Raw genomic sequence first — 71,780 nt, forward strand, 5'->3', positions numbered from 1 at the left:
ACTTTACTAACCCCTGTATCTACAGATTTCCCCCCCCCATCATTTTCACTCAGTCACAATTTGAGCTCATTCGGTCACTAAAAAAAACAGCTACAGTGTATTCAGTGACACAGACATGCTTGCTAATCGAAAATAGCCAGTGGTTCCTTCTTTTCACTTTGCAGATGTAGCCCAGATGGCGCTGGGTCCGAGGACAGCAAACAGGATCTCTGCCAGGGCCAAACAGCAGGCAGCACGTCCGCCAGAAGGGTGAGAAAGACGGACAATCAGCTGGACTGTAGCCCCTCTCCATGAACAAACAGTCAGCAGTGCCATAAACAGGACTTTGCCCAGGTGACGGTAACAAGAACCATTGCCCTAGCTGTACGGTGCTAGCCAACAGCTCACAAACATTCTGAAGAAATACAAAGTTTAAGAAAATATAATTTATTTGATATTCAATCAATTGCATACTTAAATACTTGATTGATATTTAACAAGAAAGGAGGCACCTTTCTAAATCCACTCTTAAAACAGAAATACAATTAAACGGCAGAATCCTCCAACAGTGGGTTTTATATACACGTCGTACATGCATGGGAGTAAGCCCTACGGTTACAGACATTAGTATTCGGTAAATACGATTTGAGTATTTGGCCTTTTACATTTGGCAGACGCATATTCAGGGACATACACAGCTCACATTCTTTACATACAATCCGTTCTACACAAGCAGATATTTCTTACTTATATATAAGTAATTCAGGTGAAGCACCTTGCTCAAGGGCACAACGGCAGTGTCCTACCGGGGAAATGCATCTATGACCTTAAAGTCACTAGCCCAGTTGCCTAAACTATGCTATACACAGCCCCACCAAATTAAAATTACAATAGATGCATTCAACCTGAATTTACAGATTGATTCATTGATTGATTCATCACAAACAGGATTCATCATATTCTCTGTGATGTGCAAGCACACAATTTTGGAAACAATTAGATAAGAAACCTATATTAAAATCTTATCACCTTTAAAGTCCATGCTATTCCAAAATTGATCAGAGATAACTTTCCATTCTCAGGTTACTCATACAGATCCATCTCCAAATAGTTCACCTTGTGTCCCTGTGCGTGGTCAGATATTGAAGGAGACACTCGATTAGGTGTTCAACTTTCAAAACTACAGATTCATTCCTGCAGTAATATGAAGAATACTCCTTATCTTTCACTGCAAAGTTCAGAATTCACTTAAAAAGCAAGAACTTCATTGAGGACCATCATGAGGCAGGTTAAGCAAGAGGATGGAATCAACTAGTGTCAGGATGTATGGGTGTCTAAGACACACAAACACTAGAAAATTGCTCTCACTTCCATACAGTCACAATATCTGTCCAAACTTAACAGATAACTTTATAGCATTCAACCCATTTATAACAAATAGTTCTACAAAGAACCTGAGGTAATATCTCCATTTTCCTCATTGTTTTCTCCGAAACTAACAGAAAGGGGTCAATCAGTTAGTGTTCTCATAGACATGAGGGGACAAAAAGCAGTGGGTTGAGTGTCTTCCCGTAGGTAGATCTGAACAGGGTAGGTAAGATGCTAATCTTCTCGAAAGTAGGCCTCTGGGATATCCTCCGTCATTCTCTCCATGGCGTCGGCCAACGCCGCCATCCTCTGGATCTCCTTGACCTTGGTCTCAGACAGCTTCCTCTCTGCGTCCAGGGAGAGCTTGCGCACCTGCTCCACCTGAGACTGCGCCCCCTGCAGGTTCAACCTTGTGGTGTTGGAGGCGTGCTCCACACCTGGACAAACGAGACTGGGTCAGCTTTCTTTTTCCATTAGATTACAGTTATTTAGCTAACACTTTTATCCAAAGTGACTTACAGTTGATTAGACTAAGCAGGGGCTGGACTAATTTGAGGTTAAGGGCCTTGCTCAAGGGCCCAACAGCTGGGCAGATCTTATCCTGCCTAAACCGGGGCTTGAACCACCAACCTTCCGGGCTCCAGCCATGCACCTTAGCCACTAGACGACATGCTGCACCCTTTCCTTCAGCAAACACGACGCTGTACAACACTCCTCCACATCACTCGCTAGTGAATCTGGGATTGCTTTTATGCTTTAAAGCAAATAACGTACTAACGGACAAAAATTTACTCCCTTATGAGTAAATGGCAACCTGCTTGGTGTATACTTTTACACGTCAACAACAGTAACCCTGGCTGTGACAAGCACAGGATGAAGCCAATTACAGCACCAACACAGCAGTTTTCCTGCAATTGTCAACGGCGCTGATTCAAACTACCCATGTCTAGGTCAAGCCCAAACACACCACAGGAGAGGTTTTTAACAGGGCTGGGCACTACCATGCACCAGGACGTTCAGATTTCTGTCACCCTCAGAAGTGTCACCCTCCACCACCCACAGTCAACACCTATCTGTGGGAACAAATGCGGTACTGACAGCCAGTCAAGGAAGGGTAAGCCTTCCCTGCAACAATGGGGGACACAGCAAACTGCACGGTAAGAACATGATACCCTAAACAAGGGGCAGGAACCCCATTTCCCCATTTTCACAATGGGCTCCTTTGACCTAAATGAAGCGGCAGCCTTCCCCTTAACGAGGTGGCGAGGGGTGCGTCTGTAGTTACTCTGACAGATCCATGCGTGAGAGACGACACTAAAAGCGGATGAGCTGTCTGCAAGGGAAACTAAGAGTCGAGTTCAATCAGCGGTATTTATTTTCTGAATTAACTTGTAGTTCCCAGATTTTTAACATTTATTTCTTCTTTACTGAGCACAGAACAGATGGAAATGTGCCCAAGTCTCTCACAGGACCTAGCACATTACAAAACACACCACACCAACCAGGCTGCTAAGGGGACTGCCCCACCTTACATCCAGTCCTTAATCACTCCCTGCTCCCCAGTTAGACCACTCCGGTCTGCCAGCTCTGGTCGCCTTATGGTTGCCTCACTACGAGCAACTGGCGGTCGAGATGCACGTTCACGCCGGTTTTCCGTTCTGGTTCCTCAGTGGTGGAGTGACTTGCCTATCACTGTCAGGACAGCAGAACCCCTCCCCCTATTTCTGACTGTATGTTTACAGCACTTCATGTGTATTTTACTAGTTATGGATGTGTTGCTTTAACTTGTGGAAGAACCTATGCACTTGTAAGTCGCTTTGGATTAAATGCCAAATGACTAAAATGTCAAATGTAAATGTAAATGTAACTTGAAAAAGCAAGAGTATGCACACCGGAATTATACGCTGCCTCGGCTGCCAGCTCACAGAGGTTGATGGCGTTCATCCAGTTTGCCTCAAATCGCTTACATTCGTCTAGCCTGTCACCCACCTAGCAAGAGAGGGGTAGAGGGAGAGAAAGAAGTTTATACTTCAGACATGACCTCCAAAGACACACAACTGGCGCTGCATTTTTTGGTGATTCTTGAAAATTCATCTTAGAAACTCCTAAGGATGTGTAAAGAGTTGGACTGGAAAGTAGAGACGCACGCCATCCGGCTTGCTAATTATAACTTAGGTCCTGAAGGAGAGATGTATCTTTTGGTGTGCCCCTGCTTCAGTTCTATCATGCATTAGCCAAGTCAGCAACGCCTGTTCCCAGAGCAGCACACCTTTTGCATTTGGTACACACCTTTTGTCATTAAACACATTCCACAACTTTCAACATATTCCCTAATAACATATTCCCCCAAGATATATACCCTTCAAAGCAGGATTTATAGTTTGTGGAAAGAATAAGTTATTGACAAAGGAAAATAAAAAGCACTATTCAGGGACTGCAACCATTTCGATGTGTCCCCTAATTGGTGCCTTTTCACTATTTAGAGGCACCATGAAGCAAGCAGGAGTAATGATAATGAATGAAAATGGCATAAAAAAGAAGTTATATTGGGAATGTTCACTGACAAAAGATACATATATTTGGTAATAAAATAACTGAAAGAGTGATTTAAGCCAACTGTTTAACTGCCAATGTGTTTGGCCAACACAACCTTAATCTGAGAAGATTATGCACAGGACCAGCTCATTGGCCAAGAAGTATTGCAGATTACTTAAAACTGAACCCTGTATTGGAAAATTAATCTCCCTGAAAAAAAACACATTTGTTACAACAGGACAGAAATCCATACATCCCGTACACATATACACCCAACAGACACACAGGTTCCTGCATGAGAGTACAAAAACATCTCAGGAGGATAAGGATGTCCTACTTTCAGCAAAGAAAACTAACACACTTCTCCCTCAGCACGGCAAACGGAGACGCCTACCTCCACACGCTGGCCAATGATCACTTGCCAAATAGAGTCCTCCTCCGCGGGAGTGAGCGCGCCCATTGAGTTCATGTATCGCTTCTGCAGAGCGATAAGCGTGTGCAGAGCCTACGGTCACAAAAAAAGTTCACCCCCCACCCAACCACCCAAAATAAACAGTCAGAAAACCTGCTATGTGGTTACCCTCTGTGCCTTATTGTGAAACTTCAGACTTATCACAAATTGGTTGAACATATCAAGAGCCTGATAAAACCAGAACCCCCCCCCCCCACCCCACCCAAAACAAATACTGACTAATGCGTTCAAATCCACCTTTCAGGCAGCAAAAAAAAGGAAAGAATCTGCAAATATTGGAACTGGGTCCTATTGCACGAAGCAGGATTATTGAGTTAGCTGCACTGTGTAAAAGCCCTTGTGAGGACATATCAGTGTCAAATCACATGCAGCATAGCTGAAAGCGAAATATTAAGACATACCGCCTAAAAAGAAGGCTTTGAAGGATGCATTGTCACTGCCTCACCTTTGAGTACTGTGTAAGGGACTCCACAAGAGCAAGTGTGGTCTGGGAGAGGTAGGTGTTGGTGCTGTCGGTCACCAGGGAAGATGCCCTACGGATCAGGGCTTCGTGGGAAAGGTTTTCCACTTGCTAAAGGGACAGAGGATTGCAGTTTTCTATTAGTCCAAAACTCATGACCTCATTTAAAATTGTACTGGTCTCATAGAAAATGGGTTGGCAGCACAACTGTGTTGAAAACATATCCCCCCCCCCCCCCCCCCACCACCACCACCCCCCCCCCCCACCACCACCACCACCACCACCACCACCACCACCACCAAAAAAAAAGAAATCTTGTGCAATATCTGCTTGTTTTTGCAGAGCTGGTCCAGATGAATAAAGTACACGACTGAAAACACGACTGAAAGCTAAAACGAGGTAAGCTTTCCCAGAACTATCAAGACACATACAGTGATAACGGCAAAGCTAAAAGCTAAAATAACTTTCTTTTGGAGGTTCTAACAATCGCAAATATAAAATCAAGTTCTCTCTCTGTTGAAATAATGCTTGCCGGTGTACAGTTTAGCTGTATGTTTATAACCTGCAGGCCTACTGGGAAAAGGAAAAGGGGGTTCGTACCTGTGAAAAGGGGACGGAGCATAGGCCGCCACCTACACTCAGCGATATCCAGTTTTTCCGAACGATCATGGGGAGCCGAGGCACGCGCTGGCGCGTGGACCTGCTACCACCCAACACTCTGGCAGCGTTCCTGGTTTCAAGATACAAAAAAAATACGCTCGTCGTAACATTGCAGACATCACGCAAGTGTTCTGCGAGTCCCCCAAGTGAGGCATCTGCACACAGTTTTTAGAAACACGCAGATAACACCTTCTAGGTGAATGTTAGACGGCGTCTAAACAGAATCAAACAACACACACAAAACAAGCTGAACTGTCTTTTCGTCTCGAGTACGAAGGTAACTTAAGGGTGTCATAAAATGCATCATAGAGAATCTTACCGTTTACATTCTGTACCTGCAAGCGAAATCTATCGCCGTTACCGTCGCAACACTTTTGCAGAAAGTATAGGTCGTAAATATGGTATTTGTCTATATAGCTAACTATGCATACATATCTGTCCAGAATGTAAACAAGCTAAGGGACTTTTCATGGTCAAAATAACTTTTAGGGCAACGTTTGGTAGCTAACGTTATAGCTGCTATATTTGCATGATCCAAATTATAAAATATATAAAATATATTAAAGCTGGCTAGCTGAGCTATTATTCATTGTTGGGAATATCATGCGAGCGAAATGAAATTGAACATTCACTCATAATAAGCAGAGTGTGTAATGTTATCTTATTGTTGCTACGCCAGGGCACACCCAGCCTAGTACGTCGCTATTCAATTTACAGAGAACAGTGGGTATTTTTTTTAAATCAATTAAACCTAGCATATGTACAATATAACTAACCAGACCATCTAGCTACGAGATTTAAATCCAAATATATTTACCTGAGAAAACCAACACATGCTACACTCCTGTGTGCCGCCATGTTGGTGGCGGGCTGCAGGAAGCTTGTCCGACTTTGTAAACGTCCCCCAGCCAAACACACCCCGCAGTGGCGAATAGCTTGCATGTCTTTAACTAATTTGCGACAAGCGTTTATGTTATGCGTATTTTTCGGTCGCACAAAAAAATCTGTCAGTCTGACCGAGACCTCTTGGTGTAGCTAGATATTTTTTAAAAACAAGAGGATAGATATATTTACATAAAAATAGAATTCACGCACCAGACGTTACTCTAAGTGACCTCCTCGGCTCTTTTCTCAAGTGAACATGGGGGTGAGGACAGGGTATTTATTTGACTCAACTGACCTCAGTATCGATTAACAGCGTTTGGCATTGACATTATCGCCAGGGTGGCTCACCTCTTACATTCAAGAATACACAAAGTGCACACACAGAGTTGGAGAGGGACGTCACTGTCACTACCGGATTCACGTAGGTACAGGATCTTGGCGAAATAATAGCCCACGCAAGCACAAGGTGAATGTACCCACTGTGAAGTTAAGTTTTATCGATTCATTGTTGAGATAGTAGATTTTGGCCATGCAGGAGTGCCTTGGGTAGTGCAGCCCCTGATGGTGTTTGCTGTGATAAAAAAAAGAAAAGAAAAAAAAGAAGTAACCCCTAAAACTATAACCACCAGGGTTTCAGCAAGGCTGCTAAAAAATCAGGTCTAAGCTGGCCATGAAGGTTTATGCTGTGTTTTATTTAACTGGTTGACCAGCTGATGTAATCAGCTAGACCACCAGTTTGACCGCCAACTTGCTCTACCAGCTGAACCAACATTGAACAGCCATAGACCAGCCTACAGTTTATAAAAAATACAGCTTAAACCAGTTTCAATTGCAAAAAAAGGTCTTAGCTGAAATTTGCAGCAGGGCATGTGATCAAATAAATTGATGGCATTGAATATGTAACAAATAATGATCTTTGAAATGGTGTTTGGTATCTTTGAAATGTGCAGATATATTCTTGGTCGCTTTATTAGGTAGAACCATTGAGTATCTGCAGGTATGACTCCCTTTGGTCTCCAAAACAGCCTGGATTCCTTGCAGCATGGATTTCGCCTGCCGCTCACTGAATGTTTTTTGTTCATTGCACTGTTTATCTAGAAACTGTAGTGTGTGAAAATCCCACCATAAAATGCTGCAACGACCACATCTGGCACCAACAATTATATCATGGTCAAAGTCACGATGACAATATCTTCTGAAGCCATTCAGGTTAAGGGTATGATAGCACCCCAGCCATGAACCCACCACCTTAGACTCCTCAACCTTATGATACACTGCACATTATACCAAACTGACATATACAGTAGGCTCCAGAATTATTGGCACCCTTGATAAGTATTCACAAAAAGTGCTGTAAACTAAAAAAATAAAATTAATACAGTTCTTTCCCATAATTTGTGATATGGTTAGGGAACACATTTGGAGGGATTTTTGACCGTTCCTCGGTGCAGAACTTTTCAGAATCATTGATATCCTTGCCCCCCTCTTCAGTTAAGGCATTTACAGTGGGAGCAATAATTATTTGATCCCTTGCTGATTTTGTAGGTTTGCCCACTTACAAAGAATGGAACTGTGTAGAATTTTAATCATAGGTACATTTTAACATTGAGAGACAGAATATCACAAAATAATCCACAATAACAACATCATATACATTTTATAAAATTTTATATATTTTCACATGAAATAAGTACATATGGGCGATATGGCTCAGGCAGAAAGAGCAGTCGTCTGGCAGTCGGAGGGTTGCCGGTTCGATCTCCCACCCGGGCTGTGTCATTTATATTTGATCCAAAGAACAATAGGACTTAATACTTGGTGGAGAAACCTTTGTTGGCAAGCACAGAGGTCAGACGTTTGTTGTAGTTTTTCCACCAGGTTTGCACAGATCTTGGGAGGGATTTTGGTCCACTCCTCTTTGCAGATCCTCTCCAAATCCTTAAGGTTCCGAGGCTGTCGCTTGGCAATTCGAAGCTTCAGCTCCCTCCACAGATTTCTGATGGGATTTAGGTCTGGAGACTGGCTAGGCCACTCCAGGACCTTAATATGCTTCTTTTTGAGCCACTCCTTTGTTGCCTTGGCCGTATGTTTTGGGTCATTGTCATGTTGGAAGACCCATCCACAACCCATTTTCAGTACTCTCACTGAGGGAAGGAGGTTGTCGCCCAAAATTTCCTGGTACATGGCCCCATTCATCCTCCCCTCGATACGGTGAAGTCGTCCTGTCCCCTTAGCTGAAAAACACCCCCAAAGCATAAGGTTTCCACCTCCATGCTTCACAGTGGGGATGGTGTTCTTGGGGTTGTACATGATTTCTCTTCCTCCAAACACGGCGCGTCGAGTTGATGCCAAATGGCTCTATTTTGGTCTCATCTGACCACATCACCTTCTCCCAAGCCTCCTCTGGATCATCCAGGTGTTCTTTGGCAAACTTCAAACGGGCCTGTACATGTGCCTTCTTCAGCAGAGGAACCTTGTGTGCGCAGCAGGATTTTAATCCTTCACGGTGTAGTGTGTTACTGATGGTTCTCTTTGTGACTGTGGTCCCAACTGCCTTCCGGTCATTAACAAGCTCCTCTTGTGTAGTACTGGGCTGATCACTGACCTTTCTCATGATCATTGATATCCCATGAGGCGAGATCTTGCGTGGAGCCCCAGACCGAGGGAGATTGGCGGTGACTTTGTGTTTCTTCCATTTTCTAATAATTGCTCCAACAGTTGTTAACTTCTCACCAAGCTGCTTGCTTATTTTCTTGTAGCCCATCCCAGCCTTGTGCAGGTCTATAATTTTGTCCCTGATGTCCTTAGACAGCTCCTTTGTCTTGGCCATGGTGGAAACGTTGGAATCTGATTGATTGTGTGGACAGGTGTCTTTTATACAGCTACATAACGATGTAACGAGTTGACACAGGTGTTTTGGGTAATGAGTTGAGATTAGGAGTGCTTCTTAATGGAAAACTAACTGGTCTGTGGGAGCCAGAATTATTGCTGATTGGTAGGGGATCAAATACTTATTTCATGCAAAAATACGATAATAAATTTATAAAATTTAAATGATGTTGTTATTGTGGATTATTTTGTGATATTCTGTCTCTCAATGTTAAAATGTACCGATGATTAAAATTCTACACAGTTTCATTCTTTGGAAGTGGGCAAACCTACTAAATCAGCAAGGGATCAAATAATTATTGCTCCCACTGTAAGTCTGGAGACTGAGATGGCAGAACATGGTTGTTGTTTTTACTCAATAATTTCTGTGTGGATTTTGATGGATGCTTGGAGTCATTGTCCTGCTTAACAATCTACCTACAACCAAGACTCTGCCAAAATGTCCTAGTACTTTGTTGAATTAATTGTGGCATTGATCTTAAATAGTGCCCCTGGACCGCTGGCAGCAAAACATCTCCAAAACACCAATCACCCACCGCCATATTTGACATTAGGTATGAGGTTCTTCTTGTTGTATGCATTACATTTTGTGGCCAAACATATTGATTTTGGCTCATCTGACCATAACACCCTTTTCCAGTCATAATTCCAATGAACTGAAGGTGCTTGGTTTTGTTTATTGTGCTCAGTAAGGGCTGTAGCCTTTCACTCAAATTTTACTGAACTGATTTAATAGGTATTAAAGTACACTATTAATATTGAATGTGTAGGATAGGTGATGGATCATGTTCCTGTCCAACATCAATTTGTCATTATATACAGTTTCAACCAGATGTTTAAATACATGGATGTACACTCAGTAAGCACTTCATTAGGAACATGTTTACTTTATTACATTTACATATTCATGCGGTGATGCGATTATCTAAACAGCCAGTGTGTGGCAGCAGTGTGATGCATACAGTCATGTAGATACGGGTCAGGAGCTTCAGTTAATGTTCACATCAACCATCAGACAATGTATTAATATTGTATTTATTGATACATTCTTTTTATCTGAGCATTTCTATTTATTTTCTGAAATTGTATTGGAGAGCAGAAAATATTTGTTTCAGAATGTATTACATTGTAGGCCTTCACATGGTTGTTGGAGGCCCAACTCTTTAAGCTGCTTACAAACAGCATATACGTAAACCGCCACACAATGAAACACAACAGAGGAGATTACAATATACTGTACACTTCCACTGTACACATGTTTGCGCCATGCAGGGATGGAGTTATTGGCAGGAAGCTCCAGAGAGCCCCAACCTTCCCCCCACACCCCCCACTGCAGTGAAAACACAGTGACATAAAATATTAACGGACAACTCCTGAGAAATGTACTTAATTACAGTGTCATGTTTGTTCTTATGCTGTTGTCTGTTTAAGGTTTCTCTGAGAAGTTGTGTAACAGTACATTATACTGGGTCAAGTTTCATTGCTGAGGGAGAAATTGAACTTTTATGGCTTGCTGACATAATCCCAACAGTATTTCCATCTGTTTGAATTCATGTAATCACTTTTGTTACTGAGGGTGGATTTCAAACAATAATATCCAGGTGTTTACTATTGTTCCAGATTTTTTCCACTATTACCTGTTTCTTGCTTCACTGTTCTGTCAAACTAGATGGAACAGTGATAAGGGCATAAAACTATACTTAAATTGCTATATGCAAATCGCTTTTGAGCTCAGACCTCCAATAGAAGCAGAAAACAAATATATGCAATATTTTCATTTGCACTACAGATCGGTTGAAGCAAACTACTCCATAAATTACATATTTAGCACAACAGAAACAATGTTAGCATCATCTTTATTAATGGAAACATGCTGGCAAAATGGTAAAATCATTGCAATCTTGTATGGTCACAACATGCCTGTGTGCACTCTATTATTGCACTGAAATGACTTGTTATTTATAAAAAATACTAAATGCTGTGATCATTTCATCAATTAATTGGACAAAAGGGTACACACAAAACAAAAATAGACAAGATATTCAAATCCAGGCAATCTCCTCAGATGAGTATGTTAAGACACCCAGCTCTCACGTATTACAGTTTTTTGTTAAAATGAGATATAAGCATGAAAATATTTTACTTTGCTGTTATCAGCAGGTGGCACTATTTCTTCATCTTCATTTGCAATTGATCATCTTGTTTTAAAAGCCATTTGTTATTGGAATGCAAATATGCTGTACACCTAGCCATGAGACATGAGACAAATATGCTGGTTTGTGATATCGTGCTGGTGAGGAAGCAGAAAATGTACATGCTAAATTTTATTATTGAAAGCTACAATTCCTGAAATTACTACGATGATATATATTTTAATGAAAAGAAAAATGTTGAGTAATGTGTATTTCATTACTCTTTCTCTGAAAAACATTTTTTTTATTTTAAGGCATTAACATGACTAGATATCAAGCTTGGGACACGAGCATGCAGCTTGCATTGTCTAAACATTGAAAACGGTGCTCTATTTTACTTGAAAGATGGACGTTAGAAGTTACAGATTTGCTGAACTGTAATTTTAAAATATTAGGGGGCACAGTACAGTATACAGGCTAATTTTTGTTTAAGTTAAATAGAAAAATTATTAAATGATAGGAAGTAGAATATACAAAAGCTATACCACACAGCAATTCAGGGTCACATTTTTCTTAATTTCACCTCTTCAATAAAACCTTAAAGCTTATCAAATCTTTTTGAGTTTGGGTCAAGATAAAAATGTACACAGTATACAAAGTATTTTTTTACTTTTGCTTTACAGTCATCCTCAGCTCCTATATTTCTCTAGAGAGGGGCTTGCTCTTGCAGCTCATGTAATATTTCAGGGCAAGATTAAACTTTTTATCTCTGAGGCCATAGATAAGTGGACTCAGGGCCCTTGAGAAAATGGTAAAAAAAAATGAAATTGAAGTATCTAATTGGTAAGTACAAGTGTTTGCTTTGCTTTGTAGCAACATCCAATATAAAGGGGGACCACAAGTCAGCCGTGCACAGAAAGAGCTGTACAGCATGGAGCAGGAGTGTGTGTCGCCCCTTTGATGCAGACTGTTTATTTTCTCCGGAGGCAGCTTGAGCTGCTAGCATGAGCTTGGTGTAGCAGAACACTATTATCAACAGAATAATGCAGAAGTCCATCTGATTAGAAATGAAATGCATGAGTTGGTGCCACTCAGTCACCAGTATGATCTGGTAGTCACATGAGTTGGGCATCGCAAAGTAGCCTGGTGGGGCCGTGACATTGACAATTACAAGATCTATGATGACCTTGACAGAGCTGAATGCCCAGATGATAATTATGGCAGCTATGGCCCTGCCGGTTGTGTAAATGCTGGCATGTCTAAGCGGCATGCAGATGGCCACATATCGCTCCAGGCACATAGCGGTGATGGTGTAGGGTGTGTTTTTATTGCTGAACCCCATAAGAAAACAGAGCGCGATACAGTGGCCCACAGGAAGTAGTATATAAAAGCAGTTAAATAGAACCACCAGCCCTGTGAGGAACAGGAGTATAGAGTCAATCAACAGGGTGTTAGCAAACAGGATGTAACGTGTGTCGCTGCGAAAAGCCTGCCTACAGAATAAGGTAGAGAGCATGAAGATGTCAGTATAGATGAAGAACCACACAAGCACCTGCAATATGGCTGTCTTCAACCGCAGACTCTTGGCGTCACGTTCAGTCATAACCAGCTCCTCACTGCTGCTGTTATAATCCATGGCAGGTACACCTGCAGGCTACAGGAGAAAATTGGAAAATAAGCAGATATTCATTGTGACTAATGGAGTATTTCTCACACTTAAAATAGCTCTTTAATACTGCTGTTCATGCTCTGTTTTCACTGAATAAAATAGTGAGTGAATAAAAGATACTTAAAGGGAAGACATGTATGTATGAATTACAGACAGAATATATGTATTACATTTTATTTCCACTTCAGAGATAATGTAGTGAAAATCCTTGCTGCACCGGTTTAAATAATCAGATTTCCCAGTCATACCTGTATTCACTACCCAATGGTCTCAATCAGCTCATATAACAGACTTTATCTGTAAATAACATAATTTACACCAACTCTCTTATTAAAAGTGTCATATCACAAAAATACCAACAAAATAGTTAATGAAAAACATATCAATGGCTATTAAATGCATTACTTCCGAATTAATTGGAACTGTCTTAGCAGTGCATGATTTTTAAAGAGCACATTTATTGTTAATGTGCAAAATGCATTCTAAAATAAATATACAGTGAGGCAGTTATGAACAGCTATTATGTTGATCTAGTTTCGTATTACCTTGAAGAATTCTTGATCTTTTTGTTATATATATATATACACATATATAGAGGCGGGCCGGATTTTTTTATTTCAGAAGGAACTCTTGAATATTGCTGCATTGTTTACAAAAGTCAGTCAACAGGGCCAATTGAGGATATTTGTGGGGCCCAATGGGACACAATCAAGAAGCCATCATATTCATCATATTCCTGAAATGTTGGGGGCCCAGAATGAAATGACAGTGGGGTGCGAAAATGTGGGCACCACACCGAAAGGGATGAGACCGTGCCTAGAAGGATGGCGGAGTGAAGGTCATCGTAAACGTATATAGAAGAATGTATCAAAGTGCATTGTTGGGTTGGACATCACGTGGACATTATGTGATTGGATTGTATCTGATGGAATAAAAGCCTATTTTTCTTTCAACACGTTGCTGCAAGACTCCTGATTATAAGAATTGAACTTTATTATTTGAATTTGGGCTTACACTTTGTCGAAACCACAACATATACTGTAGCACACTTCCACTGTACACATGTTTGTGCCATGCTGGGAGGGAGTTATTGGCAGAAAGCTCCAGAGCCCCAACCTTCCCCCCACACCCCCCACTGCAGTGAAAACACTGTGACATAAAATATTAACAGACAACTCCTGAAAAATGTACTTAATTGCAGCGTCATGTTTGTTCTTATGCTGTTGTCTGTTTAAGGTTTCTCTGAGAAGTTGTGTAACAGTACATTATACTGGGTCAAGTTTCATTGCTGAGGGAGAAATTGAACTTTTATGGCTTGCTGACATAATCCCAACAGTATTTCCATCTGTTTGAATTCATGTAATCACTTTTGTTACTGAGGGTGGATTTCAAACAATAATATCCAGGTGTTTACTAATGTTCCAGATTTTTTCCACTATTACCTGTTTCTTGCTTCACTGTTCTGTCAAACTAGATGGAACAGTGATAAGGGCATAAAACTATACTTAAATTGCTATATACAAATCGCTTTTGAGCTCAGACCTCCAATAGAAGCAGAAAACAAAAATATGCAATATTTTCAGTTGCACTACAGATCGGTTGAACCAAACTACTCCATAAATGACATATTTTGCACAACAGAAACAATGTTAGCATCATATTTATTAATGGAAACATGCTGGGAAAATGGGAAAATCATTGCAATCTTGTATGGTCACAACATACCTGTGTGCACTCTATTATTGCACTGAAATGACTTGTTATTTATAAAAAATACTAAATGTTGTGATCATTTCATCAATTAATTGGACAAAAGGGTACACACAAAACAAAAATAGACAAGATATTCAAATTCAGGCAACCTCCTCAGATGAGTATGTTAAGACACCCAGCTCTCACGTATTACAGTTTTTTGTTAAAATGAGATATAAGCATGAAAATATTTTACTTTGCTGTTATCAGCAGGTGGCACTATTTCTTCATCTTCATTCGCAATTGATCATCTTGTTTTAAAAGCCAGTTGTTCCTGGAATACAAATACGCTGTACACCCAGCCATGAGACATGAGACAAATGTGCTGGTTTGTGATATCGTGCTGGTGAGGAAGCAGAAAATGTACATGCTAAATTTTATTATTGAAAGCTACAGTTCCTGAAATTACAACGATGATATATATTTTAATGAAAAGAAAAATGTTGAGTAATATGTATTTCATTACTCTTTCTCTGAAAAACATTTTTTATTTTAAGGCATTAACATGACTTGATATCAAGCTTGGGATACGAGCATGCAGCTTGCATTGTCTAAACATTGAAAACTTTGCTCTTTTTTACTTGAAAGATGGACGTTAGAAGTTACAGATTTGCTGAACTGTAATTTTAAAATATTAGGGGGCACAGTACAGTATCCAGGCTAATTTTTTTTAAGTTAAATTGAAAAATAATAAAATGATAGGAAGTAGAATAAACACAAGCTATACCACACACCAATTCAGGGTCACATTTTTCTTAATTTCACCTCTTCAATAAAACCTCATGAAAGCTTATCAAATCTTTTTGAGTTTGGGTCAAGATAAAGATAAAAAATGTACACAGTATACAAAGTATTTTTTCTCTGTCTTTTGCTTTACAGTCATCCTCAGCTGCTATATTTCTCTAGAGAGGGGCTTGCTCTTGCAGCTCATGTAATATTTCAGGGCAAGATTAAACTTTTTATCTCTGAGGCCATAGATAAGTGGACTCAAGGCCCTTGAGAAAATGGTAAAAAAAATGAAATTGAACACTCTAATTGGAAAGTACAAGTGTTTGCTTTGCTTTGTAGCAGCATCCAATATAAAGGGGGACCACAAGTCAGCCGTGCACAGAAAGAGCTGTACAGCATGGAGCAGGAGTGTGTGTCGCCCTTTTGATGCAGACTGCTTATTTTCTCCGGAGGCAGCTTGAGCTGCTAGCATGAGCTTGGTGTAGCAGAACACTATTATCAACAGAATAATGCAGAAGTCCATCTGTTTAGAAATGAAATGCATGAGTTGGAGCCACTCAGTCACCAGTATGATCTGGTAGTCGCATGAGGTGGGCACCGCAAAGTAGCCTGGTGGGGCTATGACAATGACACTTACAAGATCTATGATGACCTTGACAGAGCTGAATGCCCAGATGATAATGATGGCAGCTATGGCCCTGCCGGTTGTGGAAATGCTGGCATGTCTAAGCGGCATGCAGATGGCCACGTATCGCTCCAGGCACATAGCGGTGATGGTGTAGGGTGTGTTTTTAGCACTGAACCCCATAAGAATACAGAGCACGATACAGTGGCTCACAGGAAGTAGTACATAAAAGCTGTTAATTAGAACCACCAGCCCTGTGAGGAACAGGAGTATAGAGTCCATCAACAGGGTGTTAGCAAACAAGATGTAACGTGTGTCGCTGCGAAAAGCCTGCCTACAGAAGAAGGTGGAGAGCATGAAGATGTCAGTATAGATGAAGAACCACACAAGCACCTGCAATATGGCTGTCTTCAACCTCAGAATCATGGGGTCACGTTCAGTCATAACCAGCTCCTCACTGCTGCTGTTATAATCCATGGCAGGTACACCTGCAGGCTACAGGAGAAAATTGGAAAATGAGCAGATATTCATTGTGACTAATGGAGTATTTCTCACACTTAAAATAGCTCTTTAATACTGCTGTTCGTGCTCTGTTTTCACTGAATAAAATAGTGAGTGAATAAAAGATACTTAAATAATCAGATTTGACAGTCATACCTGTATTCACTACCCAATGGTCTCAATCAACTCATATAACAGACTTTATCTGTAAATAACATAATTTACACCAACTCTCTTATTAAAAGTGTCATATCACAAAAATACCAACAAAATAGTTAATGATACATATCAATGGCTATTAAATGCATTACTTCCAAATTAATTGGAATTGTCTTAGCAGTGCATGATTTTTAAAGAGCACATTTATTGTAAATGTGCAAAATGCATTCTAAAATAAATATACAGTGAGGCAGTTATGAACAGCTATTATGTTGATCTAGTTTCGTATTACCTTGAAGAATTCTTGATGTCAGATGCTCAGCAAAATGCCAAATGAGTCTACAGATTTTTGTTATATATATACACATATATAGAGGCGGGCCAGATTTTTTTATTTCAGAAGGACCTGTTGAATATTGTTGCATTGTTTACAAAAGTCAGTCAACAGGGCCAATTGAGGATATTTGTGGGGCCCAATGGGACACAATCAAGAAGCCATCATATTCATCATATTCCTGAAATGTTGGTGGCCCAGAATTAAATTACAGTGGGGTGTGAAAATGTGGACACCCCTGGTTTAAATGTCTGTTACAATGAATCGGTGTGTGATCAAAAGCAATCCTGAACTCTAAAAGGTACAGTTAAAGATTTCTGCTAATTGCTTTTTAATTAAATTTGTTATTGTTTATAAATGATAAAAAAGGAAAAGGACCCTGTGCAAAAACTTATATGAGTCAGGTGAATATAATTCCAGGCCTTTTATTCTGAAGTAACTCCATGCCTTCTAAAGTATCCAACTGCAGTAGCTGTTCTGGCCTGGTGTTAACAACCATGGGTTCCTCTTAACAGTTGTCCAAGGATTTCAGAATGAAGATGGTGCATTTCAACCAAGAAGCTATATTTTACAGTAGGTATGAGGTGCTTCTCCTTGTATTCATGAAATTTTTCGGCCAAACATGTTGATGTTGATGTTCAATTTTGGCCATACACACCAGGTGCCATTTCATATTTGTTTGTTTTTTTAATCAAATGCTTTCTCATGTGGACTAAAGATTTTTGAGAAATGTATGCCCTGTAGTTCAAAAAGAAAGTATTCTAATATAGCTTGTTTAATATATCACATATGAGTTTTGAGTCATTAATTTCCAACCGCCACATTGGAAGTGTGTGACTTGGAAAACATGATGTGGTGAAAATATTTTTAAGAAATATTATTATCTGGGTTCAAATTCCATTGCTCCACGTAATACCTCTGCATTGATTTTTCTTCTTCTTCTTCCCACTGCTTCTACAGTTGTTTATAACAGTATATTTAATGTCATTATTAATAACTTCCTTGACACAGTGGAACTTCCTATCCTAGGGAAGACACCCCTCAAAAGTGTATCAAGGCTTTAACGGTTGGAGACTATGGGTGAAACTACAATTTTAGCCTTTCACTCAAATTTTAGTGAACTGATTTAATAGGTAGTTTACACTATTAATATTGAATGTGTAGGATAGGTGGTGGACCATGTTCCTGTCCAACATCAATTTGTCATTATATACAGTTTCAACCAGATGTTTAAATACATGGATGTACACTCACCGAGCACTTCATTGGGAACATGTTTACTTTATTCCACTTACTTATTCATGCGGTTATGCGATTATCTAAAAAGCCAGTGTGTGGCAGCAGTGCAATGCATCAGTCATGTAGATACGGGTCAGGAGCTTCAGTTAATGTTCACATCAACCATCAGACAATGTATTAATATTGTATTTATTGATACATTCTTTTTATCTGAGCACCACCCATTTGTATTTGTTTTCATTCTGAAATTGCATTGGAGAGCAGACAAGTATTTGTTTCAGAATGAATTACATTGTAGGCCTTCACATGGTTGTTTGTGGCCCAACTCTTTAAGCAACAATTCCAAGCAGCATACACGCAAACCGCCACATGATTAAACACAACAGAGGAGATTACTATATATAGAATATTCTCCCTAGTTATCCTATGTATCAGTATTAATCCATAACAAGACTCATGAAATGTATTGACATACAGTACTGTGCAAAAGTTTTAGGCAGGGGTGAAAAAATGCTGTAAAATAAGAATGCTTTCAAAAATAGAAATGTTAAGTGTTTATTTTTAGCAATTAACAAAATGCATGAATAGAAGAAGTGAATGAACAGGAAAAATCTAAATCAAATCAATATTTGGTGTGACCACCCCTTGCCTTCAAAACAGCAACAATTCTTCTCGGTATACTTGCACACAGTTCATGAAGGAACTTGGCATTCCAAAAATCTTGGAGAACTAGCCACAGTTCAGTGGATTTAGGCAGCCTCAAATGCTTCTGTCTTTCCATGTACTCCCAGACAGACTCGATGATGTTGAGATCAGGGCTCTGTGGGGGCCATACCATCACTTCCAGGACTCCTTGTTCTTCTTTACATTGAAGATAGTTCTTAATGACATTGGCATGTTTGGGGTCATTGTCCTGCTGCAGAATAAATTTGGGGCCAATCAGATGGCTCCCTGATGGTATTGCATGATGGATAATATCTACCTGTACTTGTCAGCATTGAGGAGACCATCGATTCTGACCAAATCCCCAACTCCATTTGCAGAAATGCAGCCCCAAACTTGCAAGGAACCTCCACCATGCTTCACTGTTGCATGCAGACACTCATTCTTGTACCGCCATCCAGCTCTTTGGCAAACAAACTGCCTTCTGCTACAGCCAAATATTTCAAATTTTGACTAATCAGTCCAGAGAGCCTGCTGCCATTTTTCTGCACCCCAGTTCCTGTGTTTTCGTGCATAGTTGTGTTGCTTGGCCTTGTTTCCACATTGAGACCTGATGCAGAGCAACAATGACGATACAGCTAAATCTAGAATAAATTATTTCCCTGAGATATTCTTCTTTTTATTTATTTATCAAAATTACATCATCCTTTGTTCATATGAACATTTATGCTGTAATAGATTTTTGTTTGCTTTAAAGTTTTATATTTTCATTCAGTCATCAATTAAAATGAATTGCAGCTTTTTGTGGGTTCAAGGCTGTAGAGTGACTCAGGCAAACCAGAGGTTCAGCCTCTTAAAATAAACCACAAGCGAAATATATTTCCTTTAACCATTTAAAATAATTATTCCATAAAAATACCAGGTGCTGGCTGCGGCTTTTTAGCCGCAATTCAATTCCATGAAGACCACTTCTGACCAGACTTCTCCACACAGTAGATGGGTGTACCTGGGTTCCACTGCTAATTCTGCCAATTTTGAGCTGATCGGATTGCTGGACATCTTCCGATTGTGAAGGGAATTAAGCATGATGTGTCTTTCATCCGCTGCACGAAGTTTCCTTGGTCGACCGCTGCATCTACGGTCCTCAACGTTGCCCATTTCTTTGTGCTTCTTCAACAGAGCAGGAACAGCACATCTGGAAAGCCCTGTCTGCCTTGAAAGAGACCTGATGCAATATAACTACCTTGTGTCTTGTTGCTGTGTTCAGTCTTGCCATGGTCTATGACTTCTGACATTAAACTGTCTTCAGCAACCTCACCTTGGAAGCAGAGTTTGGCTGTTCCTCACCCAGTTTTAACCCTCCTACACAGCTGTTTCTGTTTCAGGTAATGATTGTGTTTCAACCTACATATTAAATTGATGATCATCAGCTCCTGTTTGGTATAATTGGTTAATCACACACTTGACTATATGCCTACAAAATCCCTGACTTTGTGAAAGTGTACCTTGAAGAATTGATGCTGGTTTGAAGGCAGTGTGGTCACACCAAATATTGATTTCATTCAGATTTTTCTTCTGTTCACTTTGCATTTTGTTAATTGATATAAATAAACAAATAATCTCATCCTCTTGGACATGTAGTGTTTTCTCCTCATCCCTCTCCTTCTCCCCTCTTTTGAATTTCATGCGGTTTCTGTTACTTTGCCGTGCAAACTGTTTATTATTGTTGTTTATCGCCTCCCGGGTCCTCTGGGGAACTTCTTGGATGAGATGGACATCCTCCTCAGCTCCTCACCAGTCAATGACACCCCCCTGATCCTCCTGGGGGACTTCAACCTCAACTCAGAGTCCACCCAGTCTACCTTTCTCTCCCTCATCTCTTCTTTTGACCTTACCCTCACTCTTTCCCCTCCCACCCACAAAGCAGGCAACCCTCTTGACCTCATCTTCACAAGGAGCTGCACAACAACCAACCTCTCTGTAACGCCACTCCATATATCTGACCACACCTTCATCTCTTTCTCTCTTCCACTCTCTTCTAACACCCATCCATCTCTCCCACCATCCACTGTCACCTGTCGACGGAACCTACGCCACCTGTCTTCCTCCACCCTCTCATCTACAATCCTCTCCTCCCTACCATCCGCGGAGTCTTTCTCTCGACTGTCTCCCGATGATGCGGCTACAACTCTCATGTCCTCCCTCTCATCTTCCTTTGACTCTCTGTGTTCCCTCACCACCAAACTAGCTCGGGCCTCCCCCCCCCAGTCCTTGGCTTTCTGATGCTCTACGAGCTGTGCCCGAACTGCGGGCAGCGGAGAGAAAATGGAAAAGGTCCTGTCTCCCCAGTGATATAGCTTCCTTCCATGCCCTCTTATCATCTTTCCATTCCTCTGTCTCTCTAGCTAAATCTTCCTTCTTTCACTCGAAAATTAACGCGGCCGCCTCTAATCCCCACAAACTGTTTTCAACTTTCTCCTCTCTTCTGGCCCCCCCTCCCCCCCCACCCCCCTCATCACTCACACCTGATGACTTTGTCTCCTTCTTTGAAAAGTCTCCCAACCCTCCACCCCTACTGACCCTCCTACCCTCCCCAACTCCCTAACCTCCTTTTCTCCCCTCTCTGACGCCGACACACTGAAACTCCTTATATCCCACCGCCCGACCACCTGTCCTCTTGACCCCATCCCCTCTCCCCTCCTACAATTTATATCTGATGACATTCTCCCTTTTCTCTCCTCTCTAATCAACACCTCCCTCTCTTCCGGCACCATGCCCTCTTCCCTGAAGAGGGCCAGAGTCACTCCCCTGCTCAAAAAACCTACTCTTGACCCCTCTGCCCTGAACAACTACCGGCCTGTCTCTCTTCTTCCCTTTCTCGCTAAAACTCCCAACTGTCCACTTATCTTCTCCAGAACAATCTCCATGACCCTAACCAGTCTGACTTCAAGAGTGGCCACTCCACTGAGACCGCCCTGCTCGCGGTCACTGAGGCACTCCACTCTGCTAAAGCCAAATCCCTCTCCTCTGTCCTCATCTTCCTCGACCTGTCGGCCACCTTCGATACAGTCAACCATGAGATTCTGCTCTCATCGCTGTCTGGGATGGGTGTCACAGGGTCTGCACTCGCTTGGTTTTCCTCCTACCTCTCTGGTTGCTCCTACCAGGTGACTTGGAGGGGCTCAGTCTCCGACCCTCACCCCCTACGAACTGGAGTCCCGCAGGGCTCAGTTCTTGGGCCTCTCCTCTTCTCACTATACACCATGTCTCTTGGTTCTGTTATCTCTTCCCATGGCTTTTCTTATCATTCTTACACTGATGACACCCAACTCTTTATTTCCTTCCCCCCCGACACCGAAGTCACCACACGGATCTCTTCCTGCTTGGCTGATATCGCTGCGTGGATGACTTCCCACCACCTGAAGCTCAACCTTGCCAAAACTGAGCTTCTCTACATCCCTGCTAAGTCCTCTCCGTCAATCGACCTCTCATTGACTGTTGAGGACTTTGTAGTTTCCTCCTCCCGTACGGCAAAGAATCTTGGGGTGACTCTTGATGACTGCCTCACCCTGGCTCCACAAGTATCCTCCACTGCCAGAACCTGCAGGTTCTTTCTGTATAATATATGCCGTATCCGTCATCTCCTGACTGAGAAAGCCACCCAGTTCCTAGTCCAGGCGCTCGTCATGGATTACTGCAACTCCCTCCTAGCCGGTCTTCCAGCGTGTGTCATCAAGCCCCTCCAGCTGGTCCAGAATGCTGCAGCCCGCCTGATCACCAGTCAGCCCAGGTCGGCTCATGTCACCCCGCTTCTCATTGGCCTCCACTGGCTTCCTATTGCCGCACGCATCCGTTTCAAGGCCCTAGTGTTGGCATTTCAGGCTGCTAAGGGGACTGCCCCACCTTACATACAATCCTTGATCACTCCCTACTCCCCAGCTAGACCACTCCGGTCTGCCAGCTCTGGTCGCCTTATGGTTCCCTTTCTACGTGCACCTGGCGGTCGAGCTGCACGTTCACGCCTGTTTTCCGTTCTGGTTCCTCAGTGGTGGAATGACTTGCCTACCACTGTCAGAACAGCAGAATCCCTCCCCCTATTTCGACGCAGACTCAAAACCCACCTTTCCAAACTCTACCTTAGTCCTCCCTCCTGATTTCCCCTGCCCCTCCTTTCTGATATCCCTATCCTTGTCTAACCCCCCCCCCAAAAAAAAAAAAATGACAACTATGTTTAGAACAGCATTTCATGTGTATTTTGCTAGTTCTGGATGTGATGCTTTGACTTATGGTAGAACCTATGCACTTGTAAGTCGCTTTGGATTAAAAGCGTGTGCCAAATGACTAAAATGTAAATGTGAAATGATTAACATTTCTATTTTTGAAAGCATTCTTACTTTACAGCATTTTTTCACACCTGCCTAAAACTTTTGCACAGTACTCTATATCAGTAATAACCATTGATATGACTATGTATTTCTCTGTCCAGAGTATTGTATTTTAATATTCAAAAGCACAGAATTTTTTTTTTTCACTGTATTCTATTTTTTTTAAATATATATCTTCACTGAGAGCACTGTGACCATCAATATTTCCTTAGAACAAAGTATTAGGGGGAGTGGTTAAATCAATCACAACAGCGGGGTGGTGACCAAAGGCCAATTAGAAGCAAGTAAACAACTGTGGCACACCCGGAGGGGATGAGGCCGTGCCCAGAAGGATGGAGGAGTGAAGGTCATCGTAAACATATATAGAAGAATGTATCAAAGTGCATTGTTGGGTTGGACATCACATGGACATCACAGCTTTTGTGATTGGATTGTATCTGATGGAATAAAAGCCTATTGTTCAACACTTTGCTGCAAGACTCCTGATTATAAGAATTGGACTTTATTATTTGAATTTGGGCTAACACTTTGTCGACTTGGGAAACCACAACATATACTGTAGCACACTTCCACTGTACACATGTTTGTGCCATGCTGGGAGGGAGTTATTGGCAGAAAGCTCCAGAGAGCCCCAACCTTCCCCCCACACCCCCCACTGCAGTGAAAACACAGTGACATAAAATATTGACAGACAACTCCTGAGAAATGTACTTAATTGCAGGGTCATGTTTGTTCTTATGCTGTTGTCTGTTTAAGGTTTCTCTGAGAAGTTGTGTAACAGTACATTATACTGGGTCAAGTTTCATTGCGGAGGGAGAAAGGGGTTTTTGGCAATGTCAAATTTAACTTTTATGGCTTGCTGACATAATCCCAACAGTATTTCCATCTTTTTAAATCCAAAGTATGGGCTTGTACATATTCGTTGTAGGTTTGATTCATGTAATCACTTTTGTTAATGAGGGTGGATTTCAAACAATAATATCCAGGTGTTTACTATTGTTCCAGATTTTTTCCACTATTACCTGTTTCTTGCTTCACTGTTCTGTCAAACTAGATGGAACAGTGATAAGGGCATAAAACTATACTTAAATTGCTATATACAAATAGCTTTTGAGCTCAGACCTCCAATAGAAGCAGAAAACAAAAATATGCAATATTTTCAGTTGCACTACAGATCGGTTGAAGCAAACTACTCCATAAATGACATATTTTGCACAACAGAAACAATGTTAGCATCATCTTTATTAATGGAAACATGCTGGCAAAATGGTAAAATCATTGCAATCTTGTGTGGTCACAACATACCTGTGTGCACTCTATTATTGCACTGAAATGACTTGTTATTTATAAAAAATACTAAATGTTTTGATTATTTCATCAATTAATTGGACAAAAGGGTACACACAAAACAGAAATAGACAATATATTCATTCCAGGCAATCTCCTCAGATGAGTATGTTAAGACACCCAGCTCTCACGTATTACAGTTTTTTGTTAAAATGAGATATAAGCATGAAAATATTTTACTTTGCTGTTATAAGCAGGTGGCACTATTTCTTAATCTTCATTTGCAATTGATCAAATGTTTTAAAAGCCATTTGTTACTGGAATGCAAATATGCTGTACACCCAGCCATGAGGCATGAGACAAATGTGCTGGTTTGTGACATCGTGCTGGTGAGGAAGCAGAAAATGTACATGCTAAATTTTATTATTGAAAGCTACAATTCCTGTAATGACGACGAAGATATATATTTTAATGAAAAGAAAAATGTTGAGTAATGTGTATTTCATTACACTTTCTCTGAAAAACATTTTTTAATTTTAAGGCATTAACAAGACTTGATATCAAGCTTGGGACACCAGCATGCAGCTTGCATTGTCTAAACATTGAAAACTTTGCTCTTTTTTACTTGAAAGATGGACGTTAGAAGTTACAGATTTGCTGAACTGTAATTTAAAAATGTTAGGGGGCACAGTATCCAGGCTAATTTTTGTTTAAGTTAAATTGAAAAATTATAAAATGATAGGAAGTAGAATATACAAAAGCAATACCACACAGCAATTCAGGGTCACATTTTTCTTAATTTCACCTCTTCAATAAAACCTCATGAAAGCTTATCAAATCTTTTTGAGTTTGGGTCAAGATAAAAATGTACACAGTATACAAAGTATTTTTTCTCTGTCTTTCGCTTTACAGTCATCCTCAGCTGCTATATTTCTCTAGAGAGGGGCTTGCTCTTGCAGCTCATGTAATATTTCAGGGCAAGATTAAACTTTTTATCTCTGAGGCCATAGATAAGTGGACTCAGGGCCCTTGAGAAAATGGTAAAAAAAATGAAATTGAAGAATCTAATTGGTAAGTACAAGTGTTTGCTTTGCTTTGTAGCAACATCCAATATAAAGGGGCACCACAAGTCAGCCGTGCACAGAAAGAGCTGTACAGCATGGAGCAGGAGTGTGTGTCGCCCCTTTGATGCAGACTGCTTATTTTCTCCGGAGGCAGCTTGAGCTGCTAGCATGAGATTGGTGTAGCAGAACACTATTATCAACACAATAATGCAGAAGTCCATCTGATTAGAAATGAAATACATGAGTTGGTGCCACTCAGTCACCAGTATGATCTGGTAGTCACATGAGGTGGGCATCGCAAAGTAGCCTGGTGGGGCCGTGACATTGACAATTACAAGATCTATGATGACCTTGACAGAGCTGAATGCCCAGATGATAATTATGGCAGCTATGGCCCTGCCGGTTGTGGAAATGCTGGCATGTCTAAGCGGCATGCAGATGGCCACATATCGCTCCAGGCACATAGCGGTGATGGTGTAGGGTGTATTTTTAATGCTGAAGCCCATAAGAAAACAGAGCGCGATACAGTGGCCCACAGGAAGTAGTACATAAAAGCTATTAATTAGAACCACCAGCCCTGTGAGGAACAGGAGTATAGAGTCCATCAACAGGGTGTGAGCAAACAGAATGTAACGTGTCTCGCTACGAAAAGCCTGCCTACAGAAGAAGGTGGAGAGCATGAAGATGTCAGTATAGATGAAGAACCACACAAGCACCTGCACTAAGGCTGCCTTCAACCTCAGACTCTTGGCGTCACGTTCAGTCATAACCAGCTCCTCACTGCTGCTGTTATAATCCATGGCAGGTACACCTGCAGGCTACAGGAGAAAATTGGAAAATAAGCAGATATTCATTGTGACTAATGGAGTATTTCTCACACTTAAAATAGCTCTTTAATACTGCTGTTCGTGCTCTGTTTTCACTGAATAAAATAGTGAGTGAATAAAAGATACTTAAAGGGAAGACATGTATGTATGAATTACAGACAGAATATATGTATTACATTTTATTTCCACTTCAGAGATAATGCAGTGAAAATCCTTGCTGCACCGGTTTAAATAATCAGATTTGACAGTCATACCTGTATTCACTACCCAATGGTCTCAATCAGCTCATATAACAGACTTTATCTGTAAATAACATAATTTACACCAACTCTCTTATTAAAAGTGTCATATCACAAAAATACCAACAAAATAGTTAATGATACATATCAATGGCTATTAAATGCATTACTTCCAAATTAATTGGAATTGTCTTAGCAGTGCAATTAAAGAGCACATTTATTGTTAATGTGCAAAATGCATTCTAAAATAAATATACAGTGAGGCAGTTATGAACAGCTATTATGTTGATCTAGTTTCGTATTACCTTGAAGAATTCTTGATGTCAGATGCTCAGCAAAATGACAAATGAGTCTACAGCTTTTTGTTATATATATATACACATATATAGAGGCGGGCCAGATTTTTTTATTTCAGAAGGACCTGTTGAATATTGCTGCATTGTTTACAAAAGTCAGTCAACAGGGCCAATTGAGGATATTTGTGGGGCCCAATGGGACACAATCAAGAAGCCATCATATTCATCATATTCCTGAAATGTTGGTGGCCCAGAATTAAATTACAGTGGGGTGTGAAAATGTGGACACCCCTGGTTTAAATGTCTGTTACAATGAATCGGTATGTGATCAAAAGCAATCCTGAACTCTAAAAGGTACAGTTAAACATTTTTGCTAATTGCTTTTTAATTAAAATTTTTATTGTTTATAAATTATAAAAAAGGAAAAGGACCCTGTGCAAAAACTTATATGAGTCAGGTGAATATAATTCCAGGCCTTTTATTCTGAAGTAACTCCATGCCTTCTAAAGTATCCAACTGCAGTAGCTGTTCTGGCCTGGTGTTAACAACCATGGGTTCCTCTTAACAGTTGTCCAAGGATTTCAGAATGAAGATGGTCCTTTTTTTAACCAAGAAGCTATATTTTACAGTAGGTATGAGGTGCATCTCCTTGTATTCATGACATTTTTCGGCTAAACATGTTGATGGGGTGTATGGCCAAAATGTTCAATTTTGGCCATACACCCCAGGTGCCATTTCATGTTTGTTTGTTTTTTTAATCAAATGCTTTCTCACGTGGACTAAAGATTTTTGAGAAATGTATGCCCTGTAGTTCAAAAAGAAAGTATTCTAATATAGCATGTTTAATATATCACATATGAGTTTTGAGTCATTAATTTCCAACCGCCACATTGGAAGTGTGTGACTTGGAAAACATGATGTGGTGAAAATATTTGTAAGAAATATTATCTCGGTTCAAATTCCACTGCTCCACGTAATACCTCTGCATTGATTTTTCTTCTTCTTCTTCTTCCCACTGCTGCTACAGTTGTTTATAACAGTATATTTAATGTCATTATTAATAACTTCCTTGACACAGTGGAACTACCTATCCTAGGGAAGACACCCCTCAAAAGTGTATCAAGGCTTTAACGGTTGGAGACTATGGGTGAAACTACAATTTTAGCCTTTCACTCAAATTTTTGTGAACTGATTTAATAGGTAGTTTACACTATTAATATTGAATGTGTAGGAAAGGTGGTGGATCATGTTCCTGTCCAACATCAATTTGTCATTATATACAGTTTCAACCAGATGTTTAAATACATGGATGTACACTCACCGAGCACTTCATTGGGAACATTTTTACTTTATTCCACTTACTTATTCATGCGGTTATGCGATTATCTAAACAGCCAGTGTGTGGCAGCAGTGTGATGCATACAGTCATGCAGATACGGGTCAGGAGCTTCAGTTAATGTTCACATCAACCATCAGACAATGTATTAATATTGTATTTATTGATACATTCTTTTTATCTGAGCACCACCCATTTGTATTTGTTTTCATTCTGAAATTGCATTGGAGAGCAGACAAGTATTTGTTTCAGAATGTATTACATTGTAGGCCTTCACATGGTTGTTTGTGGCCCAACTCTTTAAGCAACAATTCCAAGCAGCATACACGCAAACCGCCACATGATTAAACACAACAGAGGAGATTACTATATATAGAATATTCTCCCTAGTTATCCTATGTATCAGTATTAATCCATAACAAGACTCATGAAATGTATTGACATACAGTACTGTGCAAAAGTTTTAGGCAGGCGTGATGCTGTAAAAACTGTAAAATAAGAATGCTTTCAAAAATAGAAATGTTAAGTGTTTATTTTTAGCAATTAACAAAATGCATGAATAGAAGAAGTGAATGAACAGAAAAAAAATCTAAATCAAATCAATATTTGGTGTGACCACCCCTTGCCTTCAAAACAGCAACAATTCTTCTCGGTATACTTGCACACAGTTCATGAAGGAACTTGGCAGGTAGGTTGTTCCAAAAATCTTGGAGAACTAGCCACAGTTCAGTGGATTTAGGCAGCCTCAAATGCTTCTGTCTCTCCATGTACTCCCAGACAGACTCGATGATGTTGAGATCAGGGCTCTGTGGGGGCCATACCATCACTTCCAGAACTCCTTGTTCTTCTTTACATTGAAGATAGTTCTTAATGACATTGGCATGTTTGGGGTCATTGTCCTGCTGCAGAATAAATTTGGGGCCAATCAGATGGCTCCCTGATGGTATTGCATGATGGATAATATCTACCTGTACTTGTCAGCATTGAGGAGACCATCGATTCTGACCAAATCCCCAACTCCATTTGCAGAAATGCAGCCCCAAACTTGCAAGGAACCTCCACCATGCTTCACTGTTGCATGCAGACACTCATTCTTGTACCGCCATCCAGCCCTTTGGCAAACAAACTGCCTTCTGCTACAGCCAAATATTTCAAATTTTGACTAATCAGTCCAGAGAGCCTGCTGCCATTTTTCTGCACCCCAATTCCTGTGTTTTCGTGCATAGTTGTGTTGCTTGGCCTTGTTTCCACATTGAGACCTGATGCAGAGCAACAATGACGATACAGCTAAATCTAGAATAAATGATTTCCCTGAGATATTCTTCTTTTTATTTATTTATCAAAATTACATCATCCTCTGTTCATATGAACATTTATGCTGTAATAGATTTTTGTTTGCTTTAAAGTTTTATATTTTCATTCAGTCATCAATTAAAATGAATTGCAGCTTTTTGTGGGTTCAAGGCTGTAGAGTGACTCAGGCAAACCAGAGGTTCAGCCTCTTAAAATAAACCACAAGCGAAATATATTTCCTTTAACCATTTAAAATAATTATTCCATAAAAATACCAGGTGCTGGCTGCGGCTTTTTAGCCGCAATTCAATTCCATGAAGACCACTTCTGACCAGACTTCTCCACACAGTAGATGGGTGTACCTGGGTTCCACTGCTAATTCTGCCAATTTTGAGCTGATCGGATTGCTGGACATCTTCCGATTGTGAAGGGAATTAAGCATGATGTGTCTTTCATCCGCTGCACGAAGTTTCCTTGGTCGACCGCTGCATCTACGGTCCTCAACGTTGCCCATTTCTTTGTGCTTCTTCAACAGAGCAGGAACAGCACATCTGGAAAGCCCTGTCTGCCTTGAAAGAGACCTGATGCAATATAACTACCTTGTGTCTTGTTGCTGTGTTCAGTCTTGCCATGGTCTATGACTTCTGACATTAAACTGTCTTCAGCAACCTCACCTTGGAAGCAGAGTTTGGCTGTTCCTCACCCAGTTTTAACCCTCCTACACAGCTGTTTCTGTTTCAGGTAATGATTGTGTTTCAACCTACATATTAAATTGATGATCATCAGCTCCTGTTTGGTATAATTGGTTAATCACACACTTGACTATATGCCTACAAAATCCCTGACTTTGTGAAAGTGTACCTTGAAGAATTGATGCTGGTTTGAAGGCAGTGTGGTCACACCAAATATTGATTTCATTCAGATTTTTCTTCTGTTCATTTTGCATTTTGTTAATTGATATAAATAAACAAATAATCTCATCCTCTTGGACATGTAGTGTCTTCTCCTCATCCCTCTCCTTCTCCTCTTTTGAATTTCATGCGGTTTCTGTTACTTTGCCGTGCAAACTGTTTATTATTGTTGTTTATCGCCTCCCGGGTCCTCTGGGGAACTTCTTGGATGAGATGGACATCCTCCTCAGCTCCTCACCAGTCAATGACACCCCCCTGATCCTCCTGGGGGACTTTAACCTCAACTCAGAGTCCACCCAGTCTACCTTTCTCTCCCTCATCTCTTCTTTTGACCTTACCCTCACTCTTTCCCCTCCCACCCACAAAGCAGGCAACCCTCTTGACCTCATCTTCACAAGGAGCTGCACAACAACCAACCTCTCTGTAACGCCACTCCATATATCTGACCACACCTTCATCTCTTTCTCTCTTCCACTCTCTTCTAACACCCATCCATCTCTCCCACCATCCACTGTCACCTGTCGACGGAACCTACGCCACCTGTCTTCCTCCACCCTCTCATCTACAATCCTCTCCTCCCTACCATCCGCGGAGTCTTTCTCTCGACTGTCTCCCGATGATGCGGCTACAACTCTCATGTCCTCCCTCTCATCTTCCTTTGACTCTCTGTGTTCCCTCACCACCAAACTAGCTCGGGCCTCCCCCCCCCAGTCCTTGGCTTTCTGATGCTCTACGAGCTGTGCCCGAACTGCGGGCAGCGGAGAGAAAATGGAAAAGGTCCTGTCTCCCCAGTGATATAGCTTCCTTCCATGCCCTCTTATCATCTTTCCATTCCTCTGTCTCTCTAGCTAAATCTTCCTTCTTTCACTCGAAAATTAACGCGGCCGCCTCTAATCCCCGCAAACTGTTTTCAACTTTCTCCTCTCTTCTGGCCCCCCCTCCCCCCCCACCCCCCTCATCACTCACACCTGATGACTTTGTCTCCTTCTTTGAAAAGTCTCCCAACCCTCCACCCCTACTGACCCTCCTACCCTCCCCAACTCCCTAACCTCCTTTTCTCCCCTCTCTGACGCCGACACACTGAAACTCCTTATATCCCACCGCCCGACCACCTGTCCTCTTGACCCCATCCCCTCTCCCCTCCTACAATTTATATCTGATGACATTCTCCCTTTTCTCTCCTCTCTAATCAACACCTCCCTCTCTTCCGGCACCATGCCCTCTTCCCTGAAGAGGGCCAGAGTCACTCCCCTGCTCAAAAAACCTACTCTTGACCCCTCTGCCCTGAACAACTACCGGCCTGTCTCTCTTCTTCCCTTTCTCGCTAAAACTCCCAACTGTCCACTTATCTTCTCCAGAACAATCTCCATGACCCTAACCAGTCTGACTTCAAGAGTGGCCACTCCACTGAGACCGCCCTGCTCGCGGTCACTGAGGCACTCCACTCTGCTAAAGCCAAATCCCTCTCCTCTGTCCTCATCTTCCTCGACCTGTTGGCCACCTTCGATACAGTCAACCATGAGATTCTGCTCTCATCGCTGTCTGGGATGGGTGTCACAGGGTCTGCACTCGCTTGGTTTTCCTCCTACCTCTCTGGTTGCTCCTACCAGGTGACTTGGAGGGGCTCAGTCTCCGACCCTCACCCCCTACGAACTGGAGTCCCGCAGGGCTCAGTTCTTGGGCCTCTCCTCTTCTCACTATACACCATGTCTCTTGGTTCTGTTATCTCTTCCCATGGCTTTTCTTATCATTCTTACACTGATGACACCCAACTCTTTATTTCCTTCCCCCCCGACACCGAAGTCACCACACGGATCTCTTCCTGCTTGGCTGATATCGTTGCGTGGATGACTTCCCACCACCTGAAGCTCAACCTTGCCAAAACTGAGCTTCTCTACATCCCTGCTAAGTCCTCTCCGTCAATCGACCTCTCATTGACTGTTGAGGACTTTGTAGTTTCCTCCTCCCGTACGGCAAAGAATCTTGGGGTGACTCTTGATGACTGCCTCACCCTGGCTCCACAAGTATCCTCCACTGCCAGAACCTGCAGGTTCTTTCTGTATAATATATGCCGTATCCGTCATCTCCTGACTGAGAAAGCCACCCAGTTCCTAGTCCAGGCGCTCATCATGGATTACTGCAACTCCCTCCTAGCCGGTCTTCCAGCGTGTGTCATCAAGCCCCTCCAGCTGGTCCAGAATGCTGCAGCCCGCCTGATCACCAGTCAGCCCAGGTCGGCTCATGTCACCCCGCTTCTCATTGGCCTCCACTGGCTTCCTATTGCCGCACGCATCCGTTTCAAGGCCCTAGTGTTGGCATTTCAGGCTGCTAAGGGGACTGCCCCACCTTACATACAATCCTTGATCACTCCCTACTCCCCAGCTAGACCACTCCGGTCTGCCAGCTCTGGTCGCCTTATGGTTCCCTTTCTACGTGCACCTGGCGGTCGAGCTGCACGTTCACGCCTGTTTTCCGTTCTGGTTCCTCAGTGGTGGAATGACTTGCCTACCACTGTCAGAACAGCAGAATCCCTCCCCCTATTTCGACGCAGACTCAAAACCCACCTTTCCAAACTCTACCTTAGTCCTCCCTCCTGATTTCCCCTGCCCCTCCTTTCTGATATCCCTATCCTTGTCTAACCCCCCCCCCAAAAAAAAAAAATGACAACTATGTTTAGAACAGCATTTCATGTGTATTTTGCTAGTTCTGGATGTGATGCTTTGACTTATGGTAGAACCTATGCACTTGTAAGTCGCTTTGGATTAAAAGCGTGTGCCAAATGACTAAAATGTAAATGTGAAATGATTAACATTTCTATTTTTGAAAGCATTCTTACTTTACAGCATTTTTTCACACCTGCCTAAAACTTTTGCACAGTACTCTATATAAGTAATAACCATTGATATGACTATGTATTTCTCTGTCCAGAGTATTGTATTTTAATATTCAAAAGCACAGAATTTTTTTTTTTCACTGTATTCTATTTTTTTAAAATATATATCTTCACTGAGAGCACTGTGACCATCAATATTTCCTTAGAACAAAGTATTAGGGGGAGTGGTTAAATCAATCACAACAGCGGGGTGGTGACCAAAGGCCAATTAGAAGCAAGTAAACAACTGTGGCACACCCGGAGGGGATGAGGCCGTGCCCAGAAGGATGGAGGAGTGAAGGTCATCGTAAACGTATATAGAAGAATGTATCAAAGTGCATTGTTGGGTTGGACATCACATGGACATCACAGCTTTTGTGATTGGATTGTATCTGATGGAATAAAAGCCTAAAGACTCCTGATTATAAGAATTGGACTTTATTATTTGAATTTGGGCTAACACTTTGTCGACTCTGGAAACCACAACATATACTGTAGCACACTTCCACTGAACACATGCTTGTGTCATGCTGGGAGGGAGTTATTGGCAGAAAGCTCCAGAGAGCCCCAACCTTCCCCCCACACCCCCCACTTCAGTGAAAACACAGTGACATAAAATATTAACGGACAACTCCTGAGAAATGTACTTAATTACAGTGTCATGTTTGTTCTTATGCTGTTGTCTGTTTAAGGTTTCTCTGAGAAGTTGTGTAACAGTACATTATACTGGGTCAAGTTTCATTGCGGAGCTCCCTGTTTTTGGCAATGTCAAATTTAACTTTTATGGCTTGCTGACATAATCCCAACAGTATTTCTATCTGTTTAAATCAAAGTATGGGCTTGTACATATTCGTTGTAGGTTTGATTCATGTAATCACTTTTGTTAATGAGGGTGGATTTCAAACAATAATATCCAGGTGTCTACAATTGTTCCAGATTTTTTCCACTATTACCTGTTTCTTGCTTCACTGTTCTGTCAAACTAGATGGAACAGTGATAAGGGCATAAAACTATACTTAAATTGCTATATACAAATATCTTTTGAGCTCAGACCTCCAATAGAAGCAGAAAACAAAAATATGCAATATTTTCAGTTGCACTACAGATCGGTTGAACCAAACTACTCCATAAATGACATATTTTGCACAACAGAAACAATGTTAGCATCATATTTATTAATGGAAACATGCTGGCAAAATGGTAAAATCATTGCAATCTTGTATGGTCACAACATACCTGTGTGCACTCTATTATTGCACTGAAATGACTTGTTATTTATAAAAAATACTAAATGTTGTGATCATTTCATCAATTAATTGGACAAAAGGGTACACACAAAACAAAAATAGACAAGATATTCAAATTCAGGCAACCTCCTCAGATGAGTATGTTAAGACACCCAGTTCTCACGTATTACAGTTTTTTGTTAAAATGAGATATAAGCATGAAAATATTTTACTTTGCTGTTATAAGCAGGTGGCACTATTTCTTCATCTTCATTTGCAATTGATCATCTTGTTTTAAAAGCCATTTGTTATTGGAATGCAAATATGCTGTACACCTAGCCATGAGACATGAGACAAATGTGCTGGTTTGTGATATCTTGCTGGTGAGGAAGCAGAAAATGTACATGCTAAACTTTATTATTGAAAGCTACAATTCCTGGAATGACGACGAAGATATATGTTTTAATGAAAAGAAAAATGTTGAGTAATGTGTATTTCATTACTTTTTCTCTGAAAAACATTTTTTATTTTAAGGCATTAAAATGACTTGTTATCAAGCTTGGGACACGAGCATGCAGCTTGCATTGTCTAAACATTGAAAACGGTGCTCTATTTTACTTGAAAGATGGATGTTAGAAGTTACAGATTTGCTGAACTGTAATTTTAAAATGTTAGGGGGCACAGTATCCAGGCTAATTTTTGTTGAAGTTAAATTTATAAATTATAAAAAAACCTTATGAAAGCTTATCAAATCTTTTTGAGTTTGGGTCAAGATAAAAATGTACACAGTACACAAAGTATTTTTTCTCTGTATTTCGCTTTACAGTCATCCTCAGCTGCTATATTTCTCTAGAGAGGGGCTTGCTCTTGCAGCTCATGTAATATTTCAGGGCAAGATTAAACTTTTTATCTCTGAGGCCATAGATAAGTGGACTCAGGGCCCTTGAGAAAATGGTAAAAAAAATGAAATTGAAGAATCTAATTGGGAAGTACAAGTGTTTGCTTTGCTTTGTAGCAACATCCAATATAAAGGGGGACCACAAGTCAGCCGTGCACAGAAAGAGCTGTACAGCATGGAGCAGGAGTGTGTGTCGCCCTTTTGATGCAGACTGCTTATTTTCTCCGGAGGCAGCTTGAGCTGCCAGCATGATCTTGGTGTAGCAGAACACTATTATCAACAGAATAATGCAGAAGTCCATCTGTTTAGAAATGAAATGCATGAGTTGGTGCCACTCAGTCACCAGTATGATCTGGTAGTCGCATGAGGTGGGCGTGGCAAAGTAGCCTGGTGGGGCTGTGACAATGACAATGGCAAGATCTACGATGAGCTTGACAGAGCTGAATGCCCAGATGATAATGATGGCAGCTATGGCCCTGCCGGTTGTGGAAATGATGGCATGTCTAAGCGGCATGCAGATGGCCACATATCGCTCCAGGCACATAGCGGTGATGGTGTAAGGTGTGTTTTTCGCACTGAACCCCATAAGAAAACAGAGCGCGATACAGTGGCCCACAGGAAGTAATATATAAAAGCAGTTAAATAGAACCACCAGCTCTGTGAGCAGCAGAAGTGTAGAGTCCATTAACAGAGTGTGAGCAAACAGGATGTAACGTGTGTCGCTACGAAAAGCCTGCGTACAGAAAAAGGTGGAGAGCATGAAGATGTCAGTATAGATGAAGAACCACACAAGCACCTGCACTAAGGCTGTCTTCAACCTCAGACTCTTGGCGTCACGTTCAGTCATAACCAGCTCCTCACTGCTGCTGTTATAATCCATGGCAGGTACACCTGCAGGCTACAGGAGAAAATTGGAAAATGAGCAGATATTCATTGTGACTAATGGAGTATTTCTCTCACTTAAAATAGCTCTTTAATACTGCTGTTCATGCTCTGTTTTCACTGAATAAAATAGTGAGTGAATAAAAGATACTTAAAGGGAAGACATGTATGTATGAATTACAGACAGAATATATGTATTACATTTTATTAGTTAATGATACATATCAATGGCTATTAAATGCATTACTTCGGAATTAATTGGAACTGTCTTAGCAGTGCATGATTTTTAAAGAACACATTTATTGTTAATGTGCAAAATGCATTGTAAAATAAAGATACAGTGAGGCAGTTATGAACAGCTATTATGTTGATCTAGTTTCGCATTACCTTGAAGAATTCTTGATGTCAGATGCTCAGCAAAATGACAAATGAGTCTACAGCTTTTTGTTATATATATACACATATATAGAGGCGGGCCGGATTTTTTTATTTCAGAAGGAACTCTTGAATATTACTGCATTGTTTACAAAAGTCAGTCAACAGGGCCAATTGAGGATATTTGTGGGGCCCAATGGGACACAATCAAGAAGCCATCATATTCATCATATTCCTGAAACGTTGGTGGCCCAGAATTAAATTACAGTGGGGTATGAAAATGTGGGCACCACACCGGAAGGGATGAGACCGTGCCCAAAAGGATGGAGGAGGGAAGGTCATCGTAAACGTATATAGAAGAATGTATCAAAGTGCATTGTTGGGTTGGACATCACGTGGACATTATGTGATTGGATTGTATCTGATGGAATAAAAGCCTATTTTTCTTTCAACACGTTGCTGCAAGACTCCTGATTATAAGAATTGAACTTTATTATTTGAATTTGGGCTAACACTTTGTCGAAACCACAACATATACTGTAGCACACTTCCACTGTACACATGTTTGTGCCATGCTGGGAGGGAGTTATTGGCAGAAAGCTCCAGAGCCCCAACCTTCCCCCCACACCCCCCACTGCAGTGAAAACACTGTGACATAAACTATTAACAGACAACTCCTGAAAAATGTACTTAATTGCAGCGTCATGTTTGTTCCTATGCTGTTGTCTGTTTAAGGTTTCTCTGAGAAGTTGTGTAACAGTACATTATACTGGGTCAAGTTTCATTGCGGAGGGAGAAAGGGGTTTTTGGCAATGTCAAATTTAACTTTTATGGCTTGCTGACATAATCCCAACAGTATCTCCATTTGTTTAAATCCAAAGTATGGGCTAGTACATATTCCTTGTAGGTTTGATTCATGTAATCACTTTTGTTACTGAGGGTGGATTTCAAACAATAATATCCAGGTGTTTACTATTGTTCCAGATTTTTTCCACTATTACCTGTTTCTTGCTTCACTGTTCTGTCAAACTAGATGGAACAGTGATAAGGGCATACAACTACACTTAAATTGCTATATACAAATCGCTTTTGAGCTCAGACCTCCAATAGAAGCAGAAAACAAAAATATGCAATATTTTCAGTTGCACTACAGATCGGTTGAACCAAACTACTCCATAAATGACATATTTTGCACAACAGAAACAATGTTAGCATCATATTTATTAATGGAAACATGCTGGCAAAATGGTAACATCATTGCAATCTTGTATGGTCACAACATGCCTGTGTGCGCTTTATTATTGCACTGAAATGACTTGTTATTTATAAAAAAAACTAAATGTTGTGATCATTTCATCAATTAATTGGACAAAAGGGTACACACAAAACAAAAATAGACAAGATATTCAAATCCAGGCAATCTCCTCAGATGAGTATGTTAAGACACCCAGCTCTCATGTATTACAGTTTTTTGTTAAAATGAGATATAAGCTTGAAAATATTTTACTTTGCTGTTATCAGTAGGTGGCACTATTTCTTCATCTTCATTTGCAATTGATCATCTTGTTTTAAAAGCCATTTGTTACTGGAATGCAAATATGCTGTACACCTAGCCATGAGACATGAGACAAATATGCTGGTTTGTGATATCGTGCTGGTGAGGAAGCAGAAAATGTACATGCTAAATTTTATTATTGAAAGCTACAATTCCTGAAATTACTACGATGATATATATTTTAATGAAAATAAAAAAGTTGAGTAATGTGTATTTCATTACTCTTTCTCTGAAAAACATTTTTTTTATTTTAAGGCATTAACATGACTAGATATCAAGCTTGGGACACGAGCTTGCAGCTTGCATTGTCTAAACATTGAAAACGGTGCTCTTTTTAACTTGAAAGATGGACGTTAGAAGTTACAGATTTGCTGAACTGTAATTTTAAAATATTAGGGGGCACAGTACAGTATACAGGCTAATTTTTGTTTAAGTTAAATTGAAAAATTATAAAATGATAGGAAGTAGAATATACAAAAGCTATACCACACACCAATTCAGGGTCACATTTTTCTTAATTTCACCTCTTCAATAAAACCTCATGAGAGCTTATCAAATCTTTTTGAGTTTGGGTCAAGATAAAAATGTACAGAGTATACAAAGTATTTTTTCTCTGTCTTTCGCTTTACAGTCATCCTCAGCTGCTATATTTCTCTAGAGAGGGGCTTGCTCTTGCAGCTCATGTAATATTTCAGGGCAAGATTAAACCTTTTATCTCTGAGGCCATAGATAAGTGGACTCAGGGCCCTTGAGAAAATGGTAAAAAAAATGAAATTGAAGTATCTAATTGGTAAGTACAAGTGTTTGCTTTGCTTTGTAGCAGCATCCAATATAAAGGGGCACCACAAGTCAGCCGTGCACAGAAAGAGTTGTACAGCATGGAGCAGGAGTGTGCGTCGTCCCTTTGATGCAGACTGTTTATTTTCTCCGGAGGCAGCTTGAGCTGCTAGCATGAGCTTGGTGTAGCAGAACACTATTATCAACACAATAATGCAGAACTCCATCTGAATAGAAATGAAATGCATGAGTTGGTGCCACTCAGTCACCAGTATGATCTGGTAGACACATGAGGTGGGCATCGCAAAGTAGCCTGGTGGGGCCGTTACATTGACAATTACAAGATCTATGATGACCTTGACAGAGCTGAATGCCCAGATGATAATTATGGCAGCTATGGCCCTGCCGGTTGTGGAAATGCTGGCATGTCTAAGCGGCATGCAGATGGCCACATATCGCTCCAGGCACATAGCGGTGATGGTGTAGGGTGTGTTTTTAATGCTGAACCCCATAAGAAAACAGAGCACGATACAGTGGCCCACAGGAAGTAGTACATAAAAGACGTTAAATAGAATCACCAGCCCTGTGAGGAACAGGAGTATAGAGTCAATCAACAGGGTGTTAGCAAACAGGATGTAACGTGTGTCGCTGCGAAAAGCCTGCCTACAGAAGAAGGTAGAGAGCATGAAGATGTCAGTATAGAAGAAGAACCACACAAACACCTGCAATATGGCTGTCTTCAACCTCAGACTCTTGGCGTCACGTTCAATCATAACCAGCTCCTCACTGCTGCTGTTATAATCCATGGCAGGTACACCTGCAGGCTACAGGAGAAAATTGGAAAATATGCAGATATTCATTGTGACTAATGGAGTATTTCTCACACTTAAAATAGCTCTTTAATACTGCTGTTCGTGCTCTGTTTTCACTGAATAAAATAGTGAGTGAATAAAAGATACTTAAAGGGAAGACATGTATGTATGAATTACAGACAGAATATATGTATTACATTTTATTACCACTTCAGAGATAATGCAGTGAAAATCCTTGCTGCACCGGTTTAAATAATCAGATTTGACAGTCATACCTGTATTCACTACCCAATGGTCTCAATCAACTCATATAACAGACTTTATCTGTAAATAACATAATTTACACCAACTCTCTTATTAAAAGTGTCATATCACAAAAATACCAACAAAATAGTTAATGATACATATCAATGGCTATTAAATGCATTACTTCCAAATTAATTGGAACTGTCTTAGCAGTGCATGATTTTTAAAGAGCACATTTATTGTTAATGTGCAAAATGCATTCTAAAATAAATATACAGTTAGGCAGTTATGAACAGCTATTATGTTGATCTAGTTTCATAGTACCTTGAAGAATTCTTGATGTCAGATGCTCAGCAAAATGACAAATGAGTCTACAGCTTTTTGTTATATATATACACATATATAGAGGCGGGCCAGATTTTTTTATTTCAGAAGGACCTGTTGAATATTGCTGCATTGTTTACAAAAGTCAGTCAACAGGGCCAATTGAGGATATTTGTGGGGCCCAATGGGACACAATCAAGAAGCCATCATATTCATCATATTCCTGAAATGTTGGTGGCCCAGAATTAAATGACAGTGGGGTGTGAAAATGTGGACACCCCTGGTTTAAATGTCTGTTACAATGAATCGGTATGTGATCAAAAGCAATCCTGAACTCTAAAAGGTACAGTTAAACATTTCTGCTAATTGCTTTTTAATTACATTTTTTACTGTTTATAAATGATAAAAAAGGAAAAGGACCCTGTGCAAAAACTTATATGAGTCAGGTGAATATAATTCCAGGCCTTTTATTCTGAAGTAACTCCATGCCTTCTAAAGTATCCAACTGCAGTAGCTGTTCTGGCCTGGTGTTAACAACCATGGGTTCCTCTTAACAGTTGTCCAAGGATTTCAGAATGAAGATGGTGCATTTCAACCAAGAAGCTATATTTTACAGTAGGTATGAGGTGCTTCTCCTTGTATTCATGAAATTTTTCGGCCAAACATGTTGATGTTGATGTTCAATTTTGGCCATACACACCAGGTGCCATTTCATATTTGTTTGTTTTTTTAATCAAATGCTTTCTCATGTGGACTAAAGATTTTTGAGAAATGTATGCCCTGTAGTTCAAAAAGAAAGTATTCTAATATAGCATGTTTAATATATCACATATGAGTTTTGAGTCATTAATTTCCAACCGCCACATTGGAAGTGTGTGACTTGGAAAACATGATGTGGTGAAAATATTTGTAAGAAATATTATTATCTGGGTTCAAATTCCACTGCTCCACGTAATACCTCTGCATTGATTTTTCTTCTTCTTCTTCCCACTGCTGCTACAGTTGTTTATAACAGTATATTTAATGTCATTATTAATAACTTCCTTGACACAGTGGAACTTCCTATCCTAGGGAAGACACCCCTCAAAAGTGTATCAAGGCTTTAACGGTTGGAGACTATGGGTGAAACTACAATTTTAGCCTTTCACTCAAATTTTAGTGAACTGATTTAATAGGTAGTTTACGCTATTAATATTGAATGTGTAGGATAGGTGGTGGATCATGTTCCTGTCCAACATCAATTTGTCATTATATACAGTTTCAACCAGATGTTTAAATACATGGATGTACACTCACCGAGCACTTCATTGGGAACATTTTTACTTTATTCCACTTACTTATTCATGCGGTTATGCGATTATCTAAACAGCCAGTGTGTGGCAGCAGTGCAATGCATCAGTCATGTAGATACGGGTCAGGAGCTTCAGTTAATGTTCACATCAACCATCAGACAATGTATTAATATTGTATTTATTGATACATTCTTTTTATCTGAGCACCACCCATTTGTATTTGTTTTCATTCTGAAATTGCATTGGAGAGCAGACAAGTATTTCTTTCAGAATGAATTACATTGTAGGCCTTCACATGGTTGTTTGTGGCCCAACTCTTTAAGCAACAATTCCAAGCAGCATACACGCAAACCGCCACATGATTAAACACAACAGAGGAGATTACTATATATAGAATATTCTCCCTAGTTATCCTATGTATCAGTATTAATCCATAACAAGACTCATGAAATGTATTGACATACAGTACTGTGCAAAAGGTTTAGGCAGGCGTGATGCTGTAAATGCTGTAAAATAAGAATGCTTTCAAAAATAGAAATGTTAAGTGTTTATTTTTAGCAATTAACAAAATGCATGAATAGAAGAAGTGAATGAACAGAAAATAAATCTAAATCAAATCAATATTTGGTGTGACCACCCCTTGCCTTCAAAACAGCAACAATTCTTCTCGGTATACTTGCACACAGTTCATGAAGGAACTTGGCATTCCAAAAATCTTGGAGAACTAGCCACAGTTCAGTGGATTTAGGCAGCCTCAAATGCTTCTGTCTCTCCATGTACTCCCAGACAGACTCGATCATGTTGAGATCAGGGCTCTGTGGGGGCCATACATCACTTCCAGGACTCCTTGTTCTTCTTTACATTGAAGATAGTTCTTAATGACATTGGCATGTTTGGGGTCATTGTCCTGCTGCAGAATAAATTTGGGGCCAATCAGATGGCTCCCTGATGGTATTGCATGATGGATAATATCTACCTGTACTTGTCAGCATTGAGGAGACCATCAATTCTGACCAAATCCCCAACTCCATTTGCAGAAATGCAGCCCCAAACTTGCAAGGAACCTCCACCATGCTTCACTGTTGCATGCAGACACTCATTCTTGTACCGCCATCCAGCCCTTTGGCAAACAAACTGCCTTCTGCTACAGCCAAATATTTCAAATTTTGACTAATCAGTCCAGAGAGCCTGCTGCCATTTTTCTGCACCCCAGTTCCTGTGTTTTCGTGCATAGTTGTGTTGCTTGGCCTTGTTTCCACATTGAGACCTGATGCAGAGCAACAATGACGATACAGCTAAATCTAGAATAAATTATTTCCCTGAGATATTCTTCTTTTTATTTATTTATCAAAATTACATCATCCTCTGTTCATATGAACATTTATGCTGTAATAGATTTTTGTTTGCTTTAAAGTTTTATATTTTCATTCAGTCATCAATTAAAATGAATTGCAGCTTTTTGTGGGTTCAAGGCTGTGGAGTGACTCAGGCAAACCAGAGGTCCAGCCTCTTAAAATAAACCACAAGCGAAATATATTTCCTTTAACCATTTAAAATAATTATTCCATAAAAATACCAGGTACTGGCTGCGGCTTTTTAGCCACAATTCTTCCATGAAGACCACTTCTGACCAGACTTCTCCACACAGTAGATGGGTGTACCTGGGTTCCACTGCTTTGCCAATTCTGAGCTGATGGGACTGCTGGACATCTTCCGATTGTGAAGGGAAGTAAGCATGATGTGTCTTTCATCCGCTGCACGAAGTTTCCTTGGTCGACCGCTGCATCTACGGTCCTCAACGTTGCCCATTTCTTTGTGCTTCTTCAACAGAGCAGGAACAGCACATCTGGAAAGCCCTGTCTGCCTTGAAATGTCTGCCTGGGAGAGACCTGATGCAATATAACTACCTTGTGTCTTGTTGCTGTGTTCAGTCTTGCCATGGTCTATGACTTCTGACATTAAACTGTCTTCAGCAACCTCACCTTGGAAGCAGAGTTTGGCTGTTCCTCACCCAGTTTTAACCCTCCTACACAGCTGTTTCTGTTTCAGGTAATGATTGTGTTTCAACCTACATATTAAATTGATGATCATCAGCTCCTGTTTGGCATAATTGGTTAATCACACACTTGACTATATGCCTACAAAATCCCTGACTTTGTGAAAGTGTACCTTGAAAAATTGATGCTGGTTTGAAGGCAGTGTGGTCACACCAAATATTGATTTCATTCAGATTTTTCTTCTGTTCACTTTGCATTTTGTTAATTGATATAAATAAACGAATAATCTCATCCTCATGGAGATCTAGTGTCCTCATCCCTCTCCTTCTCCTCTTTTGAATTTCATGCGGTTTCTGTTACTTTGCCGTGCAAACTGTTTATTATTGTTGTTTATCGCCTCCCGGGTCCTCTGGGGAACTTCTTGGATGAGATGGACATCCTCCTCAGCTCCTCACCAGTCAATGACACCCCCCTGATCCTCCTGGGGGACTTCAACCTCAACTCAGAGTCCACCCAGTCTACCTTTCTCTCCCTCATCTCTTCTTTTGACCTTACCCTCACTCTTTCCCCTCCCACCCACAAAGCAGGCAACCTTCTTGACCTCATCTTCACAAGGAGCTGCACAACAACCAACCTCTCTGTAACGCCACTCCATATATCTGACCACCCCTTCATCTCTTTCTCTCTTCCACTCTCCTCTAACACCCATCCATCTCTCCCACTATCCACTGTCACCTGTCGACGGAACCTACGCCACCTGTCTTCCTCCATCCTCTCATCTATAATCCTCTCCTTTCTACCATCCGCGGAGTCTTTCTCTCAACTGTCTCCCGATGATGCGGCTACAACTCTCATGACCACCAAACTAGCTCGGGCCTCCCCCCCCCAGTCCTTGGCTTTCTGATGCTCTACGAGCTGTCTGAACCGAACTGCGGGCAGCGGAGAGAAAATGGAAAAGGTCCTGTCTCCCCAGTGATATGGCTTCCTTCCGTGCCCTCTTATCATCTTTCCATGTCTCTCTAGCTAAATCTTCCTTCTTTCACTCGAAAATTAACGCGGCCGCCTCTAATCTCCGCAAACTGTTTTCAACTTTCTCCTCTCTTCTGGCCCCCCCTCCCCCCCCACCCCCCTCATCACTCACACCTGATGACTTTGTCTCCTTCTTTGAAAAGAAGGTCGATGCGATTCGCAATTCCTTCTCCCAACCCTCCACCCCTGCTGACCCTCCTACCCTCCCCAACTCCCTAACCTCCTTTTCTCCCCTCTCTTGACCCCGACACACTGAAACTCCTTATATCCCACCGCCCGACCACCTGTCCTCTTGACCCCATCCCCTCTCCCCTCCTACAATCTATATCTGATGACATTCTCCCTTTTCTCTCCTCTCTAATCAACACCTCCCTCTCTTCCGGCACCATGCCCTCTTCACTGAAGAGGGCCAGAGTCACTCCCCTGCTCAAAAAACCTACTCTTGACCCCTCTGCCCTGAACAACTACCGGCCTGTCTCTCTTCTTCCCTTTCTCGCTAAAACTCCCAACTGTCCACTTATCTTCTCCAGAACAATCTCCATGACCCCAACCAGTCTGGCTTCAAGAGTGGCCACTCCACTGAAACCGCCCTGCTCGCGGTCACTGAGGTACTCCACTCTGCTAAAGCCAAATCCCTCTCCTCTGTCCTCATCTTCCTCGACCTGTCGGCCGCCTTCGATACAGTCAACCATGAGATTCTGCTCTCATCGCTGTCTGGGATGGGTGTCACAGGGTCTGCACTCGCTTGGTTTTCCTCCTACCTCTTTGGTCACTCCTACCAGGTGACTTGGAGGGGCTCAGTCTCCGACCCTCACCCCCTACGAACTGGAGTCCCGCAGGGTTCAGTTCTTGGGCCTCTCCTCTTCTCGCTATACACCATGTCTCTTGGTTCTGTTATCTCTTCCCATGGCTTTTCTTATCATTCTTACACTGATGACACCCAACTCTTTATTTCCTTCCCCCCTGACACCCAAGTCACCACACGGATCTCTGCCTGCTTGGCTGATATCTATGCGTGGATGCACCACCTGAAGCTCAACCTTGCCAAAACCGAGCTTCTCTACATCCCTGCTAAGTCCTCTCCGTCAATCGACCTCTCATTGACTGTTGAGGACTTTGTAGTTTCCTCCTCTTGGGGTGACTCTTGATGACTGCCTCACCCTGGCTCCACAAGTATCCTCCACTGCCAGAACCTGCAGGTTCTTTCTGTATAATATACGCCATATCCGTCATCTCCTGACTGAGAAAGCCACCCAGCTCCTAGTCCAGGCGCTCGTCATTTCCCGCCTGGATTACTGCAACTCCCTCCTAGCCGGTCTTCCAGCGTGTACCATCAAGCCCCTCCAGCTGGTCTAGAATGCTGCAGCCCGCCTGATCACCAGTCAGCCCAGGTCGGCTCATGTTTACCCTGCTTCTCATTGGCCTCCACTGGCTTCCTATTGCCGCACGCATCCGTTTCAAGGCCCTAGTGTTGGCATTTCAGGCTGCTAAGGGGACTGCCCCACCTTACATACAATCCTTGATCACTCCCTACTCCCCAGCTAGACCACTCCGGTCTGCCAGCTCTGGTCGCCTTATGGTTCCCTCTCTAGGTGCACCTGGCGGTCGAGCTGCACGTTCACGCCTGTTTTCTGTTCTGGTTCCTCAGTGGTGGAATGACTTGCCTACCACTGTCAGAACAGCAGAATCCCTCCCCCTATTTCGACGCAGACTCAAAACCCACCTTTTCAAACTCTACCTTAGTCCTCCCTCCTGATTTCCCCTGCCCCTCCTTTCTGATATCCCTATCCTTGACAACTATGTTTAGAACAGCATTTCATGTGTATTTTGCTAGTTCTGGATGTGATGCTTTGACTTATGGTAGAACCTATGCACTTGTAAGTCGCTTTGGATTAAAAGCGTGTGCCAAATGACTAAAATGTAAATGTGAAATGATTAACATTTCTATTTTTGAAAGCATTCTTACTTTACAGCATTTTTTCACACCTGCCTAAAACTTTTGCACAGTACTCTATATCAGTAATAACCATTGATATGACTACGTATTTCTTTGTCCAGAGTATTGTATTTTAATATTCAAAAGCACAGAATTTTTTTTTTTTTCACTGTATTCTATTTTTTAAAAATATATATCTTCACTGAGAGCACTGTGCCCATCAATATTTCCTTAGAACAAAGTATTAGGGGGAGTGGTTAAATCAATCACAACAGCGGGGTGGTGACCAAAGGCCAATTAGAAGCAAGTAAACAACTGTGGCACACCCGGAGGGGATGAGGCCGTGCCCAGAAGGATGGAGGAGTGAAGGTCATCGTAAACATATATAGAAGAATGTATCAAAGTGCATTGTTGGGTTGGACATCACATGGACATCACAGCTTTTGTGATTGGATTGTATCTGATGGAATAAAAGCCTAAAGACTCCTGATTATAAGAATTGGACTTTATTATTTGAATTTGGGCTAACACTTTGTCGACTCTGGAAACCACAACATATACTGTAGCACACTTCCACTGAACACATGCTTGTGTCATGCTGGGAGGGAGTTATTGGCAGAAAGCTCCAGAGAGCCCCAACCTTCCCCCCACACCCCCCACTGCAGTGAAAACACAGTGACATAAAATATTAACGGACAACTCCTGAGAAATGTACTTAATTACAGTGTCATGTTTGTTCTTATGCTGTTGTCTGTTTAAGGTTTCTCTGAGAAGTTGTGTAACAGTACATTATACTGGGTCAAGTTTCATTGCGGAGCTCCCTGTTTTTGGCAATGTCAAATTTAACTTTTATGGCTTGCTGACATAATCCCAACAGTATTTCTATCTGTTTAAATCAAAGTATGGGCTTGTACATATTCGTTGTAGGTTTGATTCATGTAATCACTTTTGTTAATGAGGGTGGATTTCAAACAATAATATCCAGGTGTTTACAATTGTTCCAGATTTTTTCCACTATTACCTGTTTCTTGCTTCACTGTTCTGTCAAACTAGATGGAACAGTGATAAGAGCATAAAACTATACTTAAATTGCTATATACAAATCGCTTTTGAGCTCAGACCTCCAATAGAAGCAGAAAACAAAAATATGCAATATTTTCAGTTGCACTACAGATCGGTTGAACCAAACTACTCCATAAATGACATATTTTGCACAACAGAAACAATGTTAGCATCATATTTATTAATGGAAACATGCTGGCAAAATGGTAACATCATTGCAATCTTGAATGGTCACAACATACCTGTGTGCACTCTATTATTGCACTGAAATGACTTGTTATTTATAAAAAATACTAAATGTTGTGATCATTTCATCAATTAATTGGACAAAAGGGTACACACAAAACAAAAATAGACAAGATATTCAAATTCAGGCAACCTCCTCAGATGAGTATGTTAAGACACCCAGTTCTCACGTATTACAGTTTTTTGTTAAAATGAGATATAAGCATGAAAATATTTTACTTTGCTGTTAGAAGCAGGTGGCACTATTTCTTCATCTTCATTTGCAATTGATCATCTTGTTTTAAAAGCCATTTGTTATTGGAATGCAAATATGCTGTACACCTAGCCATGAGACATGAGACAAATGTGCTGGTTTGTGATATCTTGCTGGTGAGGAAGCAGAAAATGTACATGCTAAACTTTATTATTGAAAGCTACAATTCCTGGAATGACGACGAAGATATATGTTTTAATGAAAAGAAAAATGTTGAGTAATGTGTATTTCATTACTTTTTCTCTGAAAAACATTTTTTATTTTAAGGCATTAAAATGACTTGTTATCAAGCTTGGGACACGAGCATGCAGCTTGCATTGTCTAAACATTGAAAACGGTGCTCTATTTTACTTGAAAGATGGATGTTAGAAGTTACAGATTTGCTGAACTGTAATTTTAAAATGTTAGGGGGCACAGTATCCAGGCTAATTTTTGTTGAAGTTAAATTTATAAATTATAAAAAAACCTTATGAAAGCTTATCAAATCTTTTTGAGTTTGGGTCAAGATAAAAATGTACACAGTACACAAAGTATTTTTTCTCTGTATTTCGCTTTACAGTCATCCTCAGCTGCTATATTTCTCTAGAGAGGGGCTTGCTCTTGCAGCTCATGTAATATTTCAGGGCAAGATTAAACCTTTTATCTCTGAGGCCATAGATAAGTGGACTCAGGGCCCTTGAGAAAATGGTAAAAAAAATGAAATTGAAGAATCTAATTGGGAAGTACAAGTGTTTGCTTTGCTTTGTAGCAACATCCAATATAAAGGGGGACCACAAGTCAGCCGTGCACAGAAAGAGCTGTACAGCATGGAGCAGGAGTGTGTGTCGCCCTTTTGATGCAGACTGCTTATTTTCTCCGGAGGCAGCTTGAGCTGCCAGCATGATCTTGGTGTAGCAGAACACTATTATCAACAGAATAATGCAGAAGTCCATCTGTTTAGAAATGAAATACATGAGTTGGTGCCACTCAGTCACCAGTATGATCTGGTAGTCGCATGAGGTGGGCGTGGCAAAGTAGCCTGGTGGGGCTGTGACAATGACAATGGCAAGATCTACGATGAGCTTGACAGAGCTGAATGCCCAGATGATAATGATGGCAGCTATGGCCCTGCCGGTTGTGGAAATGCTGGCATGTCTAAGCGGCATGCAGATGGCCACATATCGCTCCAGGCACATAGCGGTGATGGTGTAAGGTGTGTTTTTCGCACTGAACCCCATAAGAAAACAGAGCGCGATACAGTGGCCCACAGGAAGTAATATATAAAAGCAGTTAAATAGAACCACCAGCTCTGTGAGCAGCAGAAGTGTAGAGTCCATTAACAGAGTGTGAGCAAACAGGATGTAACGTGTGTCGCTACGAAAAGCCTGCGTACAGAAAAAGGTGGAGAGCATGAAGATGTCAGTATAGATGAAGAACCACACAAGCACCTGCACTAAGGCTGTCTTCAACCTCAGAATCATGGGGTCATGAGAAGTCATAACCAGCTCCTCACTGCTGCTGTTATAATCCATGGCAGGTACACCTGCAGGCTACAGGAGAAAATTGGAAAATGAGCAGATATTCATTGTGACTAATGGAGTATTTCTCTCACTTAAAATAGCTCTTTAATACTGCTGTTCATGCTCTGTTTTCACTGAATAAAATAGTGAGTGAATAAAAGATACTTAAAGGGAAGACATATATGTATGAATTACAGACAGAATATATGTATTACATTTTATTTCCACTTCAGAGATAATGCAGTGAAAATCCTTGCTGCACCGGTTTAAATAATCAGATTTCACAGTCATACCTGTATTCACTACCCAATGGTCTCAATCAGCTCATATAACAGACTTTATCTGTAAATAACATAATTTACACCAACTCTCTTATTAAAAGTGTCATATCACAAAAATACCAACAAAATAGTTAATGATACATATCAATGGCTATTAAATGCATTACTTCGGAATTAATTGGAACTGTCTTAGCAGTGCATGATTTTTAAAGAACACATTTATTGTTAATGTGCAAAATGCATTCTAAAATAAATATACAGTGAGGCAGTTATGAACAGCTATTATGTTGATCTAGTTTCGCATTACCTTGAAGAATTCTTGATGTCAGATGCTCAGCAAAATGACAAATGAGTCTACAGCTTTTTGTTATATATATACACATATATAGAGGCGGGCCGGATTTTTTTATTTCAGAAGGAACTCTTGAATATTACTGCATTGTTTACAAAAGTCAGTCAACAGGGCCAATTGAGGATATTTGTGGGGCCCAATGGGACACAATCAAGAAGCCATCATATTCATCATATTCCTGAAACGTTGGTGGCCCAGAATTAAATTACAGTGGGGTATGAAAATGTGGGCACCACACCGGAAGGGATGAGACCGTGCCCAAAAGGATGGAGGAGGGAAGGTCATCGTAAACGTATATAGAAGAATGTATCAAAGTGCATTGTTGGGTTGGACATCACGTGGACATTATGTGATTGGATTGTATCTGATAGAATAAAAGCCTATTTTTCTTTCAACACGTTGCTGCAAGACTCCTGATTATAAGAATTGAACTTTATTATTTGAATTTGGGCTAACACTTTGTCGAAACCACAACATATACTGTACCACACTTCCACTGTACACATGTTTGTGCCATGCTGGGAGGGAGTTATTGGCAGAACGCTCCAGAGCCCCAACCTTCCCCCCACACCCCCCACTGCAGTGAAAACACTGTGACATAAACTATTAACAGACAACTCCTGAAAAATGTACTTAATTGCAGCGTCATGTTTGTTCCTATGCTGTTGTCTGTTTAAGGTTTCTCTGAGAAGTTGTGTAACAGTACATTATACTGGGTCAAGTTTCATTGCGGAGGGAGAAAGGGGTTTTTGGCAATGTCAAATTTAACTTTTATGGCTTGCTGACATAATCCCAACAGTATCTCCATTTGTTTAAATCCAAAGTATGGGCTAGTACATATTCCTTGTAGGTTTGATTCATGTAATCACTTTTGTTACTGAGGGTGGATTTCAAACAATAATATCCAGGTGTTTACAATTGTTCCAGATTTTTTCCACTATTACCTGTTTCTTGCTTCACTGTTCTGTCAAACTAGATGGAACAGTGTTAAGGGCATACAACTACACTTAAATTGCTATATACAAATCGCTTTTGAGCTCAGACCTCCAATAGAAGCAGAAAACAAAAATATGCAATATTTTCAGTTGCACTACAGATCGGTTGAACCAAACTACTCCATAAATGACATATTTTGCACAACAGAAACAATGTTAGCATCATATTTATTAATGGAAACATGCTGGCAAAATGGTAACATCATTGCAATCTTGTATGGTCACAACATGCCTGTGTGCACTCTATTATTGCACTGAAATGACTTGTTATTTATAAAAAAAACTAAATGTTGTGATCATTTCATCAATTAATTGGACAAAAGGGTACACACAAAACAAAAATAGACAAGATATTCAAATCCAGGCAATCTCCTCAGATGAGTATGTTAAGACACCCAGCTCTCATGTATTTCAGTTTTTTGTTAAAATGAGATATAAGCTTGAAAATATTTTACTTTGCTGTTATCAGTAGGTGGCACTATTTCTTCATCTTCATTTGCAATTGATCATCTTGTTTTAAAAGCCATTTGTTACTGGAATGCAAATATGCTGTACACCTAGCCATGAGACATGAGACAAATATGCTGGTTTGTGATATCGTGCTGGTGAGGAAGCAGAAAATGTACATGCTAAATTTTATTATTGAAAGCTACAATTCCTGAAATTACTACGATGATATATATTTTAATGAAAATAAAAAAGTTGAGTAATGTGTATTTCATTACTCTTTCTCTGAAAAACATTTTTTTTATTTTAAGGCATTAACATGACTAGATATCAAGCTTGGGACACGAGCATGCAGCTTGCATTGTCTAAACATTGAAAACGGTGCTCTTTTTTACTTGAAAGATGGACGTTAGAAGTTACAGATTTGCTGAACTGTAATTTTAAAATATTAGGGGGCACAGTACAGTATACAGGCTAATTTTTGTTTAAGTTAAATTGAAAAATTATAAAATGATAGGAAGTAGAATATACAGAAGCTATACCACACACCAATTCAGGGTCACATTTTTCTTAATTTCACCTCTTCAATAAAACCTCATGAAAGCTTATCAAATCTTTTTGAGTTTGGGTCAAGATAAAAATGTACAGAGTATACAAAGTATTTTTTCTCTGTCTTTCGCTTTACAGTCATCCTCAGCTGCTATATTTCTCTAGAGAGGGGCTTGCTCTTGCAGCTCATGTAATATTTCAGGGCAAGATTAAACCTTTTATCTCTGAGGCCATAGATAAGTGGACTCAGGGCCCTTGAGAAAATGGTAAAAAAAATGAAATTGAAGTATCTAATTGGTAAGTACAAGTGTTTGCTTTGCTTTGTAGCAGCATCCAATATAAAGGGGGACCACAAGTCAGCCGTGCACAGAAAGAGCTGTACAGCATGGAGCAGGAGTGTGTGTCGCCCTTTTGATGCAGACTGCTTATTTTCTCCGGAGGCAGCTTGAGCTGCTAGCATGAGCTTGGTGTAGCAGAACACTATTATCAACAGAATAATGCAGAAGTCCATCTGTTTAGAAATGAAATGCATGAGTTGGAGCCACTCAGTCACCAGTATGATCTGGTAGTCGCATGAGGTGGGCACCGCAAAGTAGCCTGGTGGGGCTATGACAATGACACTTACAAGATCTATGATGACCTTGACAGAGCTGAATGCCCAGATGATAATGATGGCAGCTATGGCCCTGCCGGTTGTGGAAATGCTGGCATGTCTAAGCGGCATGCAGATGGCCACGTATCGCTCCAGGCACATAGCGGTGATGGTGTAGGGTGTGTTTTTAGCACTGAACCCCATAAGAATACAGAGCACGATACAGTGGCTCACAGGAAGTAGTACATAAAAGCTGTTAATTAGAACCACCAGCCCTGTGAGGAACAGGAGTATAGAGTCCATCAACAGGGTGTTAGCAAACAGGATGTAACGTGTGTCGCTGCGAAAAGCCTGCCTACAGAAGAAGGTGGAGAGCATGAAGAGGTCAGTATAGATGAAGAACCACACAAGCACCTGCAATATGGCTGTCTTCAACCTCAGAATCATGGGGTCACGTTCAGTCATAACCAGCTCCTCACTGCTGCTGTTATAATCCATGGCAGGTACACCTGCAGGCTACAGGAGAAAATTGGAAAATGAGCAGATATTCATTGTGACTAATGGAGTATTTCTAACACTTAAAATAGCTCTTTAATACTGCTGTTCGTGCTCTGTTTTCACTGAATAAAATAGTGAGTGAATAAAAGATACTAAAAGGGAAGACATGTATGTATGAATTACAGACAGAATATATGTATTACATTTTATTACCACTTCAGAGATAATGCAGTGAAAATCCTTGCTGCACCGGTTTAAATAATCAGATTTGACAGTCATACCTGTATTCACTACCCAATGGTCTCAATCAACTCATATAACAGACTTTATCTGTAAATAACATAATTTACACCAACTCTCTTATTAAAAGTGTCATATCACAAAAATACCAACAAAATAGTTAATGATACATATCAATGGCTATTAAATGCATTACTTCCAAATTAATTGGAATTGTCTTAGCAGTGCATGATTTTTAAAGAGCACATTTATTGTTAATGTGCAAAATGCATTCTAAAATAAATATACAGTGAGGCAGTTATGAACAGTTATTATGTTGATCTAGTTTCATATTACCTTGAAGAATTCTTGATGTCAGATGCTCAGCAAAATGACAAATGAGTCTACAGCTTTTTGTTATATATATACACATATATAGAGGCGGGCCAGATTTTTTTATTTCAGAAGGACCTGTTGAATATTGCTGCATTGTTTACAAAAGTCAGTCAACAGGGCCAATTGAGGATATTTGTGGGGCCCAATGGGACACAATCAAGAAGCCATCATATTCATCATATTCCTGAAATGTTGGTGGCCCAGAATTAAATTACAGTGGGGTGTGAAAATGTGGACACCCCTGGTTTAAATGTCTGTTACAATGAATCGGTATGTGATCAAAAGCAATCCTGAACTCTAAAAGGTACAGTTAAACATTTCTGCTAATTGCTTTTTAATTACATTTTTCACTGTTTATAAATGATAAAAAAGGAAAAGGACCCTGTGCAAAAACTTATATGAGTCAGGTGAATATAATTCCAGGCCTTTTATTCTGAAGTAACTCCATGCATTCTAAAGTATCCAACTGCAGTAGCTGTTCTGGCCTGGTGTTAACAACCATGGGTTCCTCTTAACAGTTGTCCAAGGATGAAGATGGTGCATTTCAACCAAGAAGCTATATTTTACAGTAGGTATGAGGTGCTTCTCCTTGTATTCATGAAATTTTTCGGCCAAACATGTTGATGGGGTGTATGGCCAAAATGTTCAATTTTGGCCATACACCCCAGGTGCCATTTCATGTTTGTTTGTTTTTTTAATCAAATGCTTTCTCCTGTGGACTAAAGATTTTTGAGAAATGTATGCCCTGTAGTTCAAAAAGAAAGTATTCTAATATAGCATGTTTAATATATCACATATGAGTTTTGAGTCATTAATTTCCAACCGCCACATTGGAAGTGTGTGACTTGGAAAACATGATGTGGTGAAAATATTTGTAAGAAATATTATTATCTCGGTTCAAATTCCACTGCTCCACGTAATACCTCTGCATTGATTTTTCTTCTTCTTCTTCTTCCCACTGCTGCTACAGTCGTTTATAACAGTATATTTAATGTCATTATTAATAACTTCCTTGACACAGTGGAACTTCCTTTCCTAGGGAAGACACCCCTCAAAAGTGTATCAAGGCTTTAACGGTTGGAGACTATGGGTGAAACTACAATTTTAGCCTTTCACTCAAATTTTAGTGAACTGATTTAATAGGGGGGCGGCACGGATGGTGCAGATGGTAGCACTGCCGCCTCACAGCAAGGAGGTCCTGGGTTTGAATCCCCGTCGGCCGGGGCCTCTCTGTGCGGAGTTTGCATGTTCTCCCTGTGTCTGCGTGGGTTTCCTCCGGGTACTCCGGTTTCCTCCCACAGTCCAAAGACATGCATGTTAGGCTGATTGGAGAGTCTAAATTGCCCGTAGGTATGAGTGTGTGAGTGAATGGTGTGTGTGCCCTGCGATGGACTGGCGACCTGTCCAGGGTGTATTCCTGCCTTTCGCCCAATGTATGCTGGGATAGGCTCCAGCCCCCCTGCGACCCTGTTCAGGATAAGCGGGTTCAGATAATGGATGGATGGATGGATGATTTAATAGGTAGTTTACACTATTAATATTGAATGTGTAGGATAGGTGGTGGATCATGTTCCTGTCCAACATCAATTTGTCATTATATACAGTTTCAACCAGATGTTTAAATACATGGATGTACACTCACCGAGCACTTCATTGGGAACATTTTTTACTTTATTCCACTTACTTATTCATGCGGTTATGCGATTATCTAAACAGCCAGTGTGTGGAAGCAGTGCAATGCATCAGTCATGTAGATACGGGTCAGGAGCTTCAGTTAATGTTCACATCAACCATCAGACAATGTATTAATATTGTATTTATTGATACATTCTTTTTATCTGAGCACCACCCATTTGTATTTGTTTTCATTCTGAAATTGCATTGGAGAGCAGACAAGTATTTGTTTCAGAATGAATTACATTGTAGGCCTTCACATGGTTGTTTGTGGCCCAACTCTTTAAGCAACAATTCCAAGCAGCATACACGCAAACCGCCACATGATTAAACACAACAGAGGAGATTACTATATATAGAATATTCTCCCTAGTTATCCTATGTATCAGTATTAATCCATAACAAGACTCATGAAATGTATTGACATACAGTACTGTGCAAAAGTTTTAGGCAGGGGTGAAAAAATGCTGTAAAATAAGAATGCTTTCAAAAATAGAAATGTTAAGTGTTTATTTTTAGCAATTAACAAAATGCATGAATAGAAGAAGTGAATGAACAGGAAAAATCTAAATCAAATCAATATTTGGTGTGACCACCCCTTGCCTTCAAAACAGCAACAATTCTTCTCGGTATACTTGCACACAGTTCATGAAGGAACTTGGCATTCCAAAAATCTTGGAGAACTAGCCACAGTTCAGTGGATTTAGGCAGCCTCAAATGCTTCTGTCTTTCCATGTACTCCCAGACAGACTCGATGATGTTGAGATCAGGGCTCTGTGGGGGCCATACCATCACTTCCAGGACTCCTTGTTCTTCTTTACATTGAAGATAGTTCTTAATGACATTGGCATGTTTGGGGTCATTGTCCTGCTGCAGAATAAATTTGGGGCCAATCAGATGGCTCCCTGATGGTATTGCATGATGGATAATATCTACCTGTACTTGTCAGCATTGAGGAGACCATCAATTCTGACCAAATCCCCAACTCCATTTGCAGAAATGCAGCCCCAAACTTGCAAGGAACCTCCACCATGCTTCACTGTTGCATGCAGACACTCATTCTTGTACCGCCATCCAGCCCTTTGGCAAACAAACTGCCTTCTGCTACAGCCAAATATTTCAAATTTTGACTAATCAGTCCAGAGAGCCTGCTGCCATTTTTCTGCACCCCAGTTCCTGTGTTTTCGTGCATAGTTGTGTTGCTTGGCCTTGTTTCCACATTGAGACCTGATGCAGAGCAACAATAACGATACAGCTAAATCTAGAATAAATGATTTCCCTGAGATATTCTTCTTTTTATTTATTTATCAAAATTACATCATCCTCTGTTCATATGAACATTTATGCTGTAATAGATTTTTGTTTGCTTTAAAGTTTTATATTTTCATTCAGTCATCAATTAAAATGAATTGCAGCTTTTTGTGGGTTCAAGGCTGTGGAGTGACTCAGGCAAACCAGAGGTCCAGCCTCTTAAAATAAACCACAAGCGAAATATATTTCCTTTAACCATTTAAAATAATTATTCCATAAAAATACCAGGTGCTGGCTGCGGCTTTTTAGCCACAATTCTTCCATGAAGACCACTTCTGACCAGACTTCTCCACACAGTAGATGGGTGTACCTGGGTTCCACTGCTTTCTGCCAATTCTGAGCTGATGGGACTGCTGGACATCTTCCGATTGTGAAGGGAAGTAAGCATGATGTGTCTTTCATCCGCTGCACGAAGTTTCCTTGGTCGACCGCTGCATCTACGGTCCTCAACGTTGCCCATTTCTGATGCAGTATAACTACCTTGTGTCTTGTTGCTGTGCTCAGTCTTGCCATGGTCTATGACTTCTGACATTAAACTGTCTTCAGCAACCTCACCTTGGAAGCAGAGTTTGGCTGTTCCTCACCCAGTTTTAACCCTCCTACACATCTGTTTCTGTTTCAGGTAATGATTGTGTTTCAACCTACATATTAAATTGATGATCATTAGCTCCTGTTTGGTATAATTGGTTAATCACACACTTGACTATATGCCTACAAAATCCCTGACTTTGTGAAAGTGTACCTTGAAGAATTGATGCTGGTTTGAAGGCAGTGTGGTCACACCAAATATTGATTTCATTCAGATTTTTCTTCTGTTCACTTTGCATTTTGTTAATTGATATAAATAAACGAATAATCTCATCCTCGTGGAGATCTAGTGTCCTCATCCCTCTCCTTCTCCTCTTTTGAATTTCATGCGGTTTCTGTTACTTTGCCGTGCAAACTGTTTATTATTGTTGTTTATCGCCTCCCGGGTCCTCTGGGGAACTTCTTGGATGAGATGGACATCCTCCTCAGCTCCTCACCAGTCAATGACACCCCCCTGATCCTCCTGGGGGACTTCAACCTCAACTCAGAGTCCACCCAGTCTACCTTTCTCTCCCTCATCTCTTCTTTTGACCTTACCCTCACTCTTTCCCCTCCCACCCACAAAGCAGGCAACCTTCTTGACCTCATCTTCACAAGGAGCTGCACAACAACCAACCTCTCTGTAACGCCACTCCATATATCTGACCACCCCTTCATCTCTTTCTCTCTTCCACTCTCCTCTAACACCCATCCATCTCTCCCACTATCCACTGTCACCTGTCGACGGAACCTACGCCACCTGTCTTCCTCCATCCTCTCATCTACAATCCTCTCCTCCCTAACAACAACCTGCTAGACCCCCATCAGTCTGGCTTCAGATCGGGCCACTCGACAGAGACTGCGCTCCTCTCCGTCAGCGAGTCACTTCATGCCGCACGAGCAGCCTCCCTCTCCTCTATCCTCATTCTTCTAGATCTCTCTGCTGCCTTCGACACTGTGGATCACTCCATCCTCCTGTCTGCCCTGTCAGCAACGGGCATCTGTGGCACAGCCCTGGACTGGATTGAGTCCTACCTCTCTGGTCGCTCCTTCCAGGTTGCCTGGGCTGGTTCGGTATCGACACCTCGGCCCCTCGCCACAGGAGTTCCCCAGGGCTCAGTCCTTGGCCCACTTCTTTTTTCTCTCTACACTCGCTCCCTTGGCCCTGTGATCACTGCACATGGGCTATCCTACCACTGCTATGCGGACGATACCCAACTCTTCGTCTCGTTCCCGCCTCCTCTATCTCTGCTTGCCTGAGGGACATCCAGAGCTGGATGGACAACCACCATCCAAAGCTCAACCCAGGTAAAACTGAAATGATATTCATCCCTGCTAATACCTCTCCCCATCTGGATCTCTCCATTTCTCTCGGGGATACCACACTCACGCCGTCACCCAGTGCAAGGAACCTCGGCGTGGTGATGGACAGCAGACTGTCCCTTTCCGAGAACATTGCGGCGGTGACCCGGTCTTGCAGGTTCTTCCTCTACAACATACGGAGAATCCGCCCCTTTCTCACCCCCTACTCGACCCAGCTCCTGGTCCAAGCGATGGTTCTGTCCCGCCTGGACTACTGCAATTCCCTCTTGGCTGGCCTCCCAGCGTCCGCCATCAGACCCCTCCAACTCATCCAGAATGCAGCAGCTCGTCTGGTCTTCAACCTTCCCAAATACTCACACGTCACCCCCCTGCTTACTTCCCTCCACTGGCTGCCTGTCATGGCTCGCATCAAATTCAAAACATTGGTGCTAGCCTTCCAAGCAGTTAAAGGGTCTTCCCCAGCTTATCTGCAAAAAATCATCAGACCCTACACCCCTGCCAGACCTCTTCGTTCAGCCTCCACAGGCCGCTTGGCACCTCCCCCTCTCAGAACCTCCACCTCACGCTCACGACTACTGTCTGTTCTGGCTCCACGGTGGTGGAACGAACTCCCCGTTGAGGTCAGAACTATAGAATCTCTCCCCACCTTCAAGCGCAAGCTGAAGACGCACCTCTTCAAGCAGCACCTCTCCCCATCCCTCCCTACCTCCCTGTGAACCTTAATTGTTGTCTCTGTGACTTGCTTTGTGTATCGGTATTTTTAGTTGGCTAGGTAAGCAGTGTTTGGATAGTTAACTTTGGTGACTTTTGCTCTGTTTGTTTGTTTGTTTGTTTGTTCAAAAAAAAAAAAAAAAAAAAAAAAATGGCCCTTGTCCTTATCTTTGTTGTACAGGTAGCAGTTGAAATTGTACTTACCTCTAGGGTCTTTCAGCGAACTTATCCCTGGTTATGGGTATGCACTTTGTTGTACGTCGCTCTGGATAAGAGCGTCTGCCAAATGCCAATAATGTAATGTAATGTAATGTAATCCGCGGAGTCTCTCGACTGTCTCCCGATGATGCGGCTACAACTCTCATGTCCTCCCTCTCATCTTCCATTGACTCTCTGTGTCCCCTCACCACCAAACTAGCTCGGGCCTCCCCCCCCCCAGTCCTTGGCTTTCTGATGCTCTACGAGCTGTCCGAACCGAACTGCGAGCAGCGGAGAGAAAATGGAAAAGGTCCTGTCTCCCCAGTGATATGGCTTCCTTCCATGCCCTCTTATCATCTTTCCATGTCTCTCTAGCTAAATCTTCCTTCTTTCACTTGAAAATTAACGCGGCCGCCTCTAATCCCCGCAAACTGTTTTCAACTTTCTCCTCTCTTCTGGCCCCCCCTCCCCCCCCACCCCCCTCATCACTCACACCTGATGACTTTGTCTCCTTCTTTGAAAAGAAGGTCAATGCTATTCGCAATTCCTTCTCCCAACCCTCCACCCCTGCTGACCCTCCTACCCTCCCCAACTCTCTAACCTCCTTTTCTCCCCTCTCTTGACCCCGACACACTGAAACTCCTTATATCCCACCGCCCGACCACCTGTCCTCTTGACCCCATCCCCTCTCCCCTCCTACAATCTATATCTGATGACATTCTCCCTTTTCTCTCCTCTCTAATCAACACCTCCCTCTCTTCCGGCACCATGCCCTCTTCCCTGAAGAGGGCCAGAGTCACTCCCCTGCTCAAAAAACCTACTTTTGACCCCTCTGCCCTGAACAACTACCGGCCTCTTCTTCCCTTTCTCGCTAAAACTCCCAACTGTCCACTTATCTTCTCCAGAACAATCTCCATGACCCCAACCAGTCTGGCTTCAAGAGTGGCCACTCCACTGAGACCGCCCTGCTCGCGGTCATTGAGGCACTCCACTCTGCTAAAGCCAAATCCCTCTCCTCTGTCCTCATCTTCCTAGACCTGTCGGCCGCCTTCGATACAGTCAACCATGAGATTCTGCTCTCATCGCTGTCTGGGATGGGTGTCACAGGGTCTGCACTCGCTTGGTTTTCCTCCTACCTCTTTGGTCGCTCCTACCAGGTGACTTGGAGGGGCTCAGTCTCCGACCCTCACCCCCTACGAACTGGAGTCCCGCAGGGTTCAGTTCTTGGGCCTCTCCTCTTCTCGCTATACACCATGTCTCTTGGTTCTGTTATCTCTTCCCATGGCTTTTCTTATCATTCTTACACTGATGACACCCAACTCTTTATTTCCTTTCCCCCCTGACACCCAAGTCACCACACGGATCTCTGCCTGCTTGGCTGATAGCTATGCGTGGATGACTTCCCACCACCTGAAGCTCAACCTTGCCAAAACTGAGCTTCTCTACATCGACCTCTCATTGACTGTTGAGGACTTTGTAGTTTCCTCCTCCCGTACGGCAAAGAATCTTGGGGTGACTCTTGATGACTGCCTCACCCTGGCTCCACAAGTATCCTCCACTGCCAGAACCTGCAGGTTCTTTCTGTATAATATACGCCGTATCCGTCATCTCCTGACTGAGAAAGCCACCCAGCTCCTAGTCCAGGCGCTCGTCATTTCCCGCCTGGATTACTGCAACTCCCTCCTAGCCGGTCTTCCAGCGTGTGCCATCAAGCCCCTCCAGCTGGTCCAGAATGCTGCAGCCCGCCTGATCACCAGTCAGCCCAGGTCGGCTCATGTCACCCTGCTTCTCATTGGCCTCCACTGGCTTCCTATTGCCGCACGCATCCGTTTCAAGGCCCTAATGTTGGCATTTCAGGCTGCTAAGGGGACTGCCCCACCTTACATACAATCCTTGATCACTCCCTACTCCCCAGCTAGACCACTCCGGTCTGCCAGCTCTGGTCGCCTTATGGTTCCCTCTCTAGGTGCACCTGGCGGTCGAGCTGCACGTTCACGCCTGTTTTCCGTTCTGGTTCCTCAGTGGTGGAATGACTTGCCTACCACTGTCAGAACAGCAGAATCCCTCCCCCTATTTCGACGCAGACTCAAAACCCACCTTTTCAAACTCTACCTTAGTCCTCCCTCCTGATTTCCCCTGCCCCTCCTTTCTGATATCCCTATCCTTGTCTAACCCCCCCCCCCCCCCCCCAAAAAAAAAAAAAAAAAATGCAATTTAGAACAGCATTTCATGTGTATTTTGCTAGTTCTGGATGTGATGCTTTGACTTATGGTAGAACCTATGCACTTGTAAGTCGCTTTGGATTAAAAGCGTCTGCCAAATGACTAAAATGTAAATGTGAAATGATTAACATTTCTATTTTTGAAAGCATTCTTACTTTACAGCATTTTTTCACACCTGCCTAAAACTTTTGCACAGTACTCTATATCAGTAATAGCCATTGATATGACTATGTATTTCTTTGTCCAGAGTATTGTATTTTAATATTCAAAAGCACAGAATTTTTTTTTTTCACTGTATTCTATTTTTTAAAATATATATCTTCACTGAGAGCACTGTGCCCATCAATATTTCCTTAGAACAAAGTATTAGGGGGAGTGGTTAAATCAATCACAACAGCGGGGTGGTGACCAAAGGCCAATTAGAAGCAAGTAAACAACTGTGGCACACCCGGAGGGGATGAGGCCGTGCCCAGAAGGATGGAGGAGTGAAGGTCATCGTAAACGTATATAGAAGAATGTATCAAAGTGCATTGTTGGGTTGGACATCACGTGGACATCACAGCTTTTGTGATTGGATTGTATCTGATGGAATGAAAGCCTATTGTTCAACACTTTGCTGCAAGACTCCTGATTATAAGAATTGGACTTTATTATTTGAATTTGGGCTAATACTTTGTCGACCCGTGAAACCACAACATAAACTGTAGCACACTTCCACTGTACACATGCTTGTGCCATGCTGGGAGGGAGTTATTGGCAGAAAGCTCCAGAGCCCCAACCTTCCCCCCACACCCCCCACTGCAGTGAAAACACTGTGACATAAAATATTAACAGACAACTCCTGAAAAATGTACTTAATTGCAGCGTCATGTTTGTTCTTATGCTGTTGTCTGTTTAAGGTTTCTCTGAGAAGTTGTGTAACAGTACATTATACTGGGTCAAGTTTCATTGCTGAGGGAGAAATTGAACTTTTATGGCTTGCTGACATAATCCCAACAGTATTTCCATCTGTTTGAATTCATGTAATCACTTTTGTTACTGAGGGTGGATTTCAAACAATAATATCCAGGTGTTTACTATTGTTCCAGATTTTTTCCACTATTACCTGTTTCTTGCTTCACTGTTCCGTCAAACTAGATGGAACAGTGATAAGGGCATAAAACTATACTTAAATTGCTATATACAAATCGCTTTTGAGCTCAGACCTCCAATAGAAGCAGAAAACAAAAATATGCAATATTTTCAGTTGCACTACAGATCGGTTGAAGCAAACTACTCAATAAATGACATATTTTGCACAACAGAAACAATGTTAGCATCATATTTATTAATGGAAACATGCTGGCAAAATGGTAACATCATTGCAATCTTGAATGGTCACAACATACCTGTGTGCACTCTATTATTGCACTGAAATGACTTGTTATTTATAAAAAATACTAAATGTTGTGATCATTTCATCAATTAATTGGACAAAAGGGTACACACAAAACAAAAATAGACAAGATATTCAAATTCAGGCAACCTCCTCAGATGAGTATGTTAAGACACCCAGCTCTCACGTATTACAGTTTTTTGTTAAAATGAGATATAAGCATGAAAATATTTTACTTTGCTGTTATCAGCAGGTGGCACTATTTCTTCATCTTCATTTGCAATTGATCATCTTGTTTTAAAAGCCAGTTGTTCCTGGAATGCAAATACGCTGTACACCCAGCCATGAGACATGAGACAAATGTGCTGGTTTGTGATATCGTGCTGGTGAGGAAGCAGAAAATGTACATGCTAAATTTTATTATTGAAAGCTACAGTTCCTGAAATTACAACGATGATAAATATTTTAATGAAAAGAAAAATGTTGAGTAATATGTATTTCATTACTCTTTCTCTGAAAAACATTTTTTATTTTAAGGCATTAACATGACTTGATATCAAGCTTGGGACATGAGCATGCAGCTTGCATTGTCTAAACATTGAAAACTTTGCTCTTTTTTACTTGAAAGATGGACGTTAGAAGTTACAGATTTGCTGAACTGTAATTTTAAAATATTAGGGGGCACAGTACAGTATCCAGGCTAATTTTTTTTAAGTTAAATTGAAAAATAATAAAATGATAGGAAGTAGAATAAACACAAGCTATACCACACACCAATTCAGGGTCACATTTTTCTTAATTTCACCTCTTCAATAAAACCTCATGAAAGCTTATCAAATCTTTTTGAGTTTGGGTCAAGATAAAAATGTACACAGTATACAAAGTATTTTTTCTCTGTCTTTTGCTTTACAGTCATCCTCAGCTCCTATATTTCTCTAGAGAGGGGCTTGCTCTTGCAGCTCATGTAATATTTCAGGGCAATATTAAGCCTTTTATCTCTGAGGCCATAGATAAGTGGACTCAGGGCCCTTGAGAAAATGGTAAAAAAAATGAAATTGAAGTATCTAATTGGTAAGTACAAGTGTTTGCTTTGCTTTGTAGCAACATCCAATATAAAGGGGGACCACAAGTCAGCCGTGCACAGAAAGAGCTGTACAGCATGGAGCAGGAGTGTGTGTCGCCCCTTTGATGCAGACTGTTTATTTTCTCCAGAGGCAGCTTGAGCTGCTAGCATGAGCTTGGTGTAGCAGAACACTATTATCAACAGAATAATGCAGAAGTCCATCTGATTAGAAATGAAATGCATGAGTTGGTGCCACTCAGTCACCAGTATGATCTGGTAGTCACATGAGGTGGGCATCGCAAAGTAGCCTGGTGGGGCCGTGACATTGACAATTACAAGATCTATGATGACCTTGACAGAGCTGAATGCCCAGATGATAATGATGGCAGCTATGGCCCTGCCGGTTGTGGAAATGCTGGTATGTCTAAGCGGCATGCAGATGGCCACATATCGCTCCAGGCACATAGCGGTGATGGTGTAGGGTGTGTTTTTATTGCTGAACCCCATAAGAAAACAGAGCGCGATACAGTGGCCCACAGGAAGTAGTATATAAAAGCAGTTAAATAGAACCACCAGCCCTGTGAGGAACAGGAGTATAGAGTCAATCAACAGGGTGTTAGCAAACAGGATGTAACGTGTGTCGCTGCGAAAAGCCTGCCTACAGAATAAGGTAGAGAGCATGAAGATGTCAGTATAGATGAAGAACCACACAAACACCTGCAATATGGCTGTCTTCAACCTCAGACTCTTGGCGTCACGTTCAGTCATAACCAGCTCCTCACTGCTGCTGTTATAATCCATGGCAGGTACACCTGCCGGCTACAGGAGAAAATTGGAAAATAAGCAGATATTCATTGTGACTAATGGAGTATTTCTCACACTTAAAATAGCTCTTTAATACTGCTGTTCATGCTCTGTTTTCACTGAATAAAATAGTGAGTGAATAAAAGATACTTAAAGGGAAGACATGTATGTATGAATTACAGACAGAATATATGTTTTACATTTTATTACCACTTCAGAGATAATGTAGTGAAAATCCTTGCTGCACCGGTTTAAATAATCAGATTTCCCAGTCATACCTGTATTCACTACCCAATGGTCTCAATCAGCTCATATAACAGACTTTATCTGTAAATAACATAATTTACACCAACTCTCTTATTAAAAGTGTCATATCACAAAAATACCAACAAAATAGTTAATGAAAAACATATCAATGGCTATTAAATGCATTACTTCCGAATTAATTGGAACTGTCTTAGCAGTGCATGATTTTTAAAGAGCACATTTATTGTTAATGTGCAAAATGCATTCTAAAATAAATATACAGTGAGGCAGTTATGAACAGCTATTATGTTGATCTAGTTTCGTATTACCTTGAAGAATTCTTGATGTCAGATGCTCAGCAAAATGACAAATGAGTCAACAGCTTTTTGTTATATATATATATATATACACATATATAGAGGCGGGCCGGATTTTTTTATTTCAGAAGGAACTCTTGAATATTGCTGCATTGTTTACAAAAGTCAGTCAACAGGGCCAATTGAGGATATTTGTGGGGCCCAATGGGACACAATCAAGAAGCCATCATATTCATCATATTCCTGAAATGTTGGGGGCCCAGAATTAAATGACAGTGGGGTGCGAAAATGTGGGCACCACACCGAAAGGGATGAGACCGTGCCTAGAAGGATGGCGGAGTGAAGGTCATCGTAAACGTATATAGAAGAATGTATCAAAGTGCATTGTTGGGTTGGACATCACGTGGACATTATGTGATTGGATTGTATCTGATGGAATAAAAGCCTATTTTTCTTTCAACACGTTGCTGCAAGACTCCTGATTATAAGAATTGAACTTTATTATTTGAATTTGGGCTTACACTTTGTCGAAACCACAACATATACTGTAGCACACTTCCACTGTACACATGTTTGCGCCATGCTGGGAGGGAGTTATTGGCAGAAAGCTCCAGAGCCCCAACCTTCCCCCCACACCCCCCACTGCAGTGAAAACACTGTGACGTAAAATATTAACAGACAACTCCTGAAAAATGTACTTAATTGCAGCGTCATGTTTGTTCTTATGCTGTTGTCTGTTTAAGGTTTCTCTGAGAAGTTGTGTAACAGTACATTATACTGGGTCAAGTTTCATTGCTGAGGGAGAAATTGAACTTTTATGGCTTGCTGACATAATCCCAACAGTATTTCCATCTGTTTGAATTCATGTAATCACTTTTGTTACTGAGGGTGGATTTCAAACAATAATATCCAGGTGTTTACTATTGTTCCAGATTATTTCCACTATTACCTGTTTCTTGCTTCACTGTTCTGTCAAACTAGATGGAACAGTGATAAGAGCATAAAACTATACTTAAATTGCTATATACAAATCGCTTTTGAGCTCAGACCTCCAATAGAAGCAGAAAACAAAAATATGCAATATTTTCAGTTGGACTACAGATCGGTTGAACCAAACTACTCCATAAATGACATATTTTGCACAACAGAAACAATGTTAGCATCATATTTATTAATGGAAACATGCTGGGAAAATGGTAAAATCATTGCAATCTTGTATGGTCACAACATACCTGTGTGCACTCTATTATTGCACTGAAATGACTTGTTATTTATAAAAAATACTAAATGTTGTGATCATTTCATCAATTAATTGGACAAAAGGGTACACACAAAACAAAAATAGACAAGATATTCAAATTCAGGCAACCTCCTCAGATGAGTATGTTAAGACACCCAGCTCTCACGTATTACAGTTTTTTGTTAAAATGAGATATAAGCATGAAAATATTTTACTTTGCTGTTATCAGCAGGTGGCACTATTTCTTCATCTTCATTCGCAATTGATCATCTTGTTTTAAAAGCCAGTTGTTCCTGGAATGCAAATACGCTGTACACCCAGCCATGAGACATGAGACAAATGTGCTGGTTTGTGATATCGTGCTGGTGAGGAAGCAGAAAATGTACATGCTAAATTTTATTATTGAAAGCTACAGTTCCTGAAATTACAACGATGATATATATTTTAATGAAAAGAAAAATGTTGAGTAATATGTATTTCATTACTCTTTCTCTGAAAAACATTTTTTATTTTAAGGCATTAACATGACTTGATATCAAGCTTGGGACACGAGCATGCAGCTTGCATTGTCTAAACATTGAAAACTTTGCTCTTTTTTACTTGAAAGATGGACGTTAGAAGTTACAGATTTGCTGAACTGTAATTTTAAAATATTAGGGGGCACAGTACAGTATCCAGGCTAATTTTTTTTAAGTTAAATTGAAAAATAATAAAATGATAGGAAGTAGAATAAACACAAGCTATACCACACACCAATTCAGGGTCACATTTTTCTTAATTTCACCTCTTCAATAAAACCTCATGAAAGCTTATCAAATCTTTTTGAGTTTGGGTCAAGATAAAAATGTACACAGTATACAAAGTATTTTTTCTCTGTCTTTTGCTTTACAGTCATCCTCAGCAGCTATATTTCTCTAGAGAGGGGCTTGCTCTTGCAGCTCATGTAATATTTCAGGGCAAGATTAAACTTTTTATCTCTGAGGCCATAGATAAGTGGACTAAGGGCCCTTGAGAAAATGGTAAAAAAAATGAAATTGAACACTCTAATTGGAAAGTACAAGTGTTTGCTTTGCTTTGTAGCAGCATCCAATATAAAGGGGGACCACAAGTCAGCCGTGCACAGAAAGAGCTGTACAGCATGGAGCAGGAGTGTGTGTCGCCCTTTTGATGCAGACTGCTTATTTTCTCCGGAGGCAGCTTGAGCTGCTAGCATGAGCTTGGTGTAGCAGAACACTATTATCAACAGAATAATGCAGAAGTCCATCTGATTAGAAATGAAATGCATGAGTTGGAGCCACTCAGTCACCAGTATGATCTGGTAGTCGCATGAGGTGGGCACCGCAAAGTAGCCTGGTGGGGCTATGACAATGACACTTACAAGATCTATGATGACCTTGACAGAGCTGAATGCCCAGATGATAATGATGGCAGCTATGGCCCTGCCGGTTGTGGAAATGCTGGCATGTCTAAGCGGCATGCAGATGGCCACGTATCGCTCCAGGCACATAGCGGTGATGGTGTAGGGTGTGTTTTTAGCACTGAACCCCATAAGAATACAGAGCACGATACAGTGGCTCACAGGAAGTAGTACATAAAAGCTGTTAATTAGAACCACCAGCCCTGTGAGGAACAGGAGTATAGAGTCCATCAACAGGGTGTTAGCAAACAGGATGTAACGTGTGTCGCTGCGAAAAGCCTGCCTACAGAAGAAGGTGGAGAGCATGAAGATGTCAGTATAGATGAAGAACCACACAAGCACCTGCAGTAAGGCTGTCTTCAACCTCAGAATCATGGGGTCACGTTCAGTCATAACCAGCACCTCACTGCTGCTGTTATAATCCATGGCAGGTACACCTGCAGGCTACAGGAGAAAATTGGAAAATAAGCAGATATTCATTGTGACTAATGGAGTATTTCTCACACTTAAAATAGCTCTTTAATACTGCTGTTCGTGCTCTGTTTTCACTGAATAAAATAGTGAGTGAATAAAAGATACTTAAAGGGAAGACATGTATGTATGAATTACAGACAGAATATATGTATTACATTTTATTTCCACTTCAGAGATAATGCAGTGAAAATCCTTGCTGCACCGGTTTAAATAATCAGATTTGACAGTCATACTTATATTCACTACCCAATGGTCTCAATCAACTCATATAACAGACTTTATCTGTAAATAACATAATTTACACCAACTCTCTTATTAAAAGTGTCATATCACAAAAATACCAACAAAATAGTTAATGATACATATCAATGGCTATTAAATGCATTACTTCCAAATTAATTGGAATTGTCTTAGCAGTGCATGATTTTTAAAGAGCACATTTATTGTTAATGTGCAAAATGCATTCTAAAATAAATATACAGTGAGGCAGTTATGAACAGCTATTATGTTGATCTAGTTTCGTATTACCTTGAAGAATTCTTGATGTCAGATGCTCAGCAAAATGACAAATGAGTCTACAGCTTTTTGTTATATATATACACATATATAGAGGCGGGCCAGATTTTTTTATTTCAGAAGGACCTGTTGAATATTGCTGCATTGTTTACAAAAGTCAGTCAACAGGGCCAATTGAGGATATTTGTGGGGCCCAATGGGACACAATCAAGAAGCCATCATATTCATCATATTCCTGAAATGTTGGTGGCCCAGAATTAAATGACAGTGGGGTGTGAAAATGTGGACACCCCTGGTTTAAATGTCTGTTACAATGAATCGGTATGTGATCAAAAGCAATCCTGAACTCTAAAAGGTACAGTTAAACATTTCTGCTAATTGCTTTTTAATTACATTTTTTACTGTTTATAAATGATAAAAAAGGAAAAGGACCCTGTGCAAAAACTTATATGAGTCAGGTGAATATAATTCCAGGCCTTTTATTCTGAAGTAACTCCATGCCTTCTAAAGTATCCAACTGCAGTAGCTGTTCTGGCCTGGTGTTAACAACCATGGGTTCCTCTTAACAGTTGTCCAAGGATTTCAGAATGAAGATGGTGCATTTCAACCAAGAAGCTATATTTTACAGTTGGTATGAGGTGCTTCTCCTTGTATTCATGAAATTTTTCAGCCAAACATGTTGATGGGGTGTATGGCCAAAATGTTCAATTTTGGCCATACACCCCAGGTGCCATTTCATGTTTGTTTGTTTTTTTAATCAAATGCTTTCTCCTGTGGACTAAAGATTTTTGAGAAATGTATGCCCTGTAGTTCAAAAAGAAAGTATTCTAATATAGCATGTTTAATATATCACATATGAGTTTTGAGTCATTAATTTCCAACCGCCACATTGGAAGTGTGTGACTTGGAAAACATGATGTGGTGAAAATATTTGTAAGAAATATTATTATCTGGGTTCAAATTCCACTGCTCCACGTAATACCTCTGCATTGATTTTTCTTCTTCTTCTTCTTCCCACTGCTGCTACAGTTGTTTATAACAGTATATTTAATGTCATTATTAATAACTTCCTTGACACAGTGGAACTTCCTTTCCTAGGGAAGACACCCCTCAAAAGTGTATCAAGGCTTTAACGGTTGGAGACTATGGGTGAAACTACAATTTTAGCCTTTCACTCAAATTTTAGTGAACTGATTTAATAGGTAGTTTACGCTATTAATATTGAATGTGTAGGATAGGTGGTGGATCATGTTCCTGTCCAACATCAATTTGTCATTATATACAGTTTCAACCAGATGTTTAAATACATGGATGTACACTCACCGAGCACTTCATTGGGAACATTTTTACTTTATTCCACTTACTTATTCATGCGGTTATGCGATTATCTAAACAGCCAGTGTGTGGCAGCAGTGCAATGCATCAGTCATGTAGATACGGGTCAGGAGCTTCAGTTAATGTTCACATCAACCATCAGACAATGTATTAATATTGTATTTATTGATACATTCTTTTTATCTGAGCACCACCCATTTGTATTTGTTTTCATTCTGAAATTGCATTGGAGAGCAGACAAGTATTTGTTTCAGAATGAATTACATTGTAGGCCTTCACATGGTTGTTTGTGGCCCAACTCTTTAAGCAACAATTCCAAGCAGCATACACGCAAACCGCCACATGATTAAACACAACAGAGGAGATTACTATATATAGAATATTCTCCCTAGTTATCCTATGTATCAGTATTAATCCATAACAAGACTCATGAAATGTATTGACATACAGTACTGTGCAAAAGTTTTAGGCAGGGGTGAAAAAATGCTGTAAAATAAGAATGCTTTCAAAAATAGAAATGTTAAGTGTTTATTTTTAGCAATTAACAAAATGCATGAATAGAAGAAGTGAATGAACAGAAAAAAAATCTAAATCAAATCAATATTTGGTGTGACCACCCCTTGCCTTCAAAACAGCAACAATTCTTCTCGGTATACTTGCACACAGTTCATGAAGGAACTTGGCATTC

General features: G+C 40.9%; 6 protein-coding genes and 1 pseudogene across 7 annotated transcripts; all 7 read right to left on the reverse strand.

Moving 5' to 3' along the window:
* Nucleotides 1-410: 410 nt before the first annotated feature.
* diabloa (diablo, IAP-binding mitochondrial protein a) lies at nucleotides 411-6,623 on the reverse strand. Of its 2 annotated transcripts, XM_061218440.1 has the most exons (6): nucleotides 6,292-6,623; nucleotides 5,415-5,544; nucleotides 4,800-4,925; nucleotides 4,277-4,387; nucleotides 3,240-3,336; nucleotides 411-1,784 (listed from the first exon to the last, which is right to left on the reverse strand). In XM_061218440.1, exons 1-6 carry the CDS (start codon nucleotides 6,414-6,416, stop codon nucleotides 1,582-1,584), a joined length of 792 nt encoding a protein of 263 aa, XP_061074424.1. In that variant the 5' UTR covers nucleotides 6,417-6,623; the 3' UTR covers nucleotides 411-1,581. The 2 variants fall into 2 exon arrangements, with proteins under 2 accessions (XP_061074424.1, XP_061074425.1); XM_061218441.1 differs by lacking the exon at nucleotides 4,277-4,387.
* Nucleotides 6,624-12,076: 5,453 nt separating this feature from the next.
* LOC133107316 (odorant receptor 131-2-like) lies at nucleotides 12,077-13,016 on the reverse strand (annotated as a pseudogene).
* A 12,632-nt stretch (nucleotides 13,017-25,648) lies between these two features.
* Nucleotides 25,649-26,587, reverse strand: LOC133107317 (odorant receptor 131-2-like). Its single transcript, XM_061216308.1, has one exon. It carries the CDS (start codon nucleotides 26,585-26,587, stop codon nucleotides 25,649-25,651), a length of 939 nt encoding a protein of 312 aa, XP_061072292.1.
* A 9,039-nt stretch (nucleotides 26,588-35,626) lies between these two features.
* LOC133107319 (odorant receptor 131-2-like) lies at nucleotides 35,627-36,565 on the reverse strand. Its single transcript, XM_061216309.1, has one exon. The coding sequence runs from the start codon at nucleotides 36,563-36,565 to the stop codon at nucleotides 35,627-35,629; it is 939 nt and encodes a 312-aa protein (XP_061072293.1).
* Nucleotides 36,566-39,141: 2,576 nt separating this feature from the next.
* Nucleotides 39,142-40,080, reverse strand: LOC133107320 (odorant receptor 131-2-like). Its single transcript, XM_061216310.1, has one exon. It carries the CDS (start codon nucleotides 40,078-40,080, stop codon nucleotides 39,142-39,144), a length of 939 nt encoding a protein of 312 aa, XP_061072294.1.
* Nucleotides 40,081-49,043: 8,963 nt separating this feature from the next.
* LOC133107321 (odorant receptor 131-2-like) lies at nucleotides 49,044-49,982 on the reverse strand. Its single transcript, XM_061216311.1, has one exon. It carries the CDS (start codon nucleotides 49,980-49,982, stop codon nucleotides 49,044-49,046), a length of 939 nt encoding a protein of 312 aa, XP_061072295.1.
* Nucleotides 49,983-64,605: 14,623 nt separating this feature from the next.
* LOC133107322 (odorant receptor 131-2-like) lies at nucleotides 64,606-65,544 on the reverse strand. The gene has a single exon (XM_061216313.1). It carries the CDS (start codon nucleotides 65,542-65,544, stop codon nucleotides 64,606-64,608), a length of 939 nt encoding a protein of 312 aa, XP_061072297.1.
* Nucleotides 65,545-71,780: the final 6,236 nt, after the last annotated feature.

This window comes from Conger conger, chromosome 13 (assembly GCF_963514075.1).
Source record: "Conger conger chromosome 13, fConCon1.1, whole genome shotgun sequence".
Lineage (NCBI taxonomy): Eukaryota > Metazoa > Chordata > Actinopteri > Anguilliformes > Congridae > Conger > Conger conger.

Excerpts from the sequence above, each read along its gene's own strand:
- diabloa (XM_061218440.1), bottom strand. The coding sequence starts at position 6,416 with ATGCAAGCTATTCGCCACTGCGGGGTGTGTTTGGCTGGGGGACGTTTA. Across the intron at positions 4,926-5,414 it reads GCTCCGTCCCCTTTTCACAG|CAAGTGGAAAACCTTTCCCA; the intron begins GTACGAACCCCC and ends CTGTCCCTTTAG. Across the intron at positions 4,388-4,799 it reads CCCTTACACAGTACTCAAAG|GCTCTGCACACGCTTATCGC; the intron begins GTGAGGCAGTGA and ends TTGTGACCGTAG.
- LOC133107317 (XM_061216308.1), bottom strand. The coding sequence starts at position 26,587 with ATGGATTATAACAGCAGCAGTGAGGAGCTGGTTATGACTGAACGTGAC.
- LOC133107319 (XM_061216309.1), bottom strand. The coding sequence starts at position 36,565 with ATGGATTATAACAGCAGCAGTGAGGAGCTGGTTATGACTGAACGTGAC.
- LOC133107320 (XM_061216310.1), bottom strand. The coding sequence starts at position 40,080 with ATGGATTATAACAGCAGCAGTGAGGAGCTGGTTATGATTGAACGTGAC.
- LOC133107321 (XM_061216311.1), bottom strand. The coding sequence starts at position 49,982 with ATGGATTATAACAGCAGCAGTGAGGAGCTGGTTATGACTTCTCATGAC.
- LOC133107322 (XM_061216313.1), bottom strand. The coding sequence starts at position 65,544 with ATGGATTATAACAGCAGCAGTGAGGAGCTGGTTATGACTGAACGTGAC.